General features: G+C 42.3%; 1 protein-coding gene across 1 annotated transcript; it reads right to left on the reverse strand.

The window, feature by feature from the left end:
* Positions 1-26,159: 26,159 nt before the first annotated feature.
* On the reverse strand, positions 26,160-55,156 carry LOC147895872 (DExH-box ATP-dependent RNA helicase DExH12-like). The gene is made up of 3 exons (XM_087382894.1): positions 52,046-55,156; positions 51,387-51,776; positions 26,160-29,549 (listed from the first exon to the last, which is right to left on the reverse strand). Exons 1-3 carry the CDS (start codon positions 54,983-54,985, stop codon positions 26,331-26,333), a joined length of 6,549 nt encoding a protein of 2,182 aa, XP_087239020.1. The 5' UTR covers positions 54,986-55,156; the 3' UTR covers positions 26,160-26,330.
* Between the last annotated feature and the right edge of the window lie 16,933 nt (positions 55,157-72,089).

Here is a 72,089-nt window from a genome sequence, read left to right on the forward strand (position 1 = left end):
TCCCATATCTCCTTCCAAACTTACTGATTCCTCAAAGCTAGAACTATCCCCTTGAGATGGAGCATGTACATGATGTGCACTCTTGACTGGGCAAATGCAAAGCTAGGTAGGTAGCTTGACAATATGTTAATGATGCACTATCTTCCGGTTCAAGCTTTGTTCCAAGGATCCTTCTAGACCTCAACTACATGGATTCAACAACTCATCAAGGACTTACAGTCAAATTTGGTCAACTATGTAGATCTAGCTTAAAGTGATGAGTTGTGGCATTAGCCTTAAAGCGACGAGTTGCTACTTTAGTCTTAATGTAACGAGTCAGGATGTCAACCTCAATATGGTGCATGTTGTTGTAACATAGTGGGATCTTAGTCATTGTATTACCACTAAAGCAATAGGTTGGAAGTTGTGGTGTTAGACCTAAGGTTACCTCGTGGTGTTAGACTTCAAGACATGTCGTGGCATTATGCATAAAGTAATGAGTTGACTCTTTGGCTAACAATTGTCAGTGCATTAAATGCCATGTGGCAGCAGTTGAATTGTTAGAGGTAGGTGGAGAGTAGGTGTCATAATTTAATGCTGAGTCATGGTGTTATAATACTATGACTTGTGGCATTAATGCTTAACTCCCCAACACACAATCTCGAGATGTGTTGACTAGTTTTTGAAGATTCTTGATGATTCTTGAGTTTTTGTGTAGGGTTTAGAGGTTGTAGGAGATGCTACACTACTATTCTACCTAGTACAAACAAAATTTTTTTATAAAAAGAACTTTAAAGTGCAAAATGAGATATTTTCCAGAGTGTGACTGTCAAGCCCTTTCCAACCACTCCAAAATTTGGAGGATTACCAAAAAGCCAGCAACAAAAAGCCAGCAATTTGAAAAAAGCGAGCAATACAAAACAATAAAAGACTTATAAATCCCCTATTTGAGTAGCAAGAAAATATAATTTATTCAAAAGTCCATAGGCTTTTCTCAATGCTAGAAGGTTAAATATGCATATAAGTTTAAAGCCACTAACACTAATTTCACATCCCCCATAAGAGAGTTGGTATGTTTCATTGCCAAGTCATCATCAGTATCAAAGACAAACCCTACTACAATCAAGTTCTCTCTTTCCACCATTGTAATTGAAATCATTAATGCAACCTTTCACACAAGTGGGGCATTTCCAATGACTCTTTGAATGGATTAATCTACATTCCATGCATATGTAAATGTTTAGCTTTTTTAACTCTATTTACTCTTGGAACAAAACCCATGTCTCTTTGTTACTGCAAAAACATCCCTCCCCAATGATTCACTCTTACATCCCACTAATTCACTAGTGCAACAAATTGACTGCACAAATTCATATTTTGGTGCATGAGATTTTACTAAATGGTGCAAAAAGGCAGAACAATCATCTAAATCATGCCTTGCCATTTGATTTGATATGTAACATGACCCCATTTGGGTTTGTAAATCAAAAGATACGTGATGTGAAAATGTCATCTTTTGGGCCAAAACAAGGAGCACGTTAACGGGCTCCCTCTTTTGGCCATAGCCCTATATCTTTGCATGTTGTCAAAATTTGGTTGTTTTGGCCCAAAAGATGAGTTTTTGACATCCCTACATCTTTTGATTGTCAAATCCAAATGGCGTAATGTTACATATCAAGTCAAATGACAAGGCATGATTTAGATGAATATCATGCCTTTTTGCACCATCTAAAAAAATTGTGTGCATCAGAATATGAATTTATGAATTTTTAGTCAACTTGTTGCACCAAATTTAAAGCAAGGTTCCCCATAATAGGGATCGAGAATACATTGCCTATTTTGGCACAAAAGAAAAGCCAAATTTAACATCTTCTACCTTTTAATTGCACCCGCGGGGGGAGGGGGGGGTCACTCTTCATAAACCCATAAAGCATGTGTGAGAAAGCATGTGTTAAAAATTACACATTCTTGCAATTTTACATTTTCTCATGTAATTGGTTAAACCTCTATACGTGTTTACATTTTCAATTTTAAAATTGTGACGCTCCTTCATAAATCTACATATATAATTTACGTTAAGCTGCTAGTTTGTAAATCCCCTCATGCACATAAATGGCATGTAAGTCTCCCCATTAAAAAACTACCCCTCAATGCACTAAATTGCTATGTCACATGTTTACGAGTGACCCCCCTGGATGATTGCAAAACCCAAATGGGGTCATGCTAAAATAGTCCTTAACTTTGGACTACTCAATTCCAAGAAATGTGACACATAACTCCTCTTGTGAATGCTTTCTACTTCAAGCAATTATTTTACAGGACACTTAGATTCTTTCTTTTCTTGCTTGATTTCCCTACCGTTTCAATAAATTCTCACTCACTTTTTGGGCTTGCTTGCTTTTTCTAGATCACTCTATCGACTGCCTCGAAAATTTTCTTGTGGCTTTATTTCTTAATGTTTTTTGTGAGATTTGAACACAAATACACCTTAGTAATCACCTATTCCTAGGAGCCAAATTCAAAAAACAAGCTCCAATCACCCATAATGCTTGCAAAATAGAAAATGATAGCTTCTTGCTTTTCCTTTCACAAACACACTCTTTTTCCACTCACTCATTCTCCTATATACCACTATCAAGACTCCTAATTAAGCTAAATGCATTGAGAAATGGGTATGCAATGAGAGAAAGTTATGCATTGCAAAAGCATATCTTGAACTCCTCGAAAATAGTGCCAAAAATGTACAGTCCTTGACGATGACCCACGTGTTATGGGGATGTTGAAGGAATGTTAAGGGAAACTCTTCTCCTACTACTCTTTGTGGTAGGCAATGCAAGCATGAGCTGACCGCACAAGTTTCATCCAAGAGGCTCCCAAATTGTTGCAATGCGATGCCACATTTGGGGGAGGGGGGAAGGGAGATGGAAGAAAAGAAGGGAGAGGGGAAGAGAAGAGGGGAATGAAGGGGGAGGGGGTGGCAAACACAAGCGCACTATGGTGGAAGTGAAGAGAACAACCAAAACACTCATGGAAGAGAAGAGAAAGCTTGTATTCCGAATGTGTGCATACAACAATGATGAACAAAGTCAACACATTGGGCCTTTATACACATCCACCTTTTGAAGGGAGGGCCAACCCTTAATCTTTTTATCTCTCTTTCTCTCTTCATATTACAAGCTCTTGGGCCCATATGGCTCCAAGGCATAATTCATTTATATCCTCTCATCCTCTCTTGATCCTCTTGTATCTTTGCTTCCATTGTTGCTTCTTTTTTAACATTATAAATGGCACTTGTCATATTTTATCTTGGGCAACGTGACCCACACAAATATTTCAAAATTGCATGTTTGGTTTAAGGGACCCTGGAAAATGGCACCTTTGTTAACCAATGTGACTCTATTAACCCATGTAGTTAACATTTATCTTTCAATGCATTAGCATGCAAAGTCCTAAATCATTGCACAATAATGGAATCCCTTTCCCTTACATAGAATTTTGAAATTTTGCCACTTTTGCAATCTAGAATGGATGTCCCAAAGCAAGCATTGAAATCATGGATTCAACCTTCAAATCTTGTATGGAACTTGCCCACATTTCAATGAGCTTTTCTCATCTTTCGTGGGATCATCATGCAGCAAGGTACATCACTTGTGTAGGTACATTCATTAAAGCTTCTAGCTTAAGTGCTAGACTTTGAGGTTGTATAGCCTGTCTTGAAGGAGGAGAAGATTTCTCAATATATAAAATCATTGCATAAAGTAGTACGGTTTCTCTTGAACCAATCAAGGATGAGGTCATGGTCTTCAAAGGAAGTATTCCACCACAATCCAATGTCTCTATGTCTAGAGTATGTTTTTTACTTCTCAATCAAACTCTTCTAAAACATGCACCTTTCATAATCAACATCTCTTCCTTGAGATTTTCATTGCTTCGCCTCACTATCAATCACTCAACATTCTTGCACTGAAGCATGAATTTGATAGACTAGAATGAAGGAGAAAAATTGTAATCTATCCATCGGCTCCCAATCTGGAGACATATTGCTTACCATATCGATATGTAATTTGATTTGCTTTTTTCTTTATGAGAAATTGATGCTGAAATATGAAGTCATTTAATCTCTTGGTCCAACATTCCTCACATGACCTATCTTAAAGACATCTCTTCATATCATAAGTCTCATTCATTGATAAAACTTAGGTCATGGAGTATAAGGTTCTTTCACAAGATCTATCATCCCTACCAAAGTGAATGTGCCATTTCTTCCAAGCTTCTTAGAGAATGTACTAAACTTTTAATCTATTTGATCATGTGTCATGCATACAATGAACATGAGACTCTGTCTAGTTTTTATTTTCTCTTGTTGTATTGTCAAGCTGGATATATAGTTTTCTTAGACTCTGTCTAGTTTTTTATTTTATCTTGTTGTATTGTCAAGGGATATATAGTTTTCTTATAATTGAAAAATTTGTGATACATAAAATATCCCATGAGATGCATTTGCATAAATGTTTCTTTCTTCACATCTTTTGGAACCCTCATGAAGTCTGGAAAATATTATATCCATTCCATCCATAAAGATCCCAAGATGCTCACTAGGATTCTTCAAGAAATTTCTTCTCTTTTTTTCAAACTTTGATAGTTTTGGAGCTTGTTGCTCTCTATGTGTTTAAGAGCACTAATGATTTGAGATGCATTAGGGGAGAATTCGGGTCTCAAAAGGGCCTCATAAGGAATGGATTAGGGAATAGTGGGCTAATGCAAGGGGCTTGGAGGGTCCCAAAGAGGCCTAACCAGCCCAACCTAAGTGGGTTAAGCCCACATTTGAGCCCACCTCTCCTCCCATCAATGAGGGGAGGGGGCCACTTTTTGAAAGTTGAATTTTAAATTTTGAATCTCCCTCTGTCCCTCTCTCTCCCTCCCTCCCTCCCTCTCTCTCCCTCCCTCCTCCCTCCCTCCCTCCATCCCTCCCTCCTCCTCCTCCCTCTCCCTCTCCCTCTCTCCCCCTCCCCCTCCCTCCTCCTCTCCCCTCCTTCGTCTTGCTCCTCCTCCTCCCTCCTCCCTCTCCCCTCCTCCTCCTCCTTTTGGCTCCTCCTCCCTTCTTCCTCTCCCCTCCTTCTCCAGCTACCCAAGCTCCCTCTCCTCTGCTCCTCCCTCCTGCAGAATCTCTCCCCTCCTCCTCCCTCCTGTAGCATCTCTCCCCTCCTCCTCCCTTCTACAGCAGCTCCTTCCCTCCCTTCTACTGTCGCCCTACTCTCCTCCTCCTCTTCCTCTTGTCCTCATCTGCTTCTTCTCCTCCCTCTTCCTTGCTACTCTCTCCCTCTCACTGCTCCATCTTTGCCAACTCTCCCCTACATTTTAGCCTGCATCACTGATACCTCTCTTTGAGTACTCATGGCACCATTCGAGGACATGTCCAACAAGTACCAGGTGAACCTACAACTGGAGGCAGAATATGCAAGCACATGCTCTTTGGGATATAGTGGAACTCCTCAAAGTGTACTCTACAGTCTTCGATTGCAAGGGAAGAAGCATCTTGACCTTTGGGTGGATGGAAACTTGTATCCTTTAGACCCTGCCACCCAAAAGAGTCCTACTTTTCATATAATGCATGATGTTGTTCGGTTTATTGGCAAGGGACATGCTAGATTTCTTGGTTATTGCAATCGATTGAACCATTCTCAAACATTGGCTATGCAAGCAAGCGAGGTGCAGAGAGCCCAAGCAGAAGAACTTGCACATTTAGGAAATATTACTATTATGGCAATGCATAATAGTATGTTGGCAAGGCATAATAGTATGCAGGATCTCCAATTGCAAAACAAAGAATTCAGTGACAAAGCACATGCACTGGACTTGGAGTGACATGAATTGGAAGAATCAATGCAGAAGCTTGCTGAAAGCAAACAAGATTTAGAAAGGTCTACCTATGGCCAAGTTCAACATGCTGTGGAGAAGGAACGAGAGAAGCCGATAGAATGAGTACAAAAGTTGAAGGGAACACCTTTGGGACTGAAGGAGAGGAAAAGACAATTGCAATCTATGGATGCATTGTCGACCAATAGTGGTGCCCGAAAGAGGAGAATACGGGCTACAAGGTTAGTTCCCCAAATTTTCAATGAAATTTCTTACTCCAAAATATTTGTGGTGTTGCATTCTTTCCACTAAGACTCATTTGTACTCTACTTTAGGAATTTCATGGAGGATGTGATGGGAACAATGGAAATGGATGGTAGTGATCCTTCATATGTTCTAAGAAGTTTAATAAAGCCAAGTGATGTCATGGAAGTGTTGAAGGACCCTAGACAAAAAGGGCTACGTAAACAAGTTGCTAGAGAGGTAATGAAGGATTTCAAGGGCCTTGTCCAAGCAAAGGAGGTGCTTGGAGCTTGTGATGCTACTGGTGTAAGTCATGAAGCTTACAACTTTGTTTTTAAAATTTTCAAGTCTGCAATGGAGCAAAAGTATAAGATATCTACAATGCCATTTCCAACACCGTGGTCTATAAGGCTTACATGTCAAGAAATAAACCAATGTGCTAGAGAAAAGCTCGGAGGATACCATTGTGTAAGTGGCACAATGACTTGGAAGAGTAAAAAGAAATTTGTCATCCAAACGTTTGAGATGAATGCTTTCAATAATGTTTACGTGGATGTAGAGAATTTGCAGAGAACCATGGTCAAATTCTATGGGATGAGAGAAGAAGGTAAGAGAAATTCCCTCTTCACATTCAACTTTATTTGTTCTCATTTCTATATCCTTACTGTATTTCTCTTTCATTGTACAGATGGCAAGCTAGTATTTGTTATAAAAAGGGATGAAGCTCAGTTGGTAAAAGAGCACAAGCTAGAGAGGGTGAACATTTGTATTATGAATGACGCCTTGCGTTTTGCTCAAGGGGATGAGGAAGTTGAGCAGGGTTTCTCAATCCAATCTGAGAAGGACGTATGGTGGCTTGCAACCTTTGAGACCCCAAAGGAGTGCCACAAGACATTGAAGTGGGTTTTGGAGAGAACCAGCATCTCATCGATTATTCAAAGACAAGAGGCAGGGCAAACATTAATAGTGGATAGGCATGGAATGTTTCAAGTTGAATGGCATCTAGCTGGTGATTTGAAGACCCTCAAGTGCTTGTATGGTTGTGATACAGGTGCAGATGCAAAATGGACATGCTTGTATTACACCCATTCTCAGAAGATGCAAAAGGAAAGCCTACAATGGGAAAATGGCATCCTTTCTTGCAACCAAAGTGCAGCCCTTGATCATCACAAAAAGGATCCTAAGTGGGACCCCATTCTACAAATTCCATTGAAGCGGGTACACGTGTGTACTTTGCATGCTGAACTGCGTATACTTGATAAGTTACTCTATCTCCATCTAGTTTATGCTTGGAATTTGAGGCCACAGCAAGTATCTGCACAATGCATTGCAAAAGCTGAAGATTTACTAATGGGACTTCACGGAGGCAATGTGAAGCTTAAGAAGGACAAGAAACAATCAAGAAAGACACAAAATCTTCCTACTAAAAAGTCCATGGGTGGAGGAAAGGCAAGGAGGTTCTTGTCCAATTATAATGCTGATAAAGAAAAACATAAATTGGCTCAAAGCACCCTAGGTTAGGAGTACTGGAAAGCTTTGTGTGAGTGCACCACAAATCAAGCTTCACATCCACGAATTGCTACTTTGAGAGCAAAACTGTGGACAAAGCTTGATGCATTTATAAAGTTGCTTAGACAAGGTCAAACAGATGAGCTTTATTATGAGAGATTCAGGATAGCATTGGGAGAATTCATATCATTGATGTTAGAAGCATGGGGGGAGTCACATATTACACATTACATGGTAATCCTCCTTAGGTTGAAATTTTGTGCTTTAAACTTGAGTCAGTTTATGTTTCTAATACAATGTTTTTCTTTACAACATATTCTTTACACACATGCACCATGGTTTGTGGAGCAATGGGGCCCTTTGTCCATTTGGAATACTCAAGGAATGGAGAAATCACACTACAGGGCAAAGGCAGCATACTTCAAGAATACAAGTCATGGGGGTGGTATCGTGTGAAGCAATGCACTACACGAAATGTTCGATTGGTTTTATAGATGTCTAGAGGCCAGGACTCTCAAGCGCGATAAGGTAGAGGTCTCAAGTCTTGCAAAAGCGGTTCAACATGTCAAGAAGACAAGGAGATGTGCTGCTTGGAAGTCCTCAATAGGGAGCCAAGGGGTTGCGCTTTGGTTGCAACGTAGAGTCAGACAGGGGAGGCATTGGGTCCTAAGAGAGCCCCAAATGTAAAATGTTTGATGAATAAAGTTAACACTATTTTGAGTCAATTATAGATTCCCAAATTCACAAATTTGTTTGGAAATTGCAGAATTGCATGTGCGACATGGCAGGGCGGAGGGGTGAGTGGGTTGGGAGGGAGGGTGGTGAAGAGTAAGTATTACCGAACAGGCGACAAAAGACAGGGGGGAGGGGGTGCACTCAAAAATCCCTAATTTAAAAGAAAAACCCTAAAGTGCTTTAAAAAAAACTATATAAAGCACTTCAAAATTCTTAAATCCCTCATTTCTATGGCACGAGTGAAACAAACTGCTAGACCCATTGGACGCCGTTCAGACGCTACCCGTTGTCCTCCTCACAACGCCATGGCCTCCGAACACACTGCAAGCCCCAGTGGCCAAGAGGGCAATGATCAACAGGGATCTGAAGGCGGTTCTCATCATCAGGAGCCCAAGCAACCCGAGTCCCCACCATTCGACTCTCATGGGGGATCCCAGGGATCTCAGCACCATGAGGAATCCCAGCACGATGAAGGATCCAAGGGGTCCTCTCAGTCCTTCCATACAACTAACCGTGGAAGTAGAGAGGTCTCCCAAGAGGGGCAAAATAGTCCATTCAATCCTGATCAACTGCCCCTCCCTCCTTCGTGGGGTCCTGGCATGGAGCATCTAGACCAACAAGGGGAGCAAGAAAGGCAAAGAGAGGAGATGGAGAGATTACAGGGGCCACAACAAGAGGAAGTATTTGGCGGGCTCATAGATATAATGAACCTTGGCCCCAATCCTTCAACCAAGTAGACCACACGGAAGAGCACCATCAACCCTCTGTGCTTCGATATTATCAGATATGAGGAGCCTCTAGTATGAGCTAAGCAAGATCCTCAACCTACTGTCTCATAGCCTCATGAAAAGGAAAAGAGACCAAGGACAAAGCAGACCCCTAGGTGCAACAAGCCACCTTGAAGGACCCACCAGACATAGGAAGAGGAGTCTGAAGAGTGGTTGCAAGGGAGGAGAGGCGAAAGAAGTTCAAAGCGGACAAGTGGCCATGGAGCCATGTCCAGAGGCCAGTGTAGGGTCCCCCAAAGATTAAGAGGTGCAAAAAATTAGGCGTGAAGGCACTTCAGGAGATCTGCAAGTTCCAAACCACTGTGGACAATCTCATTCCCCATGCACCCTTCCAGTGTGTTGTACGTGAAATAGCACAGTAATACAAGAATGATGTGCGTTTCACTCAGGCGCTATGGGAGCAATTCAGGAGGCCGCAGAGCAGATGACAGTAGGTCTTTTTGAAGATGCGACCTTATGTGCTATCCATGCCAAAAGAGTAACAGTGATGGACAAGGACATTGCACTTGCCAAGCGCATCCGCTCCGATCCCTCTCTTAGGCCCTAGATGTTGTTTAGGTTCATTTGGTGTAACCTGAATCATTTTGTAAATCTCTGCCCTTTGAGGCCAATGAATAAAAGATATTTTTATGTTCTATTACTGTTCCCATGTTATTATACATGTTATGTGATGCTTTCCATCAGTTTATGCAAGTTCATTGTGAATTTGAGTGGTCAAATTATGTTTTTTCACCATGGTGCAAAAGGCAAATGTGTTTGTCATCGCACGGGGAGCCCAGAAATGCCAAACCATTAATTGTTGTTGGCATTAATATTTTCATTCACTATTCTATTCAAAAGCATGCTATCAGATAAATATTTGCGCTATAATGGTCATTTCTGAGCAATCCAATAAGAATCTCACTGCGGTGCAGAAGGCAAATGTGTTCCGCATTGCGCGAGGAGCCCAGAAATGCCAAAACCTGCTATGGCGTGTATGGGGCCTGTTTGAATTTTGGTCAAACAGGTCCCATACATGCCATAGCGGGTTTTGGCATTTTTGGGCTCCCCGTGCGATGCCGAACACATTTGCCTTCTGCACCGCGGTGAGATTCTTACTTGATTGCTCAGAAATGACCATTATAGCACAAATATTTATCTGATAGCATGGTTTTGAATAGAATACTGAATGAAAATATTAATGCCAACAACAATTAAAGTTACAAAATACAATGACAATATAAAATAAATTTTGTAAAAGAACACAAAATAGGGCACTATATAAAATATCTATATTCATATAAAATAAAATTTCTATATAATAAGGCTTCAGAGCCTTTCTCTCTTCTCTAAAACACTGAGAACATCGGGCTTTGAATTCCTAAATACACTCCTAACTCTAAACCTAGTCGATAGAGAGTCAACGCTGTTGTCGTTGCTAGCCAGGGACATGGCTGCTGCTGTCAATGCCGTACCTTGAAAATTGGTTCCAAAGGCATTGAGGGCAGCCATGCGGTTCACCAAAATGACCTTGTCAGCATTGCGATTCATGTCAGCATGACCAATCACTCATGACAAGGCCTTGCACTTCAGGAGGTCATCAGTGCCATGTGGAGAAAACTTTTTGTGGATAACCACAAAGCGCCCTTTTGCTTGGCCAAGGTAATGTGCCAGTGAGTGATCTCGACCGAAACTACTACGAATAAGGCGTTGCCGAGATGAGAATAGGTCGACCTCAAATGCCCCCTGCAACAGTCCAACATTACATTAGAATTCCATTAAAGCAAAAGTATACCAAGAGAGAATAAATTCAAAGCTCATAGTTTCTTACCACTATGGAGTCGTCATGCTCAATCCCTTCCTCTTTGTCAATGAGGATGGATCCAGAGGCCTCCTGCTTTCTGGAGTGAGATGTGGAGGCTTCTTCTGGAACATCAAGTAGGTCAGAGTAGATTGATGTCTCTGCATCTTTGATTTGGGCCAGTGTTAAAGCAAGAACCTATTCTATTGAATCATCTGCTCCCAAAAACCTAGGTTCTTGCATAGTCGTGTCCACCTCGTATCCACACAGGACACCAAGAGCTTCATCCTCCCAAAGACCAAACATAACCTCTATGTCATGGAGAAAGAGGTATTGTTCTCCATCGACAAGAAGGGGAGCAAGAAACCATATCATTGTTGCGGGGTCAATAGAGGTGGTGCCCGAGATGGATGGAATTTGAGAAGTAGAATGGGGTTCAGGAGGTCGCTAGAGCACTTCCAGGGGCAATGTAGCTTCCCGCTCCTCAGCTTCTTCATCTATGGGCTCTTCATTATAGATGTTGGGCTCATCTACAGAAATAAGAGGATCAAAAAGGGCAGGGGCAGGGTCAGGGCTTAAGGTCGAGGCCTCCTCTTCCATTTGTCCCTCCTGGAGAAGGAAAATAAAGGTCATTTCCCAAGATAGGAACCTATTTCTTGTGTTTCTGATGACTCCACATGCTAGGAGGTCATCAATGTCCACCTCCCTAAACCCTAGGGGTGTGAGCTAGGCTCAAAAGCGATCTAAACGCTTCACGAACCTGGGTTCTTGATTGAACAAGTACTTCAAATAATCAATTGGGACCCATCTTTTTGTAGACTCATCAAGTTGATACGCAAAACTTGCAATGTAGTCTTTCATGTACTTGATGAGGTCTTCAAAATCATCTCGGGCTCCCAAGTAGTGCCTAGGACATCTATGCTCTTATCAAAGACTGGAAATAACTCCTCCTCTCTATCAATTAATGGAGTACGGGAGATGAAATCATGGAAGGCAGACCTAGCAGAATTCATGGTAGTTTGGTAGCTAGGAGAACTATGGCTATGATAGTGAAACTTTGAAACTAAAGTAACTTTATATATACATATCCAAATGTTCTAAATATAAAAAATCAAAAGAATTATAAAACTTTTGGGAAAAACTTGACATTGACATGAAAAAAAACCATTCAAAACATCAAAATTAATTGCACCACTATTGATTGGAAAATGTCAAAATCCACAATTGTTCCACCCCACATTGTTTACAATCTTCAATATTGTAGTGTAGGATCGATGAATAGAAAGAGAGAGAGAGAGCACAAGGTACAAAGAGTTGATAGAGTGTGCAGTCACGTCAAAACTAGGATAGATAGAAAATAGAGACTACAAAGTACTTGTATCTAGACCTAGGACTAAGTGTCCTAGGTGTCACATAGGACTAAGTGTCCTATGCGGCCTAAAAGGCACTAACACTACAAGTGCCTATATTTATGCCTACAAGGCACATACCATGGCCTATAGGGCATCACTAGAACCACTAGGAGATGGCCTACAAACCCCCCTCCATAGGATGGGCTGAAGTACTCTAGAAACATCTCAGAATACCTGGTATTTTCTGGTCATGGTGGCACATGTTCATCCAAAAGGATATAGCCACCTATGAATGTACAAGGGATGTCAAATCATGTAACAAAGGGAACCAAGTGATAGGGATCCATCTGGGACCAGTAGGGGAGGACCCCACTATAAATGTTTTTCTCAGCATCTCCTAGCTAATTTTCTCTTCACCGCCTAGCACTCCATACGTTGGCATGGCTTACCATCTAGGCTGATCCCAAATGCATTCACTTTTTCTAAGTCACCAATGTCCCCGAAGGTCTCACAAATCTTCTCATACCCTTCAACATGGGATACTAGGCTAAGAATTTAGTTATGATCTTGGAGGTGGTGACTTGATCGCTCCTCAACGCACTAGCATCTCTCCCCACAAAAGCTTACAATGCAGCCCCCCTTCCTAGTGCTTTTGCACTAGGATCCTCGTAGCCCCATCTATCAATTTTGTATGTGGTGCAGGAGAGGTACTTTATCGGTACTTGAGGGGATAGCATGGTGCCATAGTTGGATGATCCTTGGGGTGGATTATAAAAGGTTGTAGGTCATGCCGGTTCTGTGTTAGCTAGCCCTGGGCTAATAGGACTTGACTCGGTGGCCAAAAATTGGGCACCCAGGGCTCAAAGGTCCTGGTGAGCTCCATGCTTCACCTTCATAGGATTGAACATGAGACCCGTAGGATCTCCAGTCAAAATGCGCATTGGGTTACTTGGAGCACTATCTATTGTAGATCTTAGAGTGTCTTGCTACACCTATGGTGCTTTGGTCTACCTTGCAAAGGGGTTGAGCAAATCTAGGTCGGCCAGACCGAACCTCTCTAAATGAAATATTGAGAATGAATCCCTTAATCACAAGAAGGTGTGGGAAATTGGGGTCTAATCAAACTAGAATTATGAGCCATAGTGGCCCGAAGGTTTGGGTTTAACCCCATTTTGGCATTGAAGCTCATCGCATCCTCTGAACTCAAGGACTCCGTGTGTACAAGATCGTGCATTGAATAAGAACTTAAGGTCAAGATCTGGGATGGAACTAAAAATGAGGAGTGTGATGGGCCAACTAGAATTTTATTTGAAGCGTTGTCTTCTGGCTCTAGGTCAATTCCTATCACCCTACCAAACCTCACGTACATGTGTTGCTCACTCAGCCTGGCTACTCCAATAAAAATAAGTCAATGTGTCTCTGTGGCCTTAAAGCAGCAGCCGTCTCACTGATTTAGCCTTAAAGGAGTGAATTCTCAAGTCACTGTGTTACTGTGTTAACCTTAAAGCTGCGACTTCTTAATGTGACATGTTCTTAAAGAAGCGACCCTTTATGCAGTACCGGTCCTTAATGCAATGACTCTTAATGTAGTGGGTCAAAGATCAAGCAATTGGTAAAGCAGTGACCTTGTAATGCAATGGGTACATAATGCAACGGTTGAATATAGCAACAACTCCTTAACACGACAACCTCGGAGTTGTTGCAGTAGCCTTAAAGCAAGGGTTGACTTTTGATGTGATAGTTATGAGTTTATTTAATGCCACATGTTAGCTAGGTGAGGTGGTTGGGAGTAATTGACTAGCTGTCAAATAACACGTCAGTCATCATCGTCACTACATTATAACGTAGAAACTCAAGCAGTCGTTGCGTTAAGCTTAACGTGGTGACACACACATCGACTGCTTTTTGGTGCTCGTTGGAAAGAATGGTGTGTGACATTTGAGGACATCGAGGTTAAGGACATTTGATGATGCATAACATCCAAGCAATTTTCTCAATTTCCATTATGGATGAATACCCTAATTAAGGTATATCAAAAGTGAAATATGAGGAAAGATTAACATTGGATGACATCTGTGGTATTGGAATGTAGGAGACTTGTTACAAACTTTGGAATGTGGATGGGGTTTTGCAAAGATGAGGCTGATGTTGAGGGAAAGCAAGAATTTGAGGCCCAGTCCTCATTGGGTTCAATGGAAGAATGGTCATTCCATCCCTTCATTATGTATATACAAATATTTTGGACCTTTAATTAAGGGAAACTAAATGTTACAAGCTATGTGGCATTAACACCCTATATGGACAACCCTTTGCATCAATCATGCAAATGCTTGTGGTAGTTAGAAAAAAAATTATACATGTTTTATTATTGAAAGGATCATTAACTAGCTTTCATACATGTCTTCCTTAAAAAGGTTTCATAGCTCTCATACACCTTTCTTTAGTTTTTACAAGGATAGAAATGTTGTACACATCTTCATCTTTTTAATTATGTGAGAGTGTACATTGTGTATAGCCAAGTATGTGATCTCTCTCATCCACTTTGATGTGTGTGTAGTGTGTTGGATTGTGTCTCCATAGGCTGTGTGCTCTTTCACATGGTATTAGAGCAGAGTCAGAACCTACCTGGTAGGTGAGAGTTTTTTACTTTGTGTCAGAGTGTGTCATGAGTTTCTGACTGTGTCAAAGTGTGTTATGAGTTTTTGAGACTGTATGTCAGAGTGTCAAATTTAGTTCGAAATCCATGAGTCTTACTATGTAGGGGAGAGGATTGTGAGTCAAGAAAATGTTTCCCCTTCCCCATTGGCTCCCATTTTGAAATCTATGTTAGGGCTATTTCAAAGTCTTGCCTAGGAGAGTGCAAGGCTTGCTAGTGAGGGTGTGTCCTTGTGTTGCTGTCATTTTGATTTTTGCAACGTGTAAGCAGCACCGTGTAAGCAGCACAAAAAGGTTTGATGTGGTTTGCAAAGGTTGCAAAGTGTTGGTTGTTGAGTGTTTGAGTGTTTGCAAGGGTTTGTCTTTAAGTTAATTTCAGGTTATAAGTTTTGCTAAGGGTTGTGAAGGCCCCTAAGAATTTCAAAATGGCAATTATAAATATGCTTCAACATTGAGATGCAAAGAAAAGAGTAGCTCAAACAAGTTCTATAGGCGATAGAACAGCAATGAGAACCTCACAGAATAGAGACTCAAGCTATTACAGCTGCAAGAAGACCATTGCAATGTCTAGAAGATCTCTAACAAAGGTGAGCAAGCAGAAGCTCGGGTGGCCATGCACAAAAGAGCTGAGTGAAGGAGCAACTCATACCACTACGCATGGAGCAAATAGCTCATGAGAATAAGTCACAACAGACAAAGCTTGAGGCACCAGGTAGTGGCTTAAATGAACAAATTGCAGTAGATGAAGTCGGGATATGCCACAATTGAGCAAAATGGCTGACAAAAGAGAGGCACCTAAAAGCTCGAAAGCAATCGAAGGGAAGCTTGAAACAAGTAGTCACTAAAGGTCTTGAACATGGAATCGCACACAGAGAAGGTGAGTGTAGGAGCTTGCAGGATAGAGGCTAGCAAGCCACACTATAGGAGAAGAGAGCACAAGAAAGGAGTTGGAGATGAAATAGGAGTGGAATGTGGAGAAGGAAAAAAAGAAGGAGAAGCTGAGCTGAAGTAGTGTTGGAGAGCAGAGACATTGGAGCATGGAGATGGAGGCTTAAGGCGGCCAAGCAGGTGGCGTGGTAGAGAAGATGGACACTGGAGTGGAGACAAATACATCCTAATCACGATTTCCTAACGTTCAAAATTTATGGCTTCCTCTTTGGTTGCAACATGTCTCTTTTAAAAGTCCAAGTGTATGTTAAATTACACAGTGCAGACAGAAACTGAACAAAGAATAGAGAGTACACAGCAAACTGTGGACGAACAAAATTTTCCTTCAATACTGATGTAGTACAGATGATGGCTCCGTCCACCCGTGCGCTCCCACACTGGAGCTTAGATGGTGATCTAGACAAATACTAGGTGAAGAGCTACTAGCTAGAAGATATCTGTTGGAAGATCTAATATGATACAATGGACTGGGAATGTCACCTCTTTATAGTAGCTATGAGGGCGGTAGTCGGATCAACGTAGTCGGTGAAGCCGACCAATCAACCTAGTTGGCAAAGCCAATCAGTCAACCTAGTCGGTGGAACCGACTAGTCATCCATGGAATATTCAAAGAATATTCCCTATACCTTCGCCTCGAGGGCTTTCGCCGCACTAGCCCCCCTGGGACCCCCTAGCTGGGGGCCAACTTGGGGGCCAGCTGGCCCCCAGACCCCAATGAGAGCAAGGGGCTCCCACACAATCAAGACAATGTGCCTCGTTGTGCTACCAGCTTACCTACCCTACTTAGCCCAGAGGCTAGACTCACATAGATCACCTTTCTGCCATCAACGGTCTCATTGATAGACCTTATCTGACATGTAAGTCAGGATCCATCCAGTGTCTCAGGCTCACACATGGCTTCTCCTCATATGGGGGACTTACAACTTGAGCACCTTGGACCACCGATGGTTACCAGGAGGGTGGGGCATTGAGCATATCTAACAATGAAAAGTCTCTTGATGTTACCCCTCTTCTGCTTTACCCTGCATGTGACTACTTACTCTAGTGGTAAAATTCCTTGCCCATACCTTGTAGGTCATGGGTTCAAATCCCATTGGGCACTCAATGAGTACACTTTTGTACAAGGGATTTTTGAACTCCCAAGGTTCATGTGAAAGACTCCAAACTACATATAAAGGCTCAAATTTTCCAAACTTTCAATGCCAAAACTGCCTTTTGCCTAGGAAAGATCTGAAATTGGCTCAGCAAAAATCTCCAAGGTGGTTTTCAAAGGTCTCAAAAGGTCCATTCCCTTCCAAAGAAATTTTCTTGGAGCACTCCAAACATGAATGATTTTTTCATGTTATCATCAGTAATAAGTGAAACTTTTATATACGTGTCGAAAGTTAATAAAATAAATGTTTGGAATATCTCCTAGGATTTACATCTTTTACTTCAAATTCCAAAAGAAAATATACAAAAGTGTTTTATATTCTATCAATATTGTGAAACTAGAAAAACTAGCTCAATAAACTTTTGCCAAGATTTTATATTAATAGGTACATATACCTTTGATAAAAACATCCATGGCCCCAAGGTCCATTTTTCTTCAAAGTCAATTTTCTTTTGGATACTCCAAGGCCAAAATCCATCATCTTTGGCATAAAAATGGCAAAATTATTAGGGAAGCATGAATTTTTGCTCAGAACTCCAAATTTAAAATTTTCTAAACCAAAACGGATTGCACATCGAACTCTTTATTGTGCATTAATCATTTGGCAATTTTAGGGGGAAGTGGCATTGTGTCAGTGCTTGAGTCATCACCAAGATGATATCCATGAGAGAATTTCATGTGCCAGACCCTCTTGTGTTTGATGGAAACAACTTCTACATCTAGAAATGTAAATTTCCATTAGGTGGCATAGGGCATTCCAATTTAAATACTAATTGTGTATAATTCAGCCCACTAACATGACCCCAGCAATTCTAAAACCTCTGACCTACAAGCAAACACAAGAACACACCAAACGTGAGGAATATGAGCAGGTTGCTTACCACCCAACCATGACACCTATGGGATACGATCCCGAATCAAGAGATGTCCCCTCTAAGCCACGAGCTGAGCTACTGGAATGAACTCCCAACCAACAGCCTCTTGTCCCATACCACCAGGTGGCACCTAGAGGCCTCGAATTTGTTGTTGAGCCTTGAGCTACGCTAAGATGCAGGCACGCGTCCACGACTCTCAGACCTAGCACTAATGAAGTAAACTTGCTCCCATCGGCCCCCTGAAGACTAAACCTCTAGGCCCCCTTTATAGGCTTGGGCCCAATGCACCAAAAATAGAAGAGACCTCTATCTGGTTTGTACCCTTGCCACTCAACCTAAGAATCTAGCCTGCCTAGCCCTAAGCCACCCCAAGCTACCTGAGCTAGTCTTGTGTACAACGTATGCATCAGATACAAATCCGTGCACATGACATACTTCCCCTCCTTTCAGCACTTGATAGTAGTAAATAAGTATTTGAGAGTTGCATCAACAGAAATCTCAAGATAAAATTTAAAAGATCCAAGTGAAAACTTTGCCCTACATCACGCATGGAAAATAGTAAATAGTTCTTGGTCAAAAAGGTAGTTTTTTCACCCAAAAAAGGCCTTCAAGAGGATACAGTGTCCTAATTAGCAAGGTTCCTTTTACCACATCCTTCATCCATCACGGTCTCTTTCAATGGATGCGACTGTCCCATGATAGGATATATCCCTCCTTTTCTATCTGTTAGAATACTAATATGAGTGGTTGGACTCACATGCATCAATCAAGGAAAAGAAGAAGTTATAATTGTTGCATTTCAATTGTAACCACAGGCTTTGATGTCCAACCATGGTTGTTATGCCTATCCATTTCAGTATATTAATGATAAGGGGAGAGCTAGTTGAAAATTCACAAAATATTCCCATGAATCCCAATTCATATGAAGTGCTTAAGTTTATTCCTATATTCCATAGTAATTATAGAACTAGAGAGTGCAGAATATCAATGTTCTTTCAAAATCTGAAAACAAGGGGATTTTTAAAAAGGTACACAAATTCTTCCTATTACTTGTCTAAAGATGCCCTTGTATTGCCAACCCCCTTTTTTAGGGGCAAGCCAGTGAGTCCAATTCTAGAGTAAAAAATCAAGTGAAACTTCCTGCATGTACACATGTTAGGTGGTTCATCGTAAATATACTAATCAGAATGATGGTATATAAGGATGATCTAAAAGTTTCTCTAAAGTGCATGAAATTAAGTGGCATTGAACCAATGGGGGTACAAAATATATCATGAAGCATATCAAATACAAGGGGGATACAAGGCTTTTGCCCTTACAAAGTAGGCATTTGCTCAAGTAAGCTTATTGTGCTTCCCACGCTACGAGAGCATTTGGCTTATCATAGGGTTAGGCCGATAGTTTCTCTTGTGCCTCAAGTACGCTTATGTACAAGCTGACGGGGGATTTTTGAAGAAGCTATATGGGTCTAAGATATGCTTGTCTAGGCAGGAGGGTGGTATGGGTAGCATATCCGGATAAGATCATAGGGCTAGGTCTGTGTGAGCCAACCATAGCACTTGAGACTATAGGGGCCTGGGGCAGCACTACGAAATATGTAAGATAGCATGTGCAATCAATGGAAGGCGTTTGATATTTTTAAGGAGTTACAGAAAATATACATACATAAGGGTTTTTTTAATTCTAAAAGTTATAACTTTCATACATAAGGGACACTTTAATCATCTCAAAAATTACAGAATGTGTCTATATAGGTCATAAAAATCCATAGGTAGAGGGTTTTTTTAATACCCCTTAATAGTGTCTTTTATATGGGGTTTTTACATCATGGCCCCCTTGGGTGTAGGGGTTCTTGAGAACTATTAAGAGTAGTATGTTATACACGGTGAGAGAGAGAGTTTTTTACTTCGTAGCGACAATGCCAAGATGCACACACAGTAGGCGTATCCGAAGTCGACCACAAGGATCGAACACACACACAACGACATGAACCAAAGCCTCAACCACCAAGACGCACGTGGGTTTTTTTAAAACTTGGTGGGGAAGGATGGCTTATACACGGTGAGAGAGAGAGTTTTTTACTTCATAGCAATAATGGCAAGATGCACACAGTAGGTGTATCCAAAGTCGACCACGAGGATCGAACACACACACACAATGACATGAACCAGAGCCTCAACCACCAAGACCCAAGCGGGTTTTTTTAAAACTTGGTGGGGAAGGATGGCTTATACACAGTGAGAGAGAGAGTTTTTTACTTCATAGCAACAATGCCAAGACGCACACTGTAGGCATATCCGAAGTTGACCACAAGGATCGAACACACACACACAATGACATGAACTAGAGCCTCAACCACCAAGACCCACGCGGGTTTTTTTAAAACTTGGTGGGGAAGGATGGCTTATACACGGTGAGAGAGAGAGTTTTTTACTTCGTAGCAACAATGCCAAGACGCACACAGTAGGTGTATCCGAAGTCGACCACGAGGATCGAACATACACACACAACGACATGAACCAGAGCTTCAACCACCAAGACCCATGCGGGTTTTTTTAAAACTTGGTGGGGAAGGATGGCTTATACACAATGAGAGAGAGAGAGACAGAGAGAGACAGAGAGAGGAGGAAAGTGGGGGGGGGGGGGGAAGAGACAGAGAGAGGAGAGGGGGGAAGAGAGGGAGGGAGGGAGAGAGAGAGAGACTGAGAGAGAGAGAGAGAGGAGGGGGGTGGGGTGGGGGGCAGGAGGGAATGGGGGGTGGAGGTGGAGAGGGGGGGGGGAGATGGGGGATGGAGGTGGAGGTGGAGATGGAGGGGGGGAAGGGAATGGGAGGTGGGGGTGGAGGGGGGGAGAGAGGGAATGGGAGGTGGGGCACAGGGGGGGGGAGAGGGAATGGGGGGTGGGGTGGAGGGGGGGGGGGGATGGAGGATGGAGGTGGAGGGGGGGGGGGAGATGGGGGTGTAGAGAGAGGTAAAGAGATGTTGGAGATGGGGGGAGGAGGAGGAGGAGAAGGGAGGAGGAGGAGATTGTGTAGGAGGAGAAGGGAGGAGGAGGAGGGAGGAAGGAGAAGGAAGGAGAAGAAGATGGGAGGACGAGGAGGAGGGAGGAGAAGATGGAGGAGAAGGATGAGGGAGGAGGAGGAGGAGGAGAAGGAGGAGGGAGGAAGGAGGAAGGAGGAGGAGGAGGGAGTACAAGGGTAGAGAGTGCAAGGGTAAGGCCATGCTAGAACACGATAGTGTAAGAGAGAATGGATGCAATGGAGATCAATCGCATGAACACAATAGTGAGCTTGAACACTGATGGAAGCTTCATTCCATTGAGAGATATTTATACATGTTGGTCTCTACACAATCCGTAGGTACCTCCATGGTGGGACCTCTTTTGTAGGAGACCTTTTGGACAGGAGTCCCTCCACTTTTGGGGGGGACCTTTTGGGTCTCTACACAAAGTGGGGGGAACTTTTGGGTCTCTACACAAAGTGGAGGGACTTTTTGGGTCTCTACACAAAGTGGGGGGACTTTTTGGGTCTCTACACAAAGTGGAGGGACATCCGAAAGTATAGGCTTTTAGTTTTTCTCTCTCTAGATCATGATTTTCCAAGTATGATTGGATCTTTTCTAGAGAGGGTTTTGGCTATCCTCATCCTTTAAGATTTATCATACCATCTTTCAAGCTCAAAATATTACAACCGGAGCTTTGCCACTACTCTATACACACAATGCTCTCATAGTTATTGTCCTAGACTGCACTTCTGGCCCTTGTTGCCACAGGGTTTACATGATTGGCCTACCCGAGTTACAATGTTCAAAAGACTAAGCGATATCATGAACATGCGTGGGAGCCTTGGAGAGTTAATGGAGTAGCACAAGGAGGAAGCTCAAGAATGATCAATGCATTCTTGCATAAATATCACAAGCATAAATAATTCATTGAGTACTTCCAAACCTATTGGGCTACTCATGTCAGTATGTGTCTGGTGATATCCCACCTTTACTCAGAATTGTTAAGCTATAGCCATATGGCTAGTTTATGATATCTTCTACATCTGCTATGGATTTTTCAGACACGTGGATACATTCTACACATTCGTTGTCGTATGCAACCAAGATATGAATGGTGCAATAGAGGCATACCATGGCACATTAAAGGCTAGATTTCTTCATGGAAAGAAGATCATGTTGGAAGGCGCTTGGATTGGGTACTTCACAAGTGAACAAAAGTATGTTTGCCATTCTATGCAGCTGAGTTGAAATCCGCAGGCTTCCATAAGAATTGGAATATTCAAGGAATTGTTGAGCATGCAGTCCGAAAGGCAATGAAAATCCCAGACTCGAATGCCACATTGGATGCGAACGATTGCACTAGTGCATGTGTGCTTAGTATGTCACGAGACGGGTACTACCACAATGTTTACAATGCCAACAGTGAGTGGCCATGTTACACATGCGAATGGGCAGAGAAAGGAAACTTTTGCAAGCATCAAACCAAGGTAATGATAGTTTATGGACTTTCAGTGCATACCATTGTCTCAAAGGCAATGGAAATCTACAATCAAGAGGTGACCCCAAATGCTCCTCTAGGTATGGAATTATGCTCACGTTGCAATCCTCGGTAGCATCTGCATCCTACCAATTGTCTCACTCATAGGGAGTGGTTTACTTCCTACACAGGTACTCATGGAGTTGTTCACCTTGGGAACAACTATGCATGTCAGATTGCAGGGATTGGCAGTATACAGATAGTATTCCCTGACGGACGCATATTTATGCTTGATGGTGTTCGCCATGTGCCGCAAATCAAGAAAAATCTGATTAGCACTGGCTTGTTGGATGACAGTGGTTACCACACCACATTTGGGGATTCCAAATGGGTGATTACTGATGGCTAGGTTGTAGTGGCTGAGGGCTATAAGAGTGATACCTTGTACCCTCTTTATGTTTCGAGTGTAGGTAATCATGTTGTTGCCATAACCGAGCTGCCGAAGGTTTCATTGTGGCATAGCCGGTTGGGACACATGTCCGTTAAAGGAATGCAAGAACTATCACGTTTGGATTATCTGCCGTCTCTTTCATTTTCAGATTTGCCTACTTCTGATCATTGCATTTTTGGAAAGCATTCTATGACTCCTCATAAGAGGAGAACTCCCCAGAATAGAGCACCGCTTGATCTAGTGCACACTGATTTGTGTGAGATGCCACAGCTATCACTAGGGGGTGCAAAGTATTTCATTACTTTTATTGATGATGCCACATGCAAAGTATGGGTCTATTTCTTGAAGCATAAGAGCGATGCCTTAGATGCTTTCAAGAAGTTTGTCGCTCAGGTTGAGAATCGGCGGACAGGACGCAGGTTGAAATGCCTCAGATCCGATAATGGGGGTGAGTATGTGTCACATGCTTTTGTACAGTTATGCGAAGCTAAGGGCATTAAACAAGAACTCACAGCCCCTCATAATGCATCTCAAATGGTGTGAGTGAGCGGATGAATCGAACTATTCAGGAGAAAGTTCGATGTATGTTGTCTTATGCTGCATTGCCCCATGGCTTTTGGGCAGAAGCCGTGCAAACAGCAGTTCACCTAATTAACAGGTCGCCGAACAAGGCTTTAGAGTTGAAAGTGCCAGAGGAGGTGTGGTCTGGCAAGCCACCTTCATATAAGCACTTACGTGTGTTTGGCTGCGAGTGCTTTGCTCATGTACGCAAAGAACTGTGCACCAAACTGGAGCCAAAGTCTTTCAGATGCATCTTCATGGGTAACGGTGACGAAGGTGAAATGGGGTACAGGTTATGGGATCCTGTCAAACGGAAGATTATACGCAGCAATGACGTCATCTTTAAAGAGGATAGTGTACACAAAGAACCCGTGCAACCTGTGGAATACAGGAGGGTTGTTTATGATGATGTTGGACAGCAAAGAATGCCCATTAATATGCAGCAGCAGGCTGCTGTAAATAACCCTTTTCAAGAGGGTATACAGGCTGAAAATCAGCCAGACAATTTTGCCAATGATGCACCACTGCATATGCCAGCAAATGGCGCTGTAGGACAGCCAAATATGGTGGTACAGCCACCCGTCATGCATGATGAACAGGCTAGACAGCAGCCTAATACGGAGCATTTTGTTAGGAGGAGCACCCATGTACAACGGCCTCCTGACAGGTTTGTTCCAGGAGCCAATAATGTGGCTGATTTTATCATGCTGACAGATTGTGGTGAGCCTTCCAGCTTCAAGGAAGCTATGGGAAGAACATAGAAAAGGAAGTGGGAGAAAGCCATGCAGTCAGAAATGGACTCCTTACTTCATAATGATACATGGGACTTGGTGCAGCTACCTGCAGGCAGAAAGGTTTTGCCATGCAAGTGGGTTTACAAAGTCAAAGTGGATTCAAATGCTTTACCGAGGTATAAGGCCAGATTGGTTGCCAAGGGATTTAAGCAGGAGAAGGGCATTGACTTTGATGAGATCTTTTCCCCTGTAGTCAAGATGACTACTTTGAGAGCAGTGTTAGCTCTTGTTGCTCATGAGGACATGGATTTATGTCAGATGGATGTGAAGACTGCTTTTCTTCACGGAGATCTCCATGATGAGATCTACATAAGTCAGCCAGAGGGATATGCTGTTAAAGGGAAAGAGCAGCTTGTGTGTAAGCTCAAGAGGAGCTTGTATGGACTCAAGCAGGCACCAAGGGAATGGTACAAGAAGTTTGATGCCTTCATGCACTCCCAAGGGTATCATAGGTGTGAGACCGATCACTGCTTGTACACCAAACGGGCAAAGGATGGCAATTTGATGCTACTCATTCTATATGTGGATGACATGCTGATTGCCAGCAAATCTCAGCAGGAGATCATTGCTTTGAAGAAGCAACTACATAAGTCTTTTGACATGAAAGACTTGGGTGATGCAAATCACATACTAGGTATGCGGATTACTCGTGACAGGTCTAAGGGACTTTTGTTTCTGTCACAGGAAGAGTACATTGGCAAGGTACTGCAGAGGTTTAACATGGAGGAAGGGAAGTCTATTAGTACCCCGTTGCCTCCTCATTTAAAACTCAACAGTAAGGACAGCCCCAGATCAAATGATGATAAGGCTGAGATGGCCAAGGTTCCGTATGCATCTGCAGTTGGTTCTTTGATGTATGCCATGGTTGCCACTCGTCCAGATATTGCTTTTGCGGTGGGAGTCATCAGTAGGTATATGGCAAATCCAGGCAAGCGGCACTGGGAAGCAGTGAAAGGCGTCTTGAGGTATCTCAAGGGTACCAAAGACTTGTGCATATGCTATGGTAGGCAGGATGCATTGGTGCATGGTTTTACAAATTCAGACTATGCAGGGAATGCAGATAACCGGAAGTCTACTACCGATTATATTTTTACATTTGCAGGAGGTCCTATATCATGGGTGTCTCGGTTGCAGAAATGCATTGCACTGTCAACCACTGAAGCTGAATATATTGCAGCCACTGAGGCTTGCAAGGAAGCAATATGGCTTACTCGGCTGGTGGGAGATTTGGGCATTACAAGAGATATGCCAATTTTGCATTGTGATAGTCAGAGTGCTATCATGTTGGCAAAGAATCTGGTCTTTCATCAGAAGACCAAGCACATAGATGTGAAATACCATTTCATCAGGGAGGTACTGGAAGACAAGCGGCTTGAGCTTGTGAAGGTGCATACTGATGATAATCCTGCAGATTTGCTCACTAAGAGCTTGCCTACAGAGCGGTTTGCACATTGTCGCCACATCATGGGATTAGGATGAGACCATTCTTATTTTATGGTCTTGTATACAGTAACTGTATATTGCTGTAATTTTTATTCTTTTCTCCCCTTTAGGCACATTGGCCTTTAGGTGGGAGGTTGTTGGGGTAAAGGCACATTGCCACCCTTTAGAATGTTACGACCCCTATGACTGTCTTAAGACAGTTATAGGGTGAATACCTAATCCTAATAAAACTTTTGAGTTTGTGGTGTGGCTCGACACATTTTTACACACCCAAACTCCTAGTGTCTCTCTCTCCTATCGTTCCACTCCTCTCTTTCCCTCACAATGAGCACTACTAAACTCAAACAATAATCATCAGTAAAATATGAGACAAAACACTGATATGAAGCCCTTGAATGAAAATAACTGTTGCATACACAATCTTACTGCATCAGATGACCCAACTTCCTAACATAAAGTAGCGAGAAGTCTTGTAATAACAGACAATTTTTGCAATCACATTAAAACCTCCTGATTTGTAACAAGGAGTGCATTCCCAAAAGTCGGAAGTCCCCAATCTTCAGAACACCGATCTATGTATTAACATATAAAATATTACAGGAGCCTTTCTTGCTGCTTAAAAGGTACACAGTAAAGTAGGGAAGACAACTGCGAACAACTGCCATCATTTGAGCCTAAAGCAAGTATCACATGGGAGTAGAACTAACTTTGGCGCTGCTTTGTAAGCAACTACTTTACATCGTCCTCATCAGCTGGCCATTTTACATCAATTGAAAATTCATACTCCTGATCGCATCCAAGGTATGCATCACACATGAAATACAAAGTGTAGTTTTTCTTGCCAACCTCTGCCGGAGCAGTGAAATCCAGCTTAAATTTAGCCTTTCTCTGCAGAGAAACCCGCTTGATAGCCAGAAGCTGGTTATTTTTAGGATCACCAACAACAAGCCACCAGCCTTCCTGCTTAGGCTTGGGAAATCTAGGCGCATCAACAAAGCCCAACTCCTGCCTGCTGTCTAGTTCTCTCTCAAGAGTCACTTGAATGGTAACATTGTCTCCTGAGCTGATATCATCACCATCGATAATCTCATATGTTACATCTATATTGGGAAATCGATTGCAGACCCTTGCAATATCCAACAGCTGCGCATCAGTCATCTGCAAGAGCTGGCGTCTTTCATCATCTTCCATCTCTACCAACTCAAACACAGTTTCAATGCTCTTGCCAGGATTCTCCTGGCATTTCTTTGCAAGCTCCTTAGTGAAGTGTGGAAGCTGAAGTAGAACAGAATCATTCTCCCAAATGCCTTGTGTTACCATCTGGCTCATTTCCATAGCTGCAAGAGCAGGATTCAACCAGCCGTTACTGGAGATGACATCCACCATTGCTTGCAGTAGCCTGCTGGCATCAACCAATACTTCTTTTTGATCCAATGCTAGCACGTTAGTGATAACACTTCTGCTGAAGTGTGCCTGCAATAACACGTTTGCTTTCACGTGTGGATCAGTGTACTTGGGCTTCTCAATAGAAAATCTTTGATGATTAATCATTCTTCTCAAATTCTCTTCCTCTCCAGGCCTCACTGGAATCTTCGAGTACTCGGATGCTGAGGCCAAAATCTCCAAAAGCCCCTTCAGCTTGGACTTTGCAGTCAAAGAGGAGCTGAACAACTCTATTGTGGTGTAGCTTATGTAATAGTACGAAGCAATCATTCCCAAATTCAAAGGTGAAAGATCCATGTCGTCTTCAATTGCAATGCATTTGCTTGTCTCCAAGTCAGCCAGTGTGGTCTCAACAAGCTCTGAAAGGTGATCAGAAAGATGCCTATGGCTTGTACCCTGAAGGTTGTAATAATTTGGATTCTGAGTGAGCCGGCGATAAAGAAATGTCCATGTTAGGTAATCGACAGCATCCTGTTTGTTCTCAATAGTGCGTACAACCACCTCAGCATTCAGATGATCGTGTAAAAAATGATCCAAATGCGACTCTACTGGAAAGGGTTCGTACAGGAACTTCTTGTAGTACTCTTTTCGAGGAGCATGGCAAAGAATGATACATTTTCCAGATTTGTCAACAAGAGGCCTGCTTGCACGACCCATCATCTGTAACAAATCAGTGATAGGGTAGTCTGTATGAGCATTCTCTCGTCCATCAAAATACTGTGTCCCCATCACAACCACCAGATGAGCAGAAATAGTCATACCCCAACACATTGTGCTACTAGCAACACAAACCTGAATTGCACCAGCCGTAAACAATTGGCACACAATTTCCTGCTCTGCAACACTGAGGCCTTCATGCAAGTATCCCACCCCTTGACTCAGAGCCTGAATGAGAGCATTATCTTTTATTTTTTCAAAAAATGGAGCAAGATCATCCTCCAGAACTTGTAAAAACCTCTCACTGCCAGCTGCCATAGAGTACGTAACCAGGTCCAGTGCAGTCAAACGTGCATGCTTCCTGGTAGGGACAAAAACAAGAGCTGGCTTCCCTGGCTTGGAATGCTGTACTACTGCAGTATATGTGGGTTTCGTCATTGCTTGTATGCGAGCCTCAAAATTGGCAATATCAACTCCCTGAATATGTATCTCAAGGGGTACAGGTCGAACTCCAGGTGGAAAGTTAAAGAGACCATGTGAACTGGCGCCAATCCACTCTCCCATGTCTTTGGCATTTGCAAGTGATGTTGACAGAGCCACAATGCGAATGTTATTGTCACTCCTACTGGAAATATAACGCATTCTTGAGACAATAACTTCAAGCACAGGCCCCCCTTGGCCACCTATTAAGTGAAACTCATCAACAATAAACAGATTAACTTGTTGAACATGCTTGCGCTGTTTCCATCTGCGTGACAATAGATCCCATCTCTCAGGAGTACTGATTATAATCTGAGCTTTCTCAAGAATCTTAAGATCAGCCGTTGTGTCCCCAGTAAGTTCTGCAACACGGCACCCCAATCCTTGACCAAACTTGACTTCCCAATCCCGGTACCTTTCCTTAGCAAGAGCTTCTACTGGAGCTATGTAAACACACCGCATTCCGCCGTTCTCAGACCCCTTGTCCAGCATCCTCATCACAGCAAATTCGGCACAAATAGTCTTCCCACTACCTGTAGGTGCTGCAACAAGTACATTATCATCTGTATTGTATAGAACAGTAAAGACCTGGGTTTGAATTGGATTAAAATGCCTAAACCCCAGCGGTTTAGGCATGTCACCTGAATTCAAACCCAGGTCTTGGTAGAGTGCCTCAAATGCAGGATTTCTAAGTGCAGAAACAGGTAACGGCTGCAGATCCAGCAGTTCTGTTGGTGGTGGGTATTTCTCAGGCAATCTAAGATGCCTAAACGATACCGGCAGTACTGTTTCTGCCCCAAGCCACCGATCAGATAAGATCCGAATGAAGTACTGTGGGGGCATAGGTTCGAATATTGGGATTGTGAAGGTCAGGTTGTGATCCTCCTCAATATACTGCATCTTTAGAATGAAATATTCATGATGAAGAATATTCTCCCCATCATTATCTTCCACAATTATCCAGAAAGGTTCAACATAACCATGAATCTTCTCATCCCATTGAAAATCTGGAGTGATAGTGAGCTCCACTTTCAGTACTGATCGTGTTATTGGCAAAACACGAGCAGCTAGCTCCAATTTTGGGAACTGATGAATAAGCTTGTGCAAAGTCTTCCCCATTTTAGGAAACCTCACCAGTTCCCCAATTTCTTGGGAAGACAAGTCATAGTAGCGCTCCCATGCCAAATCTTTCTTTTCAACTTTGGCCAGAACATCATTGGGAATTCCTTTGAATTGCCGCAAAGGAGTCTGACTCCTCCACATCCTCCGCTGTACCATTTTTGATAAAGCAAGAGCTTTCTGGGCAAGTTCTGCCCACCCCCTCTTCAGTACAATCTCAAATAAAGCACGCAGAAGGCGCCCTGCACTCTGCAAGAAACAGATGGTCATATGTAAGGGCCACATATACATGACAATACAAGCCACCAAGATATCAAACAATTAAAATAGAAGTAGCCAGTTGTATAAAAAGACCTTCCAAATATTATTGCATGCCCGTACAATTAAATATAAAATATACACTCAATCAAAATTCTACACAGTTTGGTCTATACACATCAGCTCCTGCTAGAAAATTGAAACTTCAAAGATCCACATAACATACAACATGATGATTTCAAGTACCCTCATCCCTAACCGATGATACAGAGCTCTTGCATTCACCTCACTGCATCTTAATGAAAGCATGCCTTGTCACAGGCAAGACATGCTAGCACACTCTTTTAGGAAGCAGCTACCTGTTAGAAATACACAAAGCCTTTTTATGTGGGATTAATGGAAGATAAGAATCAGATGAAAGGCACAATGCACATCAACAGGGTCTCAGAGGACATATTCTGATGAGGCAATTGCACACATTTCACAAGCGCATGCACTTGGTCATGCCAGGTCTCGTATAACTGTGTGGGGCGCAGATTATATATTTGAAAATCGGCATCCTGTTTGCACTGCCTAGTCAGCACAATGCATCTCTGCGAAGGAAAACCTCAGCAATATAAAAGCAGGCTAGAAATACAAGGCAGTTGGGATAATATAGAAGTGGATGGAGCTAGAACCAGAAACAGTGCACTGAGTGCCCTAACTGTGTTAGACATGATGACGTGTTTCAGGATGCCTCTGACCTGTTAGAGCCATCCCCAATATCATTTTTAAAGGTACTTAACTTTGGTCAATGTGTGTTACCTGTACACCATGTTGCCGCCTGAGCATGCACTGAGTGCCCCTAACTGTTTAGGACATAATAAGGTGTTTCAGGATCCTCTGACCTGTGAGGAATCCCACTTTTTTTTAAAAGGTATTTAACTTTGGTCGGCATGCATTACCTGTACATCATGTTGCCACCTGTGTATGTATGCAATGTACACTCTTGGGATCTGCAGTTCTCAGCCTCTCCATTCTAGACACTCATGCTTCCTCTACGTATCTGTATAGTCACACTTCACTCTACCTCCATACCTTCACATTCTGCTCAGCCTCTCCACCTGCTCCCTCTCCATTCTCTCAGCATCTCCATCCAATGTCTTTCCATTAGCACAACTGTCTCCTTCATCAAGATTCTCACACTACCTTGATCCCTTCTTGATTCTTCGAATTTCCAGGCTATCTCTCTTCATGCCTCTTCTAAATTATTTGTCCCTGAAGCCTCTAGGATCGGGTAGGAAGAAACGGAAGTACAAGTATTGCCTTGAAGACTTCATTTGTGCCTCCACATGTTCGACTCAACATATTTGTGGCACACGGATATGGGGGCTCAATATATAGTCCCATATGCAATTGTACATTAATTGGTGGCTTGTATAGAGATGTGGGCACTAAGGACCTCCAACTCCTAGCTCCACTTTTGGATATGCCCTTGGAGTCCCTAGCATGCAATCTATCTTGCCATATGACACATGACCCTTCCTGGCCTCTTGTCTTCTCAAGTGGTATTAGAGCCACAAAGCTCCTTGCTCATAGGTGGTGATGTGTGGCAATTGAGACAAGAAGATTTGACAAGCTGTGGATATGTGTGTGTGCCATGGTGCCACATGCAATGTGCTTGGCAGCTCTTGTTATAAGATGGACGGCCTATAACAGTAAGTTTAGGGTTAGAAACAGCTATTCATATGTAGCTAGCTCTGAGACTTGGCCATAATTAAGGCGCTCTGACTGATGCGAAGCCCCTTAATTACGACCAAGAGTGTTGACCTCAGTCGACTAAGAATTGTGTTCTATGTGTTGTTCACATGTTGACTTGGTGGGGACACCCACACTGACTAGGATTAGTCTATAGATTATTATTTGCATGCAAAGCGTGACCATTAATGGGTACCATGGTAGCGCTTTGGTTAATGGTTGCATGTATTAAGAAGGATTGAAGAACCAAGCAATATGGAGCTAGGTGAGCGCTTTAGAGATCACTCGCGTGACCAAGTGCTTCGAAGACTCTAGAGTTGCCCCTAGTGGCATGTAATTAGGAAAGTAGATTAGAATTTGACACTTGGCATGTTGCCAAATGAATGAGCTTTGAGCTCTTTGTAAAACTATTCACGTTTTGAATTTTGAAACACAACTCCACGCTAAACTCTCTGTACTCAAAATCTTACAAGTAATAAAGACCTTCAAAGGGGGTCCAACCCGACCGAGAGAGAGAGTGAGAGTGAGAGTGAGAGTGAGTGTGAGTGTGAGTGTGAGTGTGAGTGTGAGTGTGAGTGTATGTAGAGAGAGAGAGAGAGAGAGATTTGCTGTAATTGAGAATTCAATGAGAGAGCTGTTCGTAATCATGGTAGCAGAAGTGATCTCAAAACCCAGTCCATGAGTGTCTAGTTTCTAGGGCCTTCCGAGAGCTAAAAGATAGTTCCAGTTTGATAGAATTCTGAATTGTTTAGAGCTAGATACAAGCCGTTTAAGTTCTAGGATTAACTAAGTCCTAGGCCCTAGATTAATTACTTGTGTGCATGGGTAGAGGGGTCATGGGGGAAAATTTTTAAGAGACCCATTTAAAGTATTCAAATAACTCCTAAAAACCATTCTAACATAAAATGACAAATCAAATACTATAATTAGAAAATGAAATATTAAAAATCATTTTTTCAGCTTGTCACAGCTTTTTCACCCTGCTTTTGGTGCTTTCTCAGATTTTTGTAGCTTTCTGCTTTCCCCCAAGGTCTATATAAAGTTTGGGCTCAGTTCTAAGCAATCACAATTGCTCTCTCTGCAAATTTGCACCCTCTCCCTGCTGCTCTCTTTGCAAATTCGTCCTCTACCTAGCCATCCTCCAGCTGTCCAACTTGATGATTGCTGGAATTTCTTCTTCAGCCTACCTGTCTTTCTTTCCAGTGCCCAAGACGAGTCATGGGGCAAGTATTCTTCGCGTATATCACTTTTATCAAACACTACACCTGTGATTTTCAGATTTCGTTGTTCACTCATAGGGCTTTCTAAAACTGATTTTATTTATACTGAACATGTTCCCTTCAATTTCCAGAGGTTATAACCTCATTTAGGTTAAAAACGCTGACTGCTTCTGTTGTGAGTTACTAACCCTAACAGGTAGAATCTAAGTTTCTTGTGTTTCAGGGATAAGGACGACCAAGACCATTTTATGTGACTTTCTCCACCTGGTACCGGGCCAATGGCTGCCCGTGGTTACTATCTTGGAGATTGCTAGTCATATGTCCATCAGAGTCCCACTTTGAAAAGAAAGATCATTGTAATAGTCCTATATTTGAGTCTTGGTCTAGAACGCTGGATTTCCGAGAGGGGGTTTTGTCCAAAGATCTGTACTACCAATATAGTGAGGCTAAGCATCATTGAATATATAAAAAATACAACTCGGTTTACCTAGTTGGGAGGAGCGGCCTCATTCTCAACGAGTCGGGTGCCAATGTACTTGTCTCTATCTCTTTTATTTTCTTGTTGTTATGTGGTGTGAAAGCATTTAAAATTGTGGTATTTTTATGTGGAATTTATAAAGTGCTAAAATTCTAAGTTTATTAAGTTATCTGACTGGAGAGCACACTTCTGTGTAAGCACGACTCTGACATTCTAAGCCTAAATTAGGCATTCTTTGCTAAAAAAGCTGAGCTTTTCCTAAAATCAGCTTTAGAAGGCTTTTATTAAAAAGTGTGCTGGATTTTCTTGCTGATTTTAACTTGTGGGGTCCTCCATAAAGTAGGCGCCCACATTCTTGGTGCTTTTTGCTTTGTAGGACCTGTTTTCCCTTTATTCTAGGGCCTTTTTGCAATCCTCTTGGTCCTACACAATACCACAAACCATTACCAACACTTTAACCCATTAGAGGTTAGTCTAATGCATGCATTCTAGTTCTTGGACTATTTCTAGTCCCTTGTGGGCGTCCCCACAGTTCTCTTTTTACCAATGCAAGGCAAAAGTAAAAAAAATAAAACTTATTCTTGGTTAACCAACTTCACCATTCTTTATACCTTTCTAAGACTAGAATAAGTCCAATCATACAAATTTAGAATTTTTGTTATTCTAAAGACCAAAAATCTACACACAAAATAAAAGAGAAAATGAAAGAGAAGAAAAAAGAGGTAAACAAAAACTTTTATGAAAAACAGAAGGAAGACATACTTTTTTTTTCCCCCAAAGAAAGTAACCTTCTATTAATGCTTGAAAAATCTGCATGAAGTCAAAAGCTTTCTTGGGTTGTGTTCATACTATCGGAGGTTTATAAAGTACTTTGCAGAAATTGCTTCTCCCTTGCATGCTTTACAAAAGAAAGCTGTACCGTTTCGGTGGGGACCAAAGGAAAATGCAGCTTTTGAAGACCTGAAGCAAAAGTTGTGTTCTGAACCCATTATTATCTTGCCAGATCTTGCAAAACCCTTTGCTGTAACTTGTGATGCATGTGGGAACAGCATAGGAGGCACTTTGATGCAGGATGGCAGAGTGGTTGCATATGAGAGTAGAGTTCTCAAAGATGCTGAATTGTACTTGCAGACATACGAGAAGGAAATGTTAGCAGTGATACATGCTTTGACCACATGGAAACATTACCTTCTTGGAACTGATTTTTATGTGCAGACAGATCATTAGTCACTTAGATATTTTCTCACGCAGAGAAAATTATCTGAAAAGCACATGAGATGGGCTAACTTCCTCTCAATGTTTCATTTTCAAATTGTACATGTGCCGGGTAACAAAAATGTCGTGGCTGATGCACTTTCCAGGAAACCACAGCCTGGAGCAGTCTCCAAGAAACCCAGTGTTTCAGCAGTGAGCATTGCTTACAACAATGTGTTAGATGTGATGAAAGATCAATATGTTAATGATGCTGATTTTTCAACTATTTATGATCAGCTTTCTGATGGTCAAAGGCATGATCACTATATGTTGAAAGAGGGTTTCATTTTGATGCATAATCGACTTTGTGTCACTGATCAGATGCGACAGAAAGTCATAATGGAAAGTCATGCTCCTCCATATGCAAGACATAGGGGAATTACAGCAACAATTACAGCAGTGGAGCAATACTTTTATTGGCCATCTTTGAGGAAAGATGTGGAAGAATATGTGAGAACATGCATGGTTTGTCAGAAAGTAAAGTTTGACAGGCAGAAGGCACGTGGGTTGTTACACCCTTTGCCAATTCCGGTAGACCATGGCAAAGCATAGCTATGGATTTTGTGTTTGATCTTCCACGTACTCCTACTGGACATGATGGATTGTGGACAATAATTTGCAGGTTTAGCAAACAAGCCCACTTTGTGCCAGTAAGTAAGAAAATTACAGCAGATCAAATGGCCAAATTGTTTCTGCAGCATGTCTTCAAGTATCATGGGATGCCTGAATCCATAATCAATGATAGAGATCCAAGGATGACCAACCTCTTTTGGAAAGGGCTGTTTGAAAATATGGGCACTACGCTGAATTTTTCGTCATCTTTTCACCCTCAGTCTGATGGACAATCGGAGCAGGAAAACTCTACCATCTTGGATATGTTTAAATGCTATGTCTCAGACCACAAAAGCAAATGGGAGCATTATTTGCCTTTGCTGGAATAAATTCACAGAAGGTGATTGGGTTTTGCTGCATTTTCAGAAGGCAAGGCTGAAAAATAAGAAAGGCAAGGAAAGGTTGTACACAAAGCTGAACATGCGTTACTATGGTCCTTTCCAGGTTTCTGAAAAGATAAACGAGGTAGCTTACAGGCTGAAGTTGCCTCCGCATTGAAAGATACATAATACCTTTCATGTGAGCTTATTAAAGCAATATCATGGAGACATTCTGAAGGATTTACTTGATGAGGTGCAGCCTGAAGTGGAAGAACAAGATGAACTTCTGGTCCCAGAGCAGATTCTGGCACACAAAGATAGAAAGCTCAAGGGTAAAGTTATCCATCGCTACTTGGTAAAATTTCAAAATTATCCATCACTTGATGCGAAATGGATGGAGGAAGGTGAACTGGCGGATTCACCTGGGATATTGCAGCTTTACCTTGATGCTTTCCAATTAGAGCCGACTACGGTCCGAGCTCCTACAGGTAGTTCAGCAGAGCGAGCGTCTGGAGCATTACCTAGTGTTCAAGAGGGGGGTAGCACCTCCACTCCCTCAGTACAGACGAGCTCACCATGATTTCATGAGGTCGCTTAATGACACTGTATGTTTCATCCGAGATACTGAGCTGACAGTATTTCTGCTGTGAGACTTCATGATATTGATGCATCTTGACGATTGATCGCCGAGAATCACATAGATTTTGAGCAGCATATATGGATGGATGCATGCCTCTCCAAGCCATATTTTCACTGTCTCTGTATACTATAGTTGCGGCTTTCTTGTATACTCTTTTATGCTATATTTCATGCTCGCTCCGGTGTTTTGGGGAAGCAAACTGTGGTTTGCTGTTTCAAGAGAGGGGTATGTCACAGGGGCGTGAAATTCTAAGTACTTTAATGTACTACAAGACTATGACAACTTTGGTTTTAAAAGTCCAAGCGTGGGCTTAATTATGTGTAATTAAACGTGGCATGGTGCCTAGCACATAAGCATAATTAATCCCTAGGCCCAAAGGCATTCCAAGGAATTAAAAGAGTGGTTGTTGGGAAATGATGATGTGGCATTTTTAATGGGCCCCCTAGAGGGCCATGTACCTTCAGTGGCCCCCCCTAGAGTTCCAGGTGGCTCTAGTGCCTTCTACATGCTCCTTTGCCATTCCTGAACCTTCCTGGGCCTTCTAAACTTCACATGTGTGGTTTTCTCTCTCATCTTCTCCCTTTGTTGAGATTTTGGACTGGTTTTTCAGCCTCCTTTAGCTGAATTCCGTTTTTCTTCATAACTCCTTACCCGTTTGGATTCCTCGACTTCCGTTTGGCCCGATGGCTTCCCCTCTGCCTCCCCTTCGTAGTGATATGCTTTTCCCTCCGTGCGTTTGGTAGAACAGGCAGAGCTGAGCACTTCTTTTGCTGGTCGAATTTGCAAAAGTGGCTTTTTTTTTACCTTTTTGCTTCTACCGCCTCCTGGGCCTCTCCTCTTGCAAAGCTACAGCTTTCTGATGAATTTCGAGTGGTCCCACGCACTGGTTGACTGGTTTTTATCAATTTGGAGGACTTTCCGGCGATGAAACTTCTCCAAAACCTTCTCAATGCATTCCTCTCTCAAGCACGCTTCTTTTGAGCCCAAGAACTCCCATTTCTTCGCGACAGAAGTGCTTCTTTTTGCATTTTTCAATGGAATTCTTGCTGGTCGGCTCTTGTAAATGCTCACAAAACTCTTTGGCTGAGAATGCAATTGGGCATTGGCTACTATGTCCTCTTGGCGATTCAGGACTTGGTTCGAGTTTTCAAGGCTTGGTGAGTTGTGATTTTGCTGCTGCAATTTCTTTTTGCCATAAGCTATTGGTTGGCCTCGTGTGCCACCTCTTTCTTGGCTCACAGGTCCCCACGCAGTGCTACATGAGTCATTCTTTGGTTGGGTACTTTGCTGATTTTATTTTGGAGCTTTGAAAAGCTTTGTGAATGCCATCTGGAAACCACTCAGAAAGTGCAGCTGGGGTGCAGTGTGATTGCATCTGGACAGCCAATGGAATTGCACTCGGAAAAGAGAATGCCTTTGGATTGAGCCTATGGGTTAAGTGCACTTATGTGATGGTGTTCTATGCTTGAAAGCCTTGCGAAGGCTTAGTGAATTGGGGCTGCGTGCTCAGTTGCAGGGAGGGTCTCCCAGATGCAACTTGTAATCATTTCACTGTGAAATATAAAGAAATGCCGAAAGGGGCGCCACGGTGTTTGGGGCCAATCGGGTGCACTTGTCTATGTTTGTTGAGCAGGGGCATTCTAGCCTCCATCCCTTTTTCAGTGGTTTTGTTTGTGAACAAATGGGTAAATGCCAAATGGTGATCATGCAATGGTTAATGGTTGTGATATATGCTTTGTGAGCTGTAAATAAGTGCTGAAGTGATTAAAGGTTTAGTTCCACTGCCCTCTGAGTGATTAGAGGCCGGTTTCAAGAACAGTCAGTCTTGTTAGTGTAACCAGCCGGTTACCCATCCAGTTACTGTCCACACACAAAAAAAGACAGTTGCAGAGACAATTTCTGCCATTAGTTTTCCACCTACCTGTCAGACTTTTACTGTCAGAAAAGCAGCAGAAACACAGTAAAATCAGAGATTTGCAGGAAAAGAATATGCATGCCTTTGAGCAGTGAAAAAGGGGAAAAACAGATGCTTTTTGAATGTCATTTGCAATAGCCAAAAAAAAGGGGCACACAGCTTTGAGTTTATGCCTTGAGCTGATAGCTCGTACTGGCACAAGTGTGAATGCAATACACCTCTGGTTGAGGTATTTTTCTCTTTGAAAAAGCATGTGTGTGTGAGAGAGTTGCAGATCTCAGACAAGTTGCAGAGAGAGCTTCACAGCAGGTACAGCAGGCTGAGGCTGTACAGATAAATAAAGAGAATGCCTGTAGAGAGTTGATTACTCAGTTGGGAGAGGCAACAAGCAATCCCTTGTTTCGCAGGATGGTACAACCTCTTTTTGAGAAAGCCAGAGGAGCCTCCCTCTGGAGCAGATCAGGAAGAAGTGGTGGGCAAAAAGAGAAAAAGAGCAGGTCCTCTTCCCAAGAAGAAAAAGGCGAAGCATCATCATAGGTCATCCAGTTCGTCTTCATCTTCTAGCTCTACCTCTTCATCCTCGACATCATCTCCTTCTTCGGGATCTTCAGAGTCAAAGAAGAAGAAGAAGAGGAAGAAGTCCAGCAGGAAGGTAGAGACTAAAGAATTCAAGAACGGTGGGAAGTCAGTAAGATTTGCCACTTACAATGGCCAGTATGGCCAAGCTGAAAAGGCTATGCAGTTCATAAGGCAGTTTGATGCTACCTTCAGCCTGGAAAATTTCAGTGAGTCCTCAAAGCTTCGTATGGTCGGTTTGCACTTGACTGGTACAGCCAATGCAAGGTGGATAGCTAAAACAGCCAACTATGTAGCCCCCAGGAAATGGAAGGACTTCAAGAAAGCTTTCTATAAACAGTTTATTCCCAAACATTTTCGGGATCATGTCCTTTTGGGTTGGGAAAGCATTCATATGGAAGCACAAGATACAGTTGAGTCTTACAATCAAAAATTTTGGGATGCATACTTGCAGGTTTCGCCTTTCAAGAATATTTCTGGCAAGACTCAACTCAGGAAGTACAGGGCTAGACTCACTCCACAGATACAGGCCCAAGTGAACACCAAAGATATTAAAGAAATATCAGATCTTATGCATTCAGCTAATGTGGCTAGTCTCATGTACATGCAGGATCCTACTAGTGTGCCTTCACTACAAGTAGGGTTACCGGGGGATAAAAAGCCTCAGAATTCTCAGAAGAGGGGATTTCAGCCTCAGAAGCCGAGGGGAAACCAAGTGCAAAAGCCCTATAAGAGAAGACCACAGTTTACCCCTGAACAGATTGAAACTTTCAAGAAAGAGGGTAAATGCTTCAGATGCGGCAAAGAGGGGCATGTGGCTGCCCAGTGCCCAAAAAAGCCTTCAACTTCGAAGGGAAAAGAGGCAGAGAAGCCATGGGGACTGCAAAAGCCAATGGTAGGAGGAATTCCAAACATATTGGGTCATGATTCAAACCCAGAGGAACAAGAATTGCTGGTTGAGTCTTACAATCAAAAATTTTGGGATGCATACTTGCAGGTTTCGCCTTTCAAGAATATTTCTGGCAAGACTCAACTCAAGAAGTACAGGGCTAGACTCACTCCAAAGATACAGGCCCAAGTGAACACCAAAGATATTAAAGAAATATCAGATCTTATGCATTCAGCCAATGTGGCTAGTCTCATGTACATGCAAGATCCTACTAGTGTGCCTTCACTACAAGCAGGGTTACCGGGGGATAAAAAGCCAGCGACCCCCAAGTTTAAAACAAGAGAGTTTCACAATTCTCAGAAGAGGGGATTTCAGCCTCAGAAGCCGAGAGGAAACCAAGTGCAAAAGCCCTATATGGGAAGACCACAGTTTACCCCTGAACACATTGAAACTTTCAAGAAAGAGGGTAAATGCTTCAGATGCAGCAAAGAGGGGCATGTGGCTGCCCAGTGCCCAAAAAAGCCTTCAACTTCTAAGGGAAAAGAGGCAGAGAAGCCACGAGGACCGCAAAAGCCAATGGCAGGAGGAATTCCAAACATACTGGGTCATGTTTCAACCCAGAGGAACGAGAACTGCTGCTATCTTGGGGCAAACTCAGAGACCAGCAAGCGCTGATTTTATTTGATCCAGGGGCTATTGATAACTTTATATCAGAGGATCTAGCCCTGAGGCTGGGAATAAAGACAGAGGTGTTGGGCAAGGCTCTGGATGCCGATCAGTTCTGTGGGAACCCTATGCCAGTCACTCCCTTGATAGGGAAGCTCCGTCTTCATGTACAGAGTTATCTGGATCAGGAAGACTTCTTCATTTCTCCACTGAAACATCATGATGTCGTCTTGGGTATGCCTTGGTTTCATCGCAAGGCAATCAAGTTGACTCTTCCTAAAAGAGTGATGGAGTTTGTACATAGGGGCAAAGTACATCGTGTGGTTGCTAGGAATAGAGGGGAAACTATTCCCATTGTATCAAATAGTTCTGTTGGAAAAGAAATAAAGTCTGCAGTTTCAGCTTACATGGTTTTTGTAAAAGAAAGAGATATGAAAATGCATGCTGAAATAAGTGAGGCAGATCAGAATAAATTTCAGTTTCTTGAAAATTTTAAAGATTGCTTTTCTGACGCTTTACCAGGGGAGCCACCCCCTGAGAGACCTGAGGATCATGGCATAGAACTTATTCCTGGCAGCAAGCCACCCAATAAGCCCCCATACAGAGAGGAGATTATGACTCAGGTGCAGGACTTGTTGTCCATGTTGGGGTAAAGGCACATTGCCACCCTTTGAAGTTATGACACCTATGACAGTCATAGGGTGAATCCCTAATCCTAATAAAACTCTATGAGTTAGTGGTGTGGCTCAACACTTTACACACCCACACTTCTTGTGTCTCCCTCTCTCTCTCTGTCTTCATCGTTCCACTCCCTCACTCTTTCCCTCACAAGTGGTATCAGAGCCTCTACCTCTCCCTCTCATTTTTCGGTCTACCCCTCCCTCTACCCCTTCCTCTCCCCTCGGGCCTCGTGCCCTCACCAGCTAGCAAGGCGGCAGCGCGTGCGAGCAAATCGAGGCGCCAGCGAACGGGGCAGCGCCAGCGAGCGGGGCAGCGCAAGCGTGCAGCACGAGCAGCCAGCGCAGGAGCAGCTGCTCACGCAGCTTTAGCTGCAGCAGCAGCTAGCTGCTGCTAGCTGCACGGGCGCAGCCAGTGCGCGCACCGCACAACACCGGCCGCGCGCAACCAGCGCGACCAGCGCGCAACACCGGCTGCATGCAGCCTGCCGTACGAACAGGTACAGCCATCCGTACCGACTGTACGGACGCCGTGCAGGCAGCCGTACCGTACGGACGCTGCGACAAGAGGTACAGGTCGAAAAAAAATTTTTGGATTTCGTGCCCTCGCAGGTACAAGGTACAGCAAGTACCCTGCGCAGGTACAGGAGGTACAGCAGGCACAGAAATTTTGTTTCGGGGAAGAAGGAAAAGAGAGAGCACTCTGCTCTTCATTCCCGGAATTCGTTCAGTTCTAAAACTGTGTGTTTGAGGTACAGCAAGTACACTCGTGTCCCTCGTGCTTGAGGTGACTATTGCCACAGTGTGTGGTGGTTGCACAGTTATTTTGTTTCGGGGAGGTCAGATGCCTTGATTTTGCAGAGGGCTTTTATGCGTTTGCTGAGTGCAAATCTCAGTTTTTGGGTGACAATTTCATAGGGCTTTTGCCTGGAAGTGTATGCAGTGTATGCCTTGAGGCAGTGTGGAGCCAGGTTGCCCACATTGGTCTTGTTTCCGCAGTGTATTCAGTGACATTTCTTGCAGGTCACATTCTGTGTACGACACTTTGAAAATCTCAGTTGAGCCACGCTTGGCCAGGGCGCATCGAGTTTACTCGGTCCCTAACTGTCCATCGTTGACAGTGCTCAAAAGATTTTCTCTTCAGTGCTTGTACGTTGGGATCTGTGTTGTTACTGTGTACACAGGGCCGTTTATGCATTACATTGTCAGGTGAAAGTGCCAGGAGAGCGCTGTATTTTGTATGCTACCTCAGTGTTGAGGGTGTTTTTCACTTGGTACAGGTGTCAAATCAAGGGGCTTTTGCCCAGATTTTGCTTGTGAGCACTTGAGTTACTGTTTGAGAACTTCAGATGCCTTTTATCCCCTTGGCAGAAGGGTGATTGTTTGGGATTTGTCCCATACTTTGTTGCAGGTTTGTGACAGGCTGAGGTGTTTGGAGCCTTTTTCAGAGGACAAAACAGTGTATGACAAGTGGTTCATGCATATAAAATCAGTGCAATACCTCATCTGAGGTGGGAGAAGTGTCCAGGACAGCAGTGTTTTGTGCTTCGTCAGATGATGATGCACTGATAAAACACTTGTGGAACAGCTGCAGCATTATGAAGTTACTGTTTTATGCCTATTTGAGCACGGTACAATGTGTCAGAAGGTACAGTGACTGGAGGGAAAATTTCCTGTTTTGCTGCAGAAATTTTGACAGTAAAAACAGCACTATTGTGAGTGCTCCTGGCTCTTGATAGAGCAGGTTTTCTGAGAAATCAGAATTTTATTTAGTCTTTTTTTTGACTTACAGGGAGTCAGGTACTTTCCTTATCTGATATGGCATCAGGGGGAAGTGAATCTTCAATACTGAACATAAAGAAATTGGAAGGGGCACACAATTATGCATTATGGGCAGAACAGTGTTTGAATGTACTTCTGCTAAAGAAGATTTCTAAGCCCATAAGGGTGAAGGGTGTCAAGCCATCTGGGATGGCAGATGATGAGTGGGAGGAGCTTGATTTGTCCGCAAGGGCTGCTATCATGCTTACCCTCACTGATTCTCTTGTGTTCAATGTTCAGGCTGAAAAGACCTCTTATGGCCTATGGCAGAGGCTAGAAGAATTGTATGCCCAAAAGAGCTCAGCCAGTAAGGTTTATTGGTTGAAGAAGCTTGTCGACCTTCGCATGAAGGAAGGTACAGCTATGACCTCACACTTGAGTGAGTTTAATGCCATCTTTACACAGCTTATTGCACAGGGATTGAACCTTGATGAGGAGTTCAAGGCTACTTTCGTGTTGTGTACCCTCCCCGAGAGTTGGGACACTTTCAAGACTACTCTGTCAAATTCAAATGTCACTCTTATGTATGCTGATGTGGAGAGCTCTCTTCTCATGGAGGAGATGAGCAGGAAGAATAATGCGGGCAGCAAGTCTTCCAATGCTTTGCAAGTACAGGAAAGAGGTAGGACTCAGCAGAAGGGGAGATCTGCTGGCAAGTCCAAATCCCGCAATCAGTCCCGTGGCAAAAAGGATATTGAATGCTTTTACTGTGGCAAGAAGGGACATGTGAAGTGCTTCAAGTTTATACGGGATCAGAAAGCCAAGAAGGCTGAGACAAAGGATGCAGGCAGTGGAAGCAAAGGCAAAGGCAAGGCCAAGGCAGATGACTTGGATGCAGTGAATGTTGCAGCAGAGGACAGTGACAGTGACAGACATGATGTATTATGTTCTTCTGCTGTAATTGCACATACATTAGTTGTTGATGGCCATGACATGCACACCTGGCTCTTGGATTCAGGTGCGTCGGAGTGGTTTACTTCCTACACAGGTACTCATGGAGTTGTTCACCTTGGGAACAACTATGCATGTCAGATTGCAAGGATTGGCAGTATACAGATAGTATTCCCTGATGGACGCATATTTATGCTTGATGGTGTTCGCCATGTGCCGCAAATCAAGAAAAATCTGATTAGCACTGGCTTGTTGGACGACAGTGGTTACCACACCACATTTGGGGATTCCAAATGGGTGATTACTGATGGCCAGGTTGTAGTGGCTGAGGGTTATAAGAGTGATACCTTGTACCCTCTTTATGTTTCGAGTGTAGGTAATCATGTTGTTGCCATAACCGAGCTGCCGAAGGTTTCATTGTGGCATAGCCGGTTGGGACACATGTCCGTTAAAGGAATGCAAGAACTGTCACGTTTGGGTTATCTGCCGTCTCTTTCATTTTCAGATTTGCCTACTTGTGATCATTGCATATTTGGCAAGCATTCTATGACTCCTCATAAGAGGAGAACTCCCCAAAATAGAGCACCGCTTGATCTAGTGCACACTGATTTGTGTGAGATGCCACAGCTATCACTAGGGGGTGCAAAGTATTTCATTGCTTTTATTGATGATGCCACACGCAAAGTGTGGGTCTATTTCTTGAAGCATAAGAGCGATGCCTTAGATGCTTTCAAGAAGTTTGTCGCTCAGGTTGAGAATCGGACAGGACGCAAGCTGAAATGCCTCAGATCCGATAATGGGGGTGAGTATGTGTTTTTGTACAGTTTTGCGAAGCTAAGGGCATTAAACAGGAACTCACAACCCCTCATAATGCATCTCAAAATGGTGTGAGTGAGCGGATGAATCGAACTATTCAGGAGAAAGTTCGATGTATGTTGTTTTATGCTGCATTGCCCCATGGCTTTTGGGCAGAAGCCGTGCAAACAGCAGTTCACCTAATGAACAGGTCGCCCAACAAAGCTTTGGAGCTGAAAGTGCCAGAGGAGGTGTGGTCTGGCAAGCCACCTTCATATAAGCACTTACGTGTGTTTGGCTGCGAGTATCTTCATGGGTTACGGTAACGAAGGTGAAATGGGGTACAGGTTATGGGATCCCGTCAAACGAAAGATTATACGCAGCAATGACGTCATCTTTAAAGAGGATAGTGTACACAAAGAACCCGTGCAACCTGTGGAATACAGGAGGGTTGTTTATGATGATGTCGGACAGCAAAGAATGCCCATTAATATGCAGCAGCAGGCTGCTGTAGATAACCCTGTTCAAGAGGGTATACAGGCTGAGAATCAGCCGGACAATTTTGCCAATGATGCACCACTGGATATGCCAGCAAATGGGGCTGTAGAACAGCCAAATATGGTTACAGCCACCCGTCATGCATGACGAACAGGCTAGACAGCAGCCAAATCCAGAACATTTTGTTAGGAGGAGCACCCGTGTACAACGGCCTCCTGACAGGTTTGTTCCAGGAGCCAATAATGTGGCTGATTTTATCATGCTAACAGATTGTGGTGAGCCTTCCAGCTTCAAGGAAGCTATGGGAAGAACAGAGAAAAGGAAGTGGGAGAAAGCCATGCAGTCAGAAATGGACTCCCTACTTCAAAATGATACATGGGACTTGGTGCAGCTACCTGCAGGCAGAAAGGTTTTACCTGCAGGCAGAAAGGTTTTGCCATGCAAGTGGGTTTACAAAGTCAAAGTGGATTCAAATGCTTTACCAAGGTATAAGGCCAGATTGGTTGCCAAGGGATTTAAGCAGGAGAAGGGCATTGACTTTGATGAGATCTTCTCCCCTGTAGTCAAGATGACTACTTTGAGAGCAGTGTTAGCTCTTGTTGCTCATGAGGACATGGATAAGCTCAAGAGGAGCTTGTATGGACTCAAGCAGGCGCCAAGAGAATGGTACAAGAAGTTTGATGCCTTCATGCAGTCCCAAGGGTATCATAGGTGTGAGACCGATCACTGCTTGTACACCAAACGGACAAAGGATGGCAGTTTGATGCTACTCATTCTATATGTGGATGACATGCTGATTGCCAGCAAATCTCAGCAGGAGATCATTGCTTTGAAGAAGCAACTACATAAGTCTTTTGACATGAAAGACTTGGGTGATGCAAATCACATACTGGGTATGCGGATTACTCGTGACAGGTCTAAGGGACTTTTGTTTCTGTCACAGAAGGAGTACATTGACAAAGTACTGCAGAGGTTTGAAATGGAGGGGGGGAAGTCTATTAGTACCCCGTTGCCTCCTCATTTAAAACTCAGCAGTAAGGACAGCCCCAGATCAGATGATGATAAGGCTGAAATGGCCAAGGTTCCGTATGCATCTGCAGTTGGTTCTTTGATGTATTCCATGGTTGCCACTCGTCCAGATATTGCTTTTGCGGTGGGAGTCATCAGCAGGTATATGGCAAATCCAGGCAAGCGGCACTGGGAAGCAGTGAAAGGCGTCTCGAGGTATCTCAAGGGTACCAAAAACTTGTGCATATGCTATGGTAGGCAGGATGCATTGGTGCATGGTTTTACAGATTCAGACTATGCAGGGAATGCAAATAACCGGAAGTCTACTACCGGTTATATTTTCACATTTGCAGGAGGTGCTATATCATGGGTGTCTCGGTTGCAGAAATGCATTGCACTGTCAACCACTGAAGCTGAATATGTTGCAGCCACTGAGGCTTGCAAGGAAGCAATATGGCTTACTCGGCTGGTGGGAGATTTGGGCATTACAGGAGATATGCCAGTTTTACATTGTGATAGTCAGAGTGCTCTCATGTTGGCAAAGAATCCGGTCTTTCATCAAAAGACCAAACACATAGATGTGAAATACCATTTCATTAGGGAGGTACTGGAAGACAAGCGGCTTGAGCTTGTGAAGGTGCATATTGATGATAATCCTGCAGATTTGCTCACTAAGAGCTTGCCTACAGAGCGGTTTGCACATTGTCGCCACATCATGGGATTAGGATGAGACCATTCTTATTTTATGGTCTTGTATACAGTAACTGTATATTGCTGTAATTTTTATTCTTTTCTCCCCTTTAGGCACATTGGCCTTTAGGTGGGAGGTTGTTGGGGTAAAGGCACATTGCCACCCTTTGAAGTTATGACAACTATAACTGTCTTAAGACAGTCATAGGGTGAATCCCTAATCCTTATAAAACTCTATGAGTTAGTGGTGTGGCTCAACACTTTACACACCCACACTTCTTGTGTCTCCCTCTCTCTCTCTGTCTTCATCGTTCCACTCCCTCACTCTTTCCCTCACAGTCCAAGGGGCTGATTCAGCCCAGTTCTTCTCCTTTTAGGTGGAGTTAGAGCTGCATGCGAGGCTGAAGCTGTGACTGGAGTTTGAAGCGCTAGCGTGGAGATAGTCTGCGTCTTTGTAGGAGCTTTGATACGTCGGCTGGAGCCCTCTATCGATGGCGCAGCCTGTGGAGATTGCAGGGTCAGGGCACCAGTTGCCGTGAGCATGGAGACGGTTCCCAACGGCTAACTATTGAAGGCCTTAGAGGTCTCTAGAGCCACTGAAGTGCCAACCATAAGATTGTTGGCGAGGCTATGTAAGGAGCCTGTTGGAACTGGAGCTGCAGCTATGGACTTGGTGTTGTCGCAGGAGAGGGAGTTTGGAGGCAGAAAAGCTCATTGATTGTTGTTGCGTGGACACCTTGTAGTATTTCCTTGAGGCCACTTGTTGAAGGCGCTGCAAGACTGATTCTTGCGAGCTGTCGGCTTCAGTTAGGGAGCCCGTTTCGGAGGAGTTGATGCGCACAGAGTGCTGCTTTCAAAGGAGGTTATTAGGAGGCTCTCAAAGGAGTCTCATACTCTCCCTATCTCTATCTTTCAAAGTAGGATAGGCTCCTCTCTTTACACCTCTCTTTCTCTCACGGAAGAAAGAACTCTCAATGAATGGAAATGGACGGAATTTCTTCCAAAATGGACAAAATTGTTTTTTCTCTCACGGAAGAGAAAACTCGATCTCTCAAACTGTCACACTCTCATACTCTCTCATAATGATCACAGTGCCTCAACGGAAGGCAAGGGAGCTCTGATACCATGACAAAATATGAAGAGGGGAGAGGAGAAGAGTGGAGATGAGGGGAGAGGGCACAGCTAAAGAGCACACCACAAATGACTACACTAGATTTAGTTGAAAATGTAGCTCTAATTGAAAAGCAAATTAATTTATGGCCCAACTAACTCTGAACGGTCCATAATATTTGAGAGACAACTTTGGGTATACTTTTTCTTTTCCTTTCATCTTTCTAAGCCGTGCTTTTTCAAACTTTAGTAACACCTAGTCTCCTTCTTGAACATTCATCTCCCTCCTTTTTTTGTCTGCTACCTTCGTTTGCTTTTATTGAGATCCTTCAATTGCTGTCCAAACTTGAGAGAAAGCTGTATCTAAGTCTCGAACATACTAGTCGGCTGCAAATATCTCGTCCATTGTTTTGAGGATAGGTCGCAGATTCACCTTTCCATAAATGACATGGAATTGGCATTCTCATCTTGTCCATCTGACTTGGGATGAAAAAAAGATGAAAAGTCCAACTTCATCCCCATATTATCAAATAATGCTCTCCATGGGACAAGGCTATTACTTCCCTCTAGGAGATACAAGGGTTTAGCATGACACCCAAGGTTGAAACTTGAGGCCTAAGCTTGCCCTGCATAAGGTCCATGCACATATACCATAGTTGTCTTAATTAAGGCACCTCAAAATCTCTGGACAGCTACGACAATTGGGGCTGTCATTTACATATGACTAAGGCCAAGTCCTCGGGACTCCAAGCACTTTGGGCTTTGAATGGGATATGTATTGTCCCAAGTGAGATTGTAACTTAAATGCAACAGCCTCAAGGCACGTTTAGGCAAGCACGCTCTCGATGAGGCTTGTCTTGTGGTTGTAGCAAGTTGTCTTACTCAAGACAATCTACACCCCAGTGGCTCGATGTACTAAGTCTACGGTTGGGAGCTGTCATCTAGCTCCCCCTTTGTAGGTCGTGTCAGAGATGCATTGCAGGGTTTTCTATCTTACTACAAAGTCCGGACAGATATGAACCACACCTAGGTTGCCTTCACCAATAATAGAGACACAAAATCGAATCCATGTACAACATTGTTAAACATCAATTGAATTTTGATTCGGCTACGTTGGCTTCGCCCATCGCATTCGCATAGCAGGGACTAGCTACTACGACATCCCCACTGACGTCATCAGCGCCCAACAATGGGTGTAGACCATAGTATAAAAATATGCTCTCATATATACACATCCACACACCCACACATACTTGAGCATCCATTTATACAAAGTCTTCGTACTTAGGTTATGTCGGCACTCCGGAGGTGAAGGGCAACCTCAACCATGACTACCACAAGCAGGAAAAAACTATGTAGATGATGTTTGTGTCCATCGTAAAGGGAAAGCTCCACTCACCAAGCCTCAACTTTGAAAATGACGAAAATCTTACAATTTGTATATATACCTTTGTGAGACTAGAATAAATCCAAATGTACAAATTCAGAATTTTGTTGTTCTAAAGTCCAAAATTCTACAAAAGAAAATACATGAGAAAACAAAAGAGAAGAAAAATGAGGTAACCAAAAAAACTAAGGTAGCAAGCAAAGCAACCCTTATGTTGTTATCAATGCCCAAGCATAAGCAGCTATGTCGGCACTCCGGAGGTGAAGGGCAACCTCAACCATGACTACCACAAGCAGGAAAAAACTATGTAGATGATGTTTGTGTCCATCGTAAAGGGAAAGCTCCACTCACCAAGCCTCAACTTTGAAAATGACGAAAATCTTACAATTTGTATATATACCTTTGTGAGACTAGAATAAATCCAAATGTACAAATTCAGAATTTTGTTGTTCTAAAGTCCAAAATTCTACAAAAGAAAATACACGAGAAAACAAAAGAGAAGAAAAATGAGGTAACCAAAAAAACTAAGGTAGCAAGCAAAGCAACCCTTATGTTGTTATCAATGCCCAAGCATAAGCAGCTATGTCGGCACTCCGGAGGTGAAGGGCAACCGCAACCATGACTACCACAAGCAGGAAAAAACTAAGATGATGTTTGTGTCCATCGTAAAGGGAAAGCTCCACTCACCAAGCCTCAACTTTGAAAATGACGAAAATCTTACAATTTGTATATATACCTTTGTGAGACTAGAATAAATCCAAATGTACAAATTCAGAATTTTGTTGTTCTAAAGTCCAAAATTCTACAAAAGAAAATACACGAGAAAACAAAAGAGAAGAAAAATGAGGTAACCAAAAAAACTAAGGTAGCAAGCAAAGCAACCCTTATGTTGTTATCAATGCCCAAGCATAAGCAGCTATACTGGGTTTCTAAAGACCCGCGGAGTCTCTTCAGCAAACCCAGTGCTTAGTAAATACGTCAATTAAACAAAAGAGAAAGATAACAAGAAATAAAGAAGAAAGGAAGAAGGTGAGTAAGGAAAAATAAACAAACAAATCAAGAAACAAAATCGCCCAAAAAACAGGAATAAAATCTCTCTCTCTCTCTCTCTCTCTCTCTCTCACACACACATGCGCACACTTACGTATAAATGGAAGAAAGAATTTATAATGAATTATTTAAATCATAACATTAAAAAATAAATAAACCACTTAATTTATGTACCACTTCCTACAAAGATGCAAATTTTACATTCCTAACTTATCAAGAATTTATAATGAATTATTTAAATCATAACATTAAAAATAAATGAACCACTTAATTTATGTACCACTTCCTACAAAGATGCAAATTTTACATTCCTAACTTATCAAGCACATGCATACTCAATTAAACTCTCTTAGCAAGCTAACTTCTCTGGTTGTCCTCATATCATCTCACCCACCTAGATGCATATCCATCTAGTTCGCCAAATGACAAGAAGTGCAATGGGGTGTGGTAATGCAGGCCATAGGTTGTCTCTGATAGTCAAGAACATGATCATCCCTCCCTCCCCCGTCCCCCTCCCCCCCCTCTCTCTCTCTCTCTCTCTCTCTCTCTCTCTCTCTCTCATTATTTTTACTTTGCAAATGCAAAATTCAACACATAACTTTGTTACAAACTTAAATATATTCCAATGCTACTGGTCTTGAAATGTAACATAAAATGTCAAAGTCAAGATATTTAGTGAATCTAGACCACTAGGAACGTTCTAAACCACCCTCTACTAGACCAGTCAAATATAGTTACCAGGGAACGGCATTCCGACATCCAGAACGTCTCGTTCCAAGAAGCAAGCCGGGACCAGAACAGCCCCGGAACGTCCCCCCCCCCCTCCCAAAAAAAAAAGGGAAAAAAAGGCTCTTTGAAAGTTTAAATGGGTATTTTACAGCTTATATAGAAAGTTTAAAGCTGTAAAATGTCAGTTTCTTTCATTTTCTAGCATAGTTTTATGTCATATGATGACGTGTTGTGTATGATGTGACGATCTAGTTCCCGTTCTGACACCCGAATATCCAAAACATTACCATTCCCTCGTAACTATGCAGTCAAATCCACCATCATTATAAACCTAACCCACATCATCAATACTTGTTACTCATGCTTTGTATAGCAAGGCAACAAAGGCCATATAGGGATCATCGGCCTCTGGAACTGGAGGACTGGGGAGTTAAGCTTAGCACCACTTCCAAAAGTGGCAAGTCCATCATACCACAGACAATAACACCTAGGTCCTAAACGCATATGTCCTACTGTGCAGCAAGCAAGCACTCAGTCATTCAAATCAAATTGCCCTGTTTCTATCCCTAGCATGCAGCTCTCTGCAAGCAGCATAGACGCGAATCCCAAATCTCACAAGTCACACTCCTGTCAGCACAGAAGGGAACCAACTGCCGCAAGTAAAGAAAATAATATTCATCAACCTGCTCCTGCAGCTTCTCCTCTTTTCTCATGGGGGAGAAAAAGAAGTTAAATACTGACAGCCATGAGAAAACAAATCTAGCGACACAATTTTTGCTGTTTTTCATATGAAAAGAATGAAGCAAGAAAAGGAGGTTTTAACAACCAAAGGAAGGAGAGGAAAGGAGTAAAAGGAAAAACTTACTTGGGTTATAAAGACCATATCCGAAGTGAGTGAAAGGCCTTCGAGCTTGAGCTGTGAAATATATGCTTGTAGCAGCACATTGATCTTTGCACTTGGCTCCTCTAAACTTTCCTTAACAGGAATGGGTACACGCTCCAGTAACTTCCCAAGCTCTGTCTTCTCTTCATGCCTCACCGTCACATATTTAAACTCTTCACTGAGAGAAAACAGTCGACACAGCTCAATATCCCCCATTGTAGGCTTTAAATGTTCGTTATAAGTTGCCATTGTACCATGGGTTATATAGTAAAAGCTTGCAATCCTTCCAAGATCGGTCACCTGGAAATAACCACTCTTTCTATCATATTTGATGAGATTATTCCTGTCTAGAATCATTGCAGCAGAATGTACCTGCACATCAGCAGCAAAATGCAACAATATATTACCTTAAGAAATGCCCAAGACATAAGGAAAATAAGCGGAATCAATGGAAATACCCAACAACAAGAGAATTTCCTTAAAGCTTAAAAAAATGTTACAGCATACATATTAGATAAGATTTCATTTTGGATGACAAACAAAGACAGTTGCGAAGCACGGAAGAACATTTAAACCACACAAGACATTTCACTTAGAGCACACAAGACATTCTACATATGCCTGGAATGATCAGTGCTTACCAAATCTGCACGCCGTTCCTCCAGATATTTGTCTTTCTCCAAAGCATCCACACTAATACCATAAAGGACAGGATTGCGAAGCATTCGAATATACAAATAGGTATAGCCAAGCCATGTACAGGCCTCTCTAGCATTTTGGACTGTGCCTAAAACAATCTCTGCATTCAAATTGTCAGCTAAACGAGATATGAATTGGCTCTCAATCGGTAACTGCTGATTCATTAAAGACAAATAGTATTGCAATTCACTGTGACCGGTTATAATGATGCCCTCTCCATAGGTATCAAACTGAGGCCTTCCTGCACGACCAAGCATCTGCATAACATCCAAAGGGCTCAATTCAGTCCATGCACCCTTTTCTGGACTGTAAATTTGAGTCCCTTTTATTATCACAGTGTGAGCTGGAAGATTAACACCCCATGCAAGTGTTGCTGTGGATACTAAGACTTGAATATGTCCATCAGCGAAAAGGTCTTCCACAAGAGTTCGATCCGCCCTTGCCATGCCGGCATGATGAATTGCAAAACCATAAGGAAGCAAGTCTCGCAATTCATTATTCTTCACTGACTCTGTTTCAGTTTGTAATATTTCCCGGCTTGCACTATCTTCTTTCAGAAATCGCCCAATCATATCATTTCCAAGAGCTGTGTCTCGAATGTGCCTGGCCGTCTTGGCAGTCTCCTTCCTGGAGTGCACAAAAACCAAAACTTGGTGCTTTCCAGCCACATCCATCACCTTTTCATAGCAAACTTCATTCATCAGAGTGAACCTCTGTAAAGCCTTCTTTGCAGTGATGCCAATATACTGCTGAGCCAAAGGGCATGGTCGATAGCTGTTGTCAAAGTGAAATAACCCTTTTGTCTTGTCAACCCTGAGAAACAATGCCACATCTTCATAATTTGGCAGAGTGGCAGACAAACCGACCAACCGGATCATATCTTGTGTTGTCTCTATCTGCCTCACTGTCCTTGCCACTATGCTCTCCAACACTGGACCACGATTGTCGTGCAGAAGATGAATTTCATCTAATATCAAGAGTTTCACCATTTGGGTGTAAGTTCTGTCTCCAGACTTCCTTGTGATGATATCCCACTTTTCTGGTGTGGTAACTATTATCTGTGTTTCTTCGATCTGTTGCTTGGACAAAGACTGGTCTCCTGTGAGCTCCTTGACACTAATCCCATATGACTGAAGTCGATTAGATAGATTTCCTACGACCTCTGCGACCAGAGCTTTCATGGGCGCTACATATACTATCTTAAACCCACTTAAATCAATAGTGCCATCTTCCCTCCTGTTCACCCCCATCTGTTGAAGAATTGTCAGCATGGCAACATTTGTCTTTCCAGCACCTGTAGGGGCACACAAAAGCAAGTTCTCTGGAGTAAAGAGGGCAGTTTCATAGACCCTACTCTGCACTCTATTTAAAGCCTTCATGTCTGGAAATGCTGCCTGCGCCCAACTAGGCATATCTGTGATTTTCACCATCTCTTCACCTTCAGCAATGGGCTTGGGCTTCAGGTGAGGGACATGAACTTCCTCATAACCCTTCCTTGCAGTTCTGTAGGATTTAGAGGGCAACTCACACTTTTTATTTGCCATCAAAAGGCCTCCTTGGTGGAAAGTTAGCTGTTCCAAATCGAGCATTTGGTGTTGCCCCTTCAACCATCCACCTTCCCCTAAACCCTCACGCTCATGCCTTCGACCCTTTTCTACATCTCCTCCATCATCCCTCAATTTCCTGGCTTCTTCTCTAATGCTTCGTTCCAAATTTTTCTGTCTTTCTTTAGCGGTGGCCCTCGTTGCATGCAGCTGCTCAAGAATTGCCAACAGTGCTGACCCTCCTCCGTTCATTTCCTCTTCTATCTTTTTCCTTTCCTTATCATCCTCTGCCCTTGCAAGGCGAGTGCACCAGACCACCTTGAGTCGGTTTCTAACCAGTAACTTGATGAGATCAAATTTGTTGTAGTCTAAAAGCATGACTAGTCGATTCTCCACCTCTCTGTCGTCTCCCTCAGCAAGCATTTTCAGAACATCTTCAGCCAATTTCTGACTATGCTGCGGATCGATGTTGCCGTAAGCTTGAGAAATCTTCCGCTGCAGCCAATAGGCGTCTATATCCTGAACATTCAAGCCTTCATCAGCTTCTTCGATGTCATCATCATCTATTCCGCCCATTTGCATGGCTTCTGACTCCAGCGTCTCTTGCCCGTCATCTTCCCCCTCGCTTTCCTCTTGCACTTCATCCAGATCGCTTTCCTCCTCCTCTTCTTCCTCCTCAAACTCAACCGCCACACCAATGTCATCGTCGAGGGCTTCACCAGCACCGCTACCTCCGGTATCCGCTGCATCATGATAATCAGTGATGAGTTTCCCAATAGACACCAACTGAGCAAAACGTTCAGAGGACATGGTGTTCAGAAGCTTCTCAATCTCCTTTTTCTTGTCAGGATCCTTGAATTTGTCGTTCTTTAGAACCGCCATCACTTCATCGGCGGCTCCTCGAAGTATGTCCTGAGGTTGATCACCAAACTGATGCTGAATCGTGCTGAGGAGAGCCTCATAAGCAGCCCGTGTTTCCTTGGTTTTGGGTCTGTACATGCCATCGTCCACAACATTGAGGACGCTTGCTTCCTGGGAAGCCCGGTGTCTTTTGCTGGCCTTTTTGGGAGCTTCAGCGTTAGCCGCCTCTTTCTCTTTACTTTCTCTCCTCCTCTTCGCATTCTTCAATTTCTCTTGAAGCTCTGGTGCGCGACCGTGGTAGACGCGATCACCGAAACGTTTGGGATCGATTTTGCCCCACAAGCTCTCAGGCTCACCAGTGGGCTCATGGGTGTCGCGGGGGCGAGTATCGGTGGTGAGGACGAGGCTGGAATTGGCTCGATACTCGTACTGTTTGAATCTGGCATGAGCTTCGGCTCCTCCGCCGAGGTGAGCCATTGTGCAGAGATCTACAAGCTGAAGTGCATCAATCTACAAGCTGAGTTGCAACAATCTACAAACTTGCAGCTCTACAAGCTCAGCTGCATCAATCTACAAGCTCAGTTGCATCACAAGAACCAAACCAAACAAGACAATCAATCGTTCGGTGAAGATCCAAATCTTGGAGAAACAGTAGGGTTCCCTTGTATCTCGGAATAGCCCCCAGGTCGACGTTTCCGCTCTAGGGTTCCCTTTTATGTCGGAATAGTCCAATCGAATACTCTTGACCATGGTGACCGCCTAAAGCTCAAAAGTTCCATTGAGAGTAGGCGTGGAAATGCGCCCCTGGTTGCTCCCACAGAGCTTCGCCCACCCAGCCCTCCTGTCACTAGAAGAGAGGTTAGAGACCCCCAACAGCGTGAACAAAGCCCCCCCCTGCCCGTACGCTTGGACAGGGGGGTCTTGGGTGCCCATGGATGATATCCAGCACCCATGAATGGTGGATTCAATCATTTCCAGCCAACTTGAAGCTCGTCCCCTACAGAAGTGGCTTGGCAGGCGGGGAGACCCTCAATGTGTAAAGGCCCTTAAATCCAATGCTCCTCCATCTGTTCGACTCCAACCAATCGTCGATTCCCTTTGGCTCTGACCATTGCCTTGAATGCAATCCAGAGATGACAAGCTGCTCTATTCAACCAACAAAAACTGGCCACCTACAAACTTTGCAACACTACAACTCACACAAAGTTCCTTGCAGGTCATCAGATGGCCCTAGAGCTCCATTAAACGCTTGTAGCAGTTGGCTCACGCAAAAAATAAGAGTTGGGGCTTCAAAGTCGGCACAATTCTGGCCTCGTGGAGACTGGCTCTAAGACCTTTCCCCCTCTAGAACATGGTGACCTCAACCAAGCAACCAAGCAAGTTGATCGTTTGATGAAGGTACAGATCTTAAAGAAACAACAAGCTCTAAGGTTCCTTTCTATCTTAGAATAGCCCCAAGAAGACCTTTCACTCCTAGAACATGGCTACCACCCAAGCATAGCAATCGAATAACCTAGGGTTCCCCTCTATCCCCAAAATAGCCCCAAGGAAGACCTTTCCCCTCTTGAACATGGCAACCGCTCAAAATGGTCCCCCAGAAAGACCTTTCCACTTTGGAACATGGTGACCATCGCAAAGTATACCAATCATGTAGATTTGAAGAAACAACAAGCCCCAGGGTCCCCTTCTATCCTGGAATCGGAAAGACCTTTCCCCCCTGGAACATGGCTACCACCCAAAGCATCCTAATCATGTAATTGGGGGTGTTGGAGCAAATCTCCATAGCCAAGGAGTCCTTAGCATCCAAGGCATTCAGCAGTATCATACTCTAAACATACCCATTTTATAAAAATAAATCTCCCTGTTAAAACAGCGGTGCTTCAAAGGTTAGCATTAAAGCTCATAATGTGAGCCTTATGGCAAATCTCACCTTACAAAATGGCGAATGGTCTAAGCCGCATCTGCATGCTTGCCATTACATGATCCAAAAATCATCAACATAATCAATGTCAAAGATTGGTTGAAACTAATATATTACACATCGAGCTCTGGCTTGTTTGCTCTTAGAAGAAATATTTCCATGTTGTCTGCCACATATTGTTCATAGGTCAACTATATTCATCATGTGCTAACCACATGTCGGCACTTTTTCAATAAACTTCTAGGGATTCAAATATATTGATCTAGCACTTGTTTATTTCACAAATGTTTTTTTGAATAGTCTTGTATTACAAAGAAGGTCAAAGGATCTATTACAAAAAATGGCCAACTTTTAGGGGTTTTTACCACCCATGGCCTATGTTGCACCGCAACAAGATAACATCTCATCAAGACAAAACCCTACAGATATTAGATAAGCAACACCCTACCAAGGGATCAAAGTGATATCTTGAATTAGTCTCTTCTGAACCTTGAGTTCCATCTCCAAGTAGGGCATCACACCTGTAAACACTAGAGCATTCCTATATTCCCATAAGGCTAAGTATATTGCAACCATGAGACAAAGCCACAAAGCAGCCAGAGTAGACGAAAGCCTACCGAGAACCCTGTACCCACTAGCTTCCATCGCCCTTCCATCTAACAACAAAACTAGACATTAGACCGCTTTTCGGACGTTCTCTAAAGGAAGTGTCAGAAGTGGCTAGCTTGGAAAGCATTCATAGAGCCACATTTGAAACAAGGAGATGATGCATAATAGGGCACACAAATCCACACTACTTCCAGTTTAGCATGCATGACAATACTCCAGTGATGCAACTACTCAGTGGATGCAGATCATTTATGGAGTCCACCATACGCTTTGCTAGAACGAATAACCTCCTTGGAGGAAACTACATTCGTTCTCACAAAAAGCAAAGCATTGACGTGAATGAACTGAAAGGCTTGCAAGCATTCATTTCTCACGTTAGGAGTATGATGCAAAAATACCCAGAGCACTCTGAGAGAAATATAGAGATAATCACGACAAGTGAATCTCTTGTCAAATATCTAAAAGAACAATAAAATTTACCAAGCATAGGGGGAAAAAAAAGAACAAGAAAATTTGCCGAGCGTAGAATACTCATATCTATTTTGGCCACAACAAATTGAGTCAAGAGAAGATTATGCATGTGTTGGAGAGTCCACTATAGTTGAAGATATGGATGAAGCTGAGCAATGCCTTTTGCCTTGTAAATTTTGTGTTAGGAAGGGAGATAAGCCGTTGCCAAAGTTTATACCATGCGATGAAATCCAAGAGGGTCTTTTTGTTGCTGTTTGTGTAGCGGATCCAGAGTCAGAGTTGGATGACCAAGGTGGACCAATTTGGTTCGCAAAGGTTGCTTGGATAGAAAGGGATGAAATGAGAATCCCTAGCACATTCATGGTGTTATGGTATGAACCCAAATCATTAAAAATTATACAATGAAACAACTTTATAAGGGTTGTTTGGAAATGAAATGGGAATGGGTTCCAAATAAAGAGGGCTTGACTAAAGTGGAAGTGAGTAGCATCATCCATTGCTAGAAATCAAGGACTCAAAATCTAAAAAGGAAGCATGGTATGATGTGGAAAAAAGTATCACCATCCCTGACAACAGCCTCACACATATCAAATAACAGTTGGGTAGACTTGATCCGCAACTCAATATGCAGTAACTGAGTTTGATGACTTAGGAAGAGATTTCAAAGCATAAGAGAAGATATGTCCCTATGTGATGGTCCCCTCTCGGTGTTCTTATAGATCATTTTCCAAAATGGTGTATCTTTATAGCACGTCTATGTTGATATCAACAACTCTAAATTATATCTATTAATAACAAAATCATTAAGAAATTAATCAAAAAACTAGTTAGTAATAAAAATAATTAATAATTAAAGAATTAATAAAAAGTAATAAACATCAATAAATTAATAATTAATAAAAATTATTTAGAAATAGAAAAGGATCAGTAACAAAAACTAATTAATAATTAAGAAATTAAAAAATGAATAGAAATTAATAATAAAGGAGTTAATTATAAATTAACAAATTAATTAATAATTTATAAATTAAAAAGTTAATTAATAATTAGTTAGTAATAGAAGGCGCAAGCCTTAGGTGGTGGCCACATAAGGATCAAGCCCTATGTGCCCACATACTAAGGCATGTGCCACATGTGGGGGGCACCTTCCTCTTTTTTCTATCAAAACTTTCATTTGGTGTTAAGCTTTACTCAGATTCTCTTTCCCACCCATTATACCTCCACTTTTGCTTCTAGAGGTCACAATTTGTGGAGATGAATATATGTAGTGTTGCAAAAACACCCTTTTTCGAATCTACTAGGTCAATATCAAGTGGTGGTGATTGGTTTGGGAAAAAAGTCCAAAACAAGAGAAAAAGTCTAATTTTTTTGAATAAAGTGTTTGGAGTCATCACATCGCTATAAGGAAGTTTCACAATCTATGGAGAGGCCTTAATTGCATCATAATGATCTAGATTCTAAATGAAAACGTGTATATTAAAAACCAGCAAGTTTCGGAACCATCACAATGCAATAAGCGAGTTTTAAGATAGACGGAGGGGCCATAATCACATTATGATGATCCAAACAAAAAAGCGAATAAGAAAAACCCGTTAGGTCTCGAAATCATCACAATGCAATAAGGGAGTTTCAAGAAAGATGGAGGGCACTAATCGAATTGTAATTATCTGAACAACAAAAGAAATATGATGGAGGGGCCTTATAATCACAATGTGTTGTAATGATCTGAATGACAAACATAATAAGATGAAGGGGCCTTATAATCACAATGCGAATAAGAAAAAACTTGACCCATCTCAAAATCACAACCCAATAAGAAAGTTTCGAGATCAATGCAAGGGCGTTGTGAGATTCTTTGAATGAAACGTCAAATAAGAAAGGCCTGGCAAGTCTTGGAATCATCATAATCTGATAAGAGAGTCTCATGATTGACGGAAGGCCCTAATCGCATTGCAATGATCCAAACAAAAAAGCAAATAAGAAAAACCCTACAGGTCTAGGAATCATCACAACACGATAAGGAAGTTTGAGGATCAACAGAGCGTCCCTAATTGCATTGTGATGATCCAAACATAAGGGAGTTCCAGAATCGATGGAGGGGCCTTAATTGCATTGTGATGATCTAAGAAAAAAAGCAAACAAGACAGATGGGCCTTAATTGCATTGTTATGATTCAAGCATAAGGGAGTTTCAAGATGGGCAAAGGGGCCCTAATTGCATTGTGGTGGTCTAAACAAAAAAGCGAGTAAGAAAAACTCGACAAGTCTCGAAATAATCACAATGCGATAAGGGAGTTTCAAAATAGACGGAGGGTCCTAATCACATTGTGATAATCCAAAAATAAGGGAGTTTTAGGATCGACAGAGGGGCCCTAATTGCATTGTCATGATCTGAATGAAATAGCAAATAAGAAAAACCCTACAGGTCTCGAAATCATTGCAATGCGACAAGGGAGTGGAGGGCCCTAATCGAGTTGTAATGATTTGCACGTTCCAAAGATGTGAAGACAGAGGGAGTTCAAAATCAATGGAGGGGCAATAATTGCATATGGATGAATCATCGATAGGTCTTGGAATCAACAGAATATTGTGTTGGAAGAATGATAAAATGGGGTGGAGCTCTCAAATATATTTTTTCTTCTAGAGAAAAGCTCGCAAATATGAAAAACCCTACAAGACTTGGGATCAGCAGAATACCATGTTGTAAGAACATTCTAGGTAGGTGGAGCTCGCAAATTTGTGAAGGACTTCAAACCAACAGAATACCGTGTTGGAAGAATGATCAAATGGGGAGGTCACGTAGGTGAGGGAGGGGGGGCCACAAAAGAGGGTGGAGCTCACAGAGGTCAAATAGAAGAATGTGGGATATGTATTTGAATGATTATGCATTGAGAATAAAAGAGATTGTTGATGCTTTGGGATCTATTAGAGTAGAACAAGTGAGTTTTGAAAATGTGTTGCTTCTCGCTTCAACATACAATGAAGGGTAAAGAATATCACGTACTTATTCTTCCTCTTGCATGTGACATTTTGGATTATGTCAAATAATAATTGTTTGGAATTCGTGGTGTGGATCACATTGGAGTCTTTTGGCTTGGCACATTGAGGGAAAATGAATTTATTTGGTCAATCCACGGCTCTGTCGTAGAGTGAGTGTCCACTTTGTGTGTTGTTACTATTGCATGTTATGTCCTATTTGCAATGCACACATTGTGTGTTGTTACTATTGCATGTTATGTCCCGTTTGCAATGCACACATTGAATGTTATAGGGTCACAATGAAGTTGGCAGGTGCTGTTGAGCCAATCATGCCAAAAACCTATGATAATGACCTTAAAATTGAAAAATACAAAGTAGCAGTGCAAAATTATGACCATATCCGTGGATTGAGAGTATGTTACAACACCATGTTAGTAATCAACAAACTTTTCAACCTGTCCTTACAAGTATGTTATAAACTACTTTCAATATCGTGTTGTTTCATAATTCTTTATGATTTCTCCATTCATTATAACATATTAAACTTCTACTTTCCTTATAGTATCTCCCATTGTCATCTATATAGACCTGGATCTACAAGCATTTAGGACTTAGACTGTTCAGAACCTCCTTGTGAACATAGTCAAGGAGATCCTTTCACAAGTTCAACAAGACAGTGTTGCTCCTACTGGCCAAGTTTCCACTGGCAATGAATGAACACAACAATCCCCCATTTTGTAGCCCATTCGGTAATTATTCTTCATGGGATGTTGTTGAACCAAGAAAGCTTGGGTTATTTGTAACATTATGTCTGTATTTGAGACACATTAAACCAACAAAGTTGGTTTATTGTAACATCATATCAAAATAGTTTTATATCTAAGTCCTTATATTTATTAGATGCCTGAAATGTATGCATATATTTTTGGTTTCAAGTATGTACTCCTTGACATTGAGAAATGGGAAATCCTTATTGATTAGTGGTGAAATATTTTTCAGACGATCTCAGAGGATTCTTCATTCTTTAAAAACTATGGTTGTAAGACCTATCTAGATTGTCTTACTCACATTTCCATTCAGATCATATTATTAGTGTTTTGTTTAGATCATCAAAACTTCGATTAGGGACACTTCATCGATTTTATAACTCCCATATCACATTGTGATGATTTCAAGGCTTGTCGGGTTTTCTTGTTCTCTTTTTCCAACGTGATTATGGCCCCTCCATTGATTTTGGAACTCCCTTATGGCATTGTGATGATTTTGAGACCTATTAGATTTTTAAAATTACTTTTTCTTTCAGATCATCACAATGGGATTAGGGTCCCTCTGCCAATTTTGAAACTCCCTTATTGTGTTGTGATGATTTCGAGACTTATCGTGTTTTTCTTATTTGCTTTAGTGTTCAAATCATCACAACGTGGTTAGGGCCCCTCCATCGATTCTAAAATTCCCTTATGGCATTGTGATGATGTTTAAAAAACTGTTGTTCTAAGACCTGTTGTCAGGTGCTATTTTCGAGACTATGTCCTTGTACAATTTGTTTGTTTTCTTTGTACCTTTTAATATTTCAATTTTCAAAAGGCACGTTGTGGTAAATCACCTCATGGACCTCGTACAATAGGCCAAAAAAATAGATCTCTCCTTCAATTACCTCTAGGGGGAATTTGAGGGCTCGAACAAGTTACAAGTACAAGAATACCTTTGGATGGGGTCCTCAAGCAAGCAGTGGTGGTGGTCATCCTACCTTTTGTGGTACCATCCAGACACTATAATTGGCCTTGCATTGTATGCATTACGCTAACCATCTCGTACTACAAGTTTTAGTTTCTCCTTCTCACCTACACATTTGATAATGTAAAACTCCACACCTTCACTATTGCCTGCCTTGGCATTGACATCCAAATTATTCCTTATCCTAAGGGCATCACTTAGAGCATCATGTCCACCTTCATATATTGGATCCAAATTGACGTTGGACTCGACATCATTGATACATTCGAGAGGAACATATTGACATGAGTTTTGTTGCTACAGTGTCTCCAATGTTTTTGCATACATGTAAAGCAATAACATGATAGCTATCTTGTTCTCAATTTAGTAGGATCATCCTTTGAAAAGCCGCACACATGGGATATCCCTTCCCCCTGTGGGCTGCCTACCCCCCCCCCCCGCTCAGCCTCCTCCTCCCCCCCCCTTCTCATCCTCCTCCTCCTTCTCCTCCTTTTTGCCACCTCCTTCCCTCCCTCCCCCTTATCCCCTTCCTTCCCCTCCCCCCCTTTGCCTGCCTCCCTTGAGCCCCTCTCTCACTCTCCTCTCTCCTCCTTAGCCCACCTCCTTCTAGTCTCTCCCCTTCTAGCTCTCCCACAGCAACAAAAAATTTGCATCGGACGAAGATTCATTGTGTTTGAATCAGCCTTTTCATGCCGATTGATGAATCGATTCCCATTCATCCAATCCTCTACTGTGTCCATCGGCCATGAGACAAGTCGTTTTCTCTAAAGACAAGTTGTAGCAGCTCAAAAAGGACGTAGAGCTTGAAAGCTCTACTTCTCTCTTTGTGTGTATCTTTGGGTCCCATCCTTCCAAGTTACGAGTTAGGGAGTGGATGCTCGCAGCTTTACTAGGAGACCTCGCATCCCATTTCATCAGCATTTGCTTACTGGAATGAGGCTTCTTCTAGGTGGTTTTTGATACTCTTGAGTCTATGGCTATAGTGCTTCAGAATAACCCCTTGGCACTAGGCTCTAGTAGGATCTTTCTCTCCCTTTGCTTTGGGCTTTGATCTTGTTGTGGAGGACAATCAAATTACTTCTCTCTTCATTAAATTTCCTAAGCCTCGGTCAGGTATACCATCGACTCTTTCCTACCATTGGAGCCCCTTTTGGTTTGGTCACAGAGATCCCACCCCCCTGGCATGCCTTCTTCAGTAGCGAAGGCAGTCAGGTCGGATGGGGTGCTGAGAGTTAGGGTCCTAGTTTCTGACCCTAACATCATGCTTGTGTTGGGGATACGGTTGGTTAAATTTTGCAAAGTGCATGTTATACATCTTACATAAAGGGTAGGCATATTGGGATGGGACCTAGCTTGGTGTCTAGAAACCCCAATGTAATTTGAGAACAAGGATTTGTAAATATTATTCATGATGTTCTTAAATGAGGCATTCTTGGGTGCCAAAAACAAAGGATTGGATGGGGATGAGATCATTATTGGGAGGAAAAGATTAGTCGAATATTGGCTTAGTGCTTCACCAACATGTCTCACAGACTTGACATTGAGTGTGTAAATGTGGAAAGGACACCAAATCGAACACTAGGCATCCACAAAGATCTACATTGCAAAAGAATCATGTCTAGTTGGTGCATTTTTTGGTGGAAAAGCAGATTCACAAAACATTTTGGGCAATTAGGCACATTCCAAATGGTAGTAAAGTCATATGCATGGGCATGAGTGGTGGGGGGGGGGGGGAATGTGGGAAGGCAATCATCTTGGGTGGGCAATGTAGACATTGTGGTCCTATGATTTTTTGGAAAGAGGGCTTATAGTGGGGGTGAGACAATGCCCTTCATATGGTTCGGCCCAAATGATGTGACTCATATGTGGCATCTAAATAAGAGCATTGTGACTCCACCCACATTGTCGCTACAACAATGGTTAGTTGATAATGGGACTAACATGAGCCAAGAGGAAGTCGATGCATTGAAAAAAGGAGTGTTCATATTGGAGGTCCACAACGTGTATGCCAATAATGTGGTGTCAGAAAGTAATCTCGACCCTGTTGAGGAACTAACAAGGGGAATAAGAAAACAAAGAAGAACAATTTCTTCTACAGTAAATGGTAGGATCAAGAATGCAATAGATTTGAAAGCTATGGTTGTGTAGGAGCAAGTTCTTAACCAGAAAAGGAAGGTTGTCTTTTAGATTGAAAGTTATGCAACAACTTCATCTGGTAGTACTTACAATATAACTATAAGTGATACTCCACAATGCACATGTGCAAACTTTGTCAAGAAGTTTGAGAAAGGGAAGTTCATTACTTGCAAGCATATGTACTTTGTTTACACATTGGTTTTAGGTCTTGACATTGACCATAACATGTGTATCTACCAACGCCAACTCTCTCAGATGAAACTCTTCCAAATTTTGGCTCATTGTAGAAACCACAAGGATGTTTGAGCGCTTTCATTGGGAAGTTGGTGAATTAGTTTTTTGGAGTGGAGATAGTTAGAGCAATTTCTTATCAATGAGGAACTTTTTATTCATGCAATAGAAAACATTGCAAATGTATATATACCTTTTGCTAGTTTGGCATCACACTTGTGCCATCTATTGGGTCTATAAATATGAAATTATTGCTCATGTCCTTTGAGCTTTAAAATCACCTTTGCACTGGAAATAATTAATGCAAGAGTGTGTGGTGTCCATTGGCAGCATGATAGCAAGTGACTTGTCACATTAAAACATTTATGCAATTCTACTACTTGTTTAGTTGAAGGGCATTTGGGGGGCGGGGGGGTAGATTATGTTTAGGCTAAAAATATAGCGAGCCACTAGCTATATTTTTATAGGACTAAAACTCACAAAACTCACAAAGTGCAAAGGCCCATATTAGTGGCTTTTATCATTCGGTTGCTTAAGAGATGGGAGATTCTCAAACATGTGAGAGTGGTATTCGCCAGCAGTTTGGTAGCCCTATCAAGGGAAGAGTAGAAGCAACCTACAGATGCTTGGAGTTTAGGAGCACCTTGTTGGAGCAAGGGTTGAATTGTAGACATTCCTTGATCACAAAGAAGAGTATGCCTTTCATGCTCGTGAGTCATTCTAGAGTCAAATTTGGGGTAGAGTCAATAAACACTTCTTTTGTATTGTTGGCCCCTAACATAGTCGAGAGAGTCGCACAGCTTATTGACTCAGATAGGGTTTTGCAGAAGGTTTGCCAATAGATCCGAATGCTGTCTTGCACATAGTTATAGACTTTTATGCCTAGCTTCTTAGAGCAGATCTTGACACACAGGCTAGAGATGATGCTAGACATGGTATTTGGTAGAGCATTCCTGTGTTGGTGAAATTAGATATGCAAGTCTCACTAGATGCATCTTTCACCAACATAGAGTTCAGGACTACACTCTTGGCCCTTCACAAGGGCAATTGACTAGGTTAAGATGGATTTTCTCCCTCTTTCTTTATTGCATTTTAAGATATGATTTGGGATCACATTACCTCAACCCTATAGGGTGTTTGGGACTTGAGATGCCTAGTTCACTTACTAATAGTCTCATTCACCTCATCCCAAAGGGAAGTTGCAAAAATCTAGTGTCCCAATGGAGGCCTATCACTCTCTCTTGGACACCTGTTATACAAAGCAATTAGCCTGCATTTGCAGCCCATACTTCTAGATCTTATTCATGATATGCAAGCTAGTTTTGTGCACGGCAGATGCATTTTGTATAATATCTTATCATTTTGGAAAGCTTTATAGTGGGTTGTGCAGAGCAGCTATACAACCTGCCCATTCTACTCTTGGACTTTGAGAAATTTTATGATGGAGTAGATTGGGGCCTTCTAGATGGCACCCTTCTTTGTTTTGGTTTTATAGATGTATGGGTAAGACAGGTTTTTCTTTATGCAGATCAAGCCTACATCTAGGTTCATATTGGTGGGTAAGGGGAGAGAGTTTTTAGATTTTCATATCAATCTGCCAGGAATGCCCTCTTGTGGTTGAAGCTATGAGTATCTACATTAGATCGCAAGTTGATTTTTTTGGGTTGATACTTCCATTGGGATGGGAAGAAGAGCTTTTGGATAGTGAGATGGCAGATGATACTTTTTTTTTTTGGATCACTCCACATATGCTCAGATGTTTGAGATAGCCTTGGATTTATTCTGCCACTCCATAGACACTCACATCTTTTAGTAGAGCCTTGGATTTACTCTACAATGTTGCTCGAGCACACATCTAATGGACTTTGGATTAGTGAGTGACGAGGACACTCCAGAATGGGGGATGAGGGCACTCCAGAATGGGGAATGACATAGGACTCACTTGGATTCAAAGGGGTGTTTTGCCAGGTCATGTTGGGCATCTCTCCAACACAACTGTTTGCTTCGATGTTGGGGAACATAAGGAGAAAGCTTCTTTTTTTGGGCTTTGTTAAGCTTGACCTTGCCTTGAGAGTAGTGGTGGATAACTAGGTTATGTTGGCCATGGCTTGGTTTGTTTCTCTTGCTAGTGTTGTTCCAAGGATTGTATCACTCAGCTTAAGAGACGGGTAAGGAATTTTTTATGGAGTGGACTTGATGGGCAAAGAAGATGTTACAGCCAGGGTGGCTTAGGAGACTTTGATTCTCCCCACTTGGGAAGGGGTTCTTAATATAATAGATCTAGATTTATAGTGTAAGGCATTGCTCTAAAAGATGATTGTGAGGGGATTTATGTCTAGGTAGTAGGAGCCGTGTAAGGACTTTTTTATTTGTAGCATACAACCCCGCACACCTTCGTTGGGAGGAGACTGGATGGATAGTACCAGATGGATCTTTACTTTATCCCACCATCTTAGTCTATCTCCTTCTTCGTCTCTTATGGCTGCTATCTTGAAATCATGGGCTAGCATTGAGAGTACTCTTTGGAGTCTTCCCCCTTCCTCTCACACGAAGAGATCGATAGGCAGTCCATTCTGGAATGATAGTATATTGGATGAGCATGGCAGACCATGGCGCTTCTCACTACATGCAGTGGTCTAGTTGGGAGAGGGGGACTGCCTCCACTGTGGGATCCTAGAAAGCTTTTAAAAATCTTCCAAAGGATAGGAACTCTCAAATAGCTAGTCATCTCAGAGGGAGCATAGGGAGAATTAAGTAGATCGATGTAGCCTTACCAATGGGTTGGGTTGAGATAGACCACATGCCTATTACTTGTTTACCTTGGATGGTCACATTCACGAGTACATGCATTCCACTTCAGGTTATTGTAGTTCAATATGCACAAGAAGATGCCTTGGTTTTAGATGTGCATTTGGGGGCAGGCTATTCAGATCCACAGATGACATCTTGCTAGAGAGAGCATTTTAGCCTGTTAGGATCATGGATTATGTGGAGTTTAGTTTCGATTTATAGTGGTACCTGTCAGGATCATGGGTTATGTGGGTTAGCCTATCAGGATCATGGGGGTTATGTGGAGTTTAGTTTTGATTTATAGTGGTACCTAGATCTTGACAGGCTCTTTCATTTTCTTGGGATCATAGAGGTCATGGCTTTATGGAGGTGTCCCCATAAAGTTTTTGTAATGGGACCCAAGAGAGTGGGAGTGGATTGATGAAGGGCACCAAGAAAATAGCCTCCCCTTCTTTTGTTATACTATCAATAACACTAGGAGATTTCGGAGGAGACTCTGGAAATCCCACAGGAATAGAAAAATCACTCTCTTCTTTTCGCTTTCTATTCATGGTGGGATTACAATGAATTGTTGGAGATCAACAGGTTTAGAGCTGACCCTACTTGTCCTCATTGCCTTTATGCCATGGAGACGATTCAACATTGCTTATGGGATTGCAAAGAGGCAAGGATTATTTGGAAGGAAATTGCTAGGATTTTCAACTCTTTTGCTCTATTCGCCTTCTTCAGGACTTGGGGCTCAATTGCTTGGCTTTTTCTTTCGAGGCCTCAAGTTTTTTTTGATGGACCTGACCCATCTTGGGCCCTATCAATCATATGAGACTTGGTCGAGTCGTGTTCTTTGGATGATATTCCCACCTTACACTTCAGGGTTGTGTATGCCTCAGTGGACTCTCTCTTCTTGGGAGATATTGGCGAGCATATCAGCATGGCATATTTGGAAAGTCAAATGCACAAGGGATTTTGATAAATCCTAGGTTCACCCCCAACACTTTGGCCACTATATGGATAGGCACTATACATACATTGATTGCCATTTGTGTGAATATGTAGGGATCCTCTCAAGCAGCTTTTGGTAGGAGGGCTATTTTCCTCAAGGAATGGAGGGGCTCCCTCTTCTTCTAGGACTTCCATGGGGTTGAGGTGGCTTTTTTAGCCTCAATCTTGGTTTGCTTTCTCATGAATTGCATGATGTATTTCTGCCTTGAGCTACTCTTGTGGGTTTTATTCATACTTAATGAAAGCCTATTTTTTGCCAAAAGAAAGAAACCTGCATGCGTGATGCATCGACCATGAGCCACAGATCTGTCGACATCTAGATTGATTAGACCTATCCACACCTCCTCACCCAACTTCCTAAAATATCATGTACACCTCTTGATCTATTGATGGGTAGCTTGCATGTGCCCCATGATGCAAGCTCGACCTTAGGAGCTTTACCACATCGCTAGCACATTGTAGCTTTTTCTTGTCTGTCTTTAGTTGCTCATGTGTCAAGCTCCTCTTCCCCACTACACCTACACCATCATGCTCCCCTTTCCCATGAATTCAGTCAAAGAAATTCCAAGTCATTTGCAGGCTTGTCAGGCCGTAGTATTGAGAAACAAAGTAGAAGGGCCTCATGGCCTTGAATTGAGATGTAGCACCATCTAAGCATACCTAGTGCCTTTTTGAGATTTCCACCTTGATCCCTTGACCAACAATGGTGCAACATAAAGCAACGCTGTACAAAAAGTGTATCATGATCCTTGTCTTAGAAATATAGAAGTGGGTCTCTGTATGAATCTTGTTCTCCCCCTTGATCTCAATGCATCAATATGTTATGTGAGCAGATATGGTGACTTGGTTAGAATGTCAATGCATTGATTGTATCTCCTTTTGCTCCTTAAAACTATAGCTTTTTGCAAAGCTGACCACTAAGATGACAACATCCTTGGGGAAATTTCTCAACACTCCTTGAATTTCTCAGATCGTCATCTCGCTATGTGGGGTAAATTGCCCAAAATTCTTTGTACACATTTTTAGCACAGTGGATACTTCAACCTCTTCATATTCAATGCTTTTCTTCTTCCCCTGTTCATTCAAACCTGCATCTTGAGTTTTAAAAAACTTAATTTTAAACATATGTTTTATGGTAAATTGCTCACGAGGATAGGTAGTCAATTTTTTGTGGTAGTCATGTTTTTTGGTTGTCATTTTTTGGGGCCACACTTCATGCAATCCCCTTTCAAGCACTTCAAATCATGGAAAACCCCATGGACTAGTTTAGGACACAGAATAGACTCCTAAATGATGGTCACACCACTATAGGTATGCTTATGGGCCCCACATCCACTTGATTGATCTTGACTAAACAAATAGGATAGTCACATGTGCAAGAATTCCCATGAAATCCAAAATTTCTAGTGCAAATACAATTTATTGCATCTTTATAGAACATTATCTCACATGATAGTTACAACACCACGTAATTCTATCTTTAAGTTTCTTGACAAAGAATGGTTTCAACTTTTTGAACGAACGTTGACCATTTTGTGCATCCAAAAACATTAACTTGGACCCATGAAATCCAAAATTTCTAGTGCAAATACAATTTATTGCATCTTTATAGAACATTATCTCGTGCGATAGACTCAACAACATGTAATTTTATCTTTCAGTTTCCTGACAAAGAATGGTTTCAAATTTTTGAACGAATGCTGACCATTTTGTGCATCCACAAACATTGACTTGGACCTTAAATATGACTCCACCTACAGCATCAAAATACACAAGTGAACATTGTATCCCTTTAACATTTGGCAAGTGTCAAGCAAGCAGTCATGTGATCAAAAGTACCAACTATGGTTATTGTTAGTACTACAGATCAAATTGAAAGATTGGCAACATTATTTAATACTATTGAAGGGCCAAGCTAAGTGCTACCTATGCTAACTACTATATAGCCATCGTTGTGCTAGTTTTGCAACTCTGTTTCACATATAGCAATGCTATAACTACTGTGCACAATATATAGTAGTGCTTAGTGAGATGATATAGCACTGCTATAACTGCAATATTCTATATGGGAACATCTATGTGGTAGCATGATGGATGAGAAACTCTTTAATCTTGTTCCAAGCTTCTGACAAGCTAAGTGCTAAGCGCTATGTGTTAGCACTAAGCAATGTCTAAGTGCTAAGTGCTCTGTGTTAACAGTTAGCAATGTTAGCACATAGTAGTGCTAAGTGTTAGCATTGTTGATGCTAAGTGCTAAATGTGAGCATTGGTAAGCTAATTGCTAGCATTGTTAAGTACTTGTTAAGCACTAATTGTGCTAGCATTACTAAGTGCTAAGTGCTAGTGTAACGCATTGCTAAGTGCTACCATAACACGTTGCTAAGTGTTAAGTGCTAAGCACTAATATGCTAGCAGTGCTAAGTGCTAATTGCTTTTATTACTAAGTCTAAAGTGATTAATGCTAAGCACTAAGTTGCTAGTAGTGCTAAGTACTAAGTTGCTAGGTACTAATTCCTAAGCACTAAGTTGCTAGTAGTGCTAAGTACTAAGTTGCTAGGTGCTAATTCCTAAGCACTAAGTTGCGAACATTGCTAAGTGCTAATTTCTAGCCTTGCTGAGTTGCTAGCAGCATCAACTACTAAGTTCTAAGTTGGTAAGTACTATGTGCTATATGGTAATTGGTATAAGTGCTATGTGCTAAGTGATGGTATAGCACAGCTATACTTAGTGCTACACGTTATCCATAGTAGTGCTAAGTGATAGTGTAGCTATTCTAATAGCTATGTGCCATACATAGTAGTAGTAAAAGTGATAGTATAGCACTGGTATTACTGCTACGTGCTATACATAGTAGTGCTATGTGATAGTGTAGCATTGCTAGATGGTAATTCCTATGTGCTCGATTTCCATTTCATCATCCCTTGACATCGTCCAATACTCTACTATTCTATTAATGTTACCATGCAAAAATATAAGTCCATAGGCTAATAATACTTGTGACTCATCCAAAAGATTTATGGGATGTTGAATGCACTAATTCATGCTTATTCAAAACTTACATACATCCTTTTTGTTGGGTGAAACCTGAGTTTTCTTAGTCTAAAATGCAACAATAATATCTTGCAACTCCTTGCTAATCACATCATTTTGTTGTTGCCTTTTGCATGATAACTGCAAAGGTAAAAAAATTATGTCCTCATTTTACAAATGATCTCTAGCTGCATATATATTTCTTTTATGGGCATCCAGTAACCTTGAAGCTATAGGAATATATGCTTCCTACATTCATAAACATCATCACACTACTCCCTTTCAAAAACAAGTGCTTTGAAGATTTGGGAACCTTGGCCATGTGCATACAGTGAATTACAGAGACTAGAAATGAGTGCTAAGTAGGTTTTAGTATCTTCTTGGTTTTCGAATCCTTCTCACAATTGTTGCGAAGGTCCTTCACTAGTGGATGACTTAGAACAAGCTAAAAAATATCCCTCCTAGTAATGTGATCCAAATCAATAGCCAAGGTGTTGAAATATTTGATAACATCATTTGCAATCTTTCTTGTCTTCATGTCATTGCAACCAGCACTGTTAAGCTCTCTTTCCTTCTCCTTTCTATGTCGCTCTTTCCTTCTTGAAGGCTCATAATGTCTTATCGTGGCTCTTGCATTGAGACAACCAACTACACATTCTGTGGAGTTTGAGACATCATAGGA

This window comes from Dipteris shenzhenensis, chromosome 12, assembly GCF_047967505.1.
Source record: "Dipteris shenzhenensis isolate YYH24624 ecotype China chromosome 12, Dip_SZ_1.0, whole genome shotgun sequence".
NCBI classification, from domain to species: Eukaryota; Viridiplantae; Streptophyta; class Polypodiopsida; order Gleicheniales; family Dipteridaceae; genus Dipteris; species Dipteris shenzhenensis.

Excerpts from the sequence above, each read along its gene's own strand:
- LOC147895872 (XM_087382894.1), bottom strand. The coding sequence starts at position 54,985 with ATGGCTCACCTCGGCGGAGGAGCCGAAGCTCATGCCAGATTCAAACAG. Across the intron at positions 51,777-52,045 it reads AGGAACGGCGTGCAGATTTG|GTACATTCTGCTGCAATGAT; the intron begins GTAAGCACTGAT and ends GCTGATGTGCAG. Across the intron at positions 29,550-51,386 it reads ATATGGTCTTTATAACCCAA|AGTGCAGGGCGCCTTCTGCG; the intron begins GTAAGTTTTTCC and ends TGTTTCTTGCAG.